General features: G+C 38.7%; 2 protein-coding genes and 1 pseudogene across 3 annotated transcripts; all 3 read left to right on the forward strand.

The window, feature by feature from the left end:
- The first annotated feature begins 3,979 nt into the window (after positions 1-3,979).
- Positions 3,980-6,315, forward strand: LOC121482437 (annotated as a pseudogene).
- A 14,106-nt stretch (positions 6,316-20,421) lies between these two features.
- MBTPS2 (membrane bound transcription factor peptidase, site 2) lies at positions 20,422-60,747 on the forward strand. Of its 2 annotated transcripts, XM_041741793.1 has the most exons (12): positions 20,493-20,618; positions 21,623-21,748; positions 23,669-23,817; positions 26,737-26,977; positions 33,657-33,760; positions 35,427-35,554; positions 43,712-43,830; positions 44,812-44,992; positions 53,675-53,769; positions 54,132-54,327; positions 55,451-55,526; positions 57,850-60,747. In XM_041741793.1, exons 3-12 carry the CDS (start codon positions 23,804-23,806, stop codon positions 58,070-58,072), a joined length of 1,377 nt encoding a protein of 458 aa, XP_041597727.1. In that variant the 5' UTR covers positions 20,493-20,618; positions 21,623-21,748; positions 23,669-23,803; the 3' UTR covers positions 58,073-60,747. The 2 variants fall into 2 exon arrangements, with proteins under 2 accessions (XP_041597726.1, XP_041597727.1); XM_041741792.1 differs by lacking the exon at positions 21,623-21,748 and having other exon boundaries at positions 20,422-20,618.
- On the forward strand, positions 38,083-39,860 carry YY2 (YY2 transcription factor). The gene is made up of 3 exons (XM_041741794.1): positions 38,083-38,163; positions 38,410-38,463; positions 38,572-39,860. The coding sequence occupies exons 1-3, from the start codon at positions 38,083-38,085 to the stop codon at positions 39,562-39,564; spliced, it is 1,128 nt and encodes a 375-aa protein (XP_041597728.1). The 3' UTR covers positions 39,565-39,860.
- Positions 60,748-61,656: the final 909 nt, after the last annotated feature.

A 61,656-nucleotide genomic window follows, 5' to 3' on the forward strand; every position in this document is an offset into this window, starting at 1 on the left:
TCACTATTATGATATTATTGACCGTGTTCCTTATTCTATGCCTTTTATTCCCATGACTTATTCATTCCATAACTGGAAGCCTGTATTTCCCTCTCCCACTTCACCCTCCACCCCTCTTCCCTCTGGCAACCATTAGTTTGTTCTCTATTTATAGGTCTGATTCTGCTTTTTGTTTATTCACTTTTATTTTTAGATCCCACTTTTGAGTGAAATCATATGGTATTTGTCTTTCTCAGTCTGACCTATTTCACTCACCATAATACCCTCTGGGCTGTCCGTGTTGTCTCAAATGGCATAATCTCATCCTTTTTCATAGCTGAGTAATATTCCATTGTGCATATATACCACATCCTTCTTATCCATTTGTCTGTTAATAGGCAATTAGGTTGTTTCCATTTCTTGGCTATTGTAAATAATGCTGTGATAAACATGGAGGTGCATATATGTTTTCAAATTAGTGTTTTTGTTTTCTTTGGGTAAATACCCAATAGCGGAATTATTCTATTTTTAATTTTTTGAGGATCCTCCATACTGTTTTCTATGGTGGCTGAACCAATTTACATTCCAACCAGCAACGTACAAGTGTTCCTTTTCTTCCATATCCTTGCGAACATTTATTGTTTCTTGTCTTTTTATTTTAGCCATTCTGACTAAGGTGTAAGGCGATATCTCATTGGTTTTGATTTGCATTTCCCTGATGAGTGATGTTGAGCATCTTTTTATGTGTCTGTTGCTCATCTGTAGTCTTCTTTGGAAAAATGTCTGTTCATGTCCTCTGCCCATTTTTTAATCAGATTGTTTGGTTGATTTTTTTGTCTGATTGGTTGGTTGGTTTGAGTTGTATAAATTCTTTATATATTTTGGATATTAACCCCTTATCAGATATATCATTTGCAAATACCTCCTCCCATTCAGTAGGTTACCTTTTTGTTTTGTTGGTTTCCTTTGCTGTACAAAAGCTTTTCAAAGCTTTTTGTTTTGATGTAGTCCCTCCAATTTTTTTTTTTTGCTTTTATTTCTCTTGCCTTAGGGGACATATCTAGAAAAGATGTTGCTAGGGCAAATGCCAGAGAAATTACTGCCTGTGGTTTTTTTTTTAAGATTAAAAAAATTAAGTAGTCTCTACACTTAACGTTGGGCTCAAACTCGCAACCCCAAGATCAAGAGTCACATGCTCTCCTGACTAAACCAGCCAGGCACCCCCTGCCTGTTTTTTCTTCTAGAATTTTTATGGTTTCAGGTCTCACATTTAGGTCTTCAATTCATTTTGAGCTTATCTTTGTGTATGGTGTTAAAAGGTGGTCTAATATTTTACATGGAGCTGTCTAGTTCTGAGAACACCACTTATTAAAGAGACTGTCTTTTCCCCAAAATGGAGTCAGGTTTTATTAGCTTGACATAATTTTAGAGTTGGAAGCATCAGGCATTTTCAATATTTGTTGAGACTCACAGTGGACTCTCTCCCCAGGACACTGCAGAGAAAGGCATTACCTAACTCACCGTGCTCTTTTCTAGGGCTCCATTATGGACCAAATCTTGCTCCTAACTGACACTTAGGTTTCCACAACGTTTTTGAGGACAATTCCCTACCTCAAGGCCATGTAGCTCTCCCACGTGGAATGTTTCAATCCAGAAAGGTTGAATAGGCTGATGCAATTTATAAAAACAATCTGCAAGTGCAGTAATGCTAAATAAATTAAAATTTTCCTGGCTCTTCTTATAAAGCTGGTTGTAGTACTATAATGCTGCCACACTGATTTTCATTTGGGGTTACACCTCCATTACAAAGGATTAGGGAAGATTTCACAGCTGTTTGAACAATCTTTAGTCTTCCAATGAACCACTAATTAATAAACCATTCTGTTAGTGATGTTTTCACCTTTACATCTCCCTCAACTTACCCCTAATTGACTCAGCAGTTTCAAGATAAAATTGCATGGTACTGAATAAAATGTAAGCACGTGCATGCAAATAATACCGCCGTGGATCACCATTCTTATCAAATCTAGCCTGTCAGCATTTTCCCGTGCATTTATGGTCCTACAGATTATTGGAACAGAGTAGTAGATTTCAGCGGGCAGTTAATTCCAAATCACCTGGTCCAGTGGAAATGGCAGTATCTTGCAACTTTTTCCTTGCTAACTGGAAGGGGAAGTCCTTTCGTATTTACTTAAAATCCTTGATTGGCTTGTTAGTATTTCTATTACAGTTGGTACTTGGTTTCCAACATAAACTGTTGTTTTTCTCTTGAGGTATCTGCACTCCTCAGATGTCTGGTTATTTTGGCCTATGAACTCATATTCCCATGGAGGTCCTAGCAGCTTGGCCTCACACCTACAGGAAATAGCTGAAAGGCAGCCCCTAATCTGGGTGAAGTCCAAAATTCAAGGGAAGCAGCAAGGACTACCCCCTATATGCAGGTTCTCACACAAGGCTCTAACTATATTATTTGCTGGGGACAGGATAGTGAAAGAGTCTTCTGTTTACTCTCATCCCATTGAGCAAATTCTCAGGCTACGGATATACCTTTGAACCCTCAGAGTAGTGGAACTTGAAGAAGGGAGTCTCCATCAGCTGTGCAGGGAGCAGGGTGATTGCCTGAGGCCAGGCAGTGCACCCCATCTTCAGCCACTCTGCACCCTGGGAGCACCTGGGCGCTGCTTAAATTACTCCCGCAGTCCCCCACAACCGTGCTTTGGTCTCACTTGATTGTGCCCCTCAAGAGAAGTCCCGCATTTGCTTTTTCCAAGAGTCCTGAAAATGATCTAGTTTGCAAACATTTCTTAAATTTCCTAGCTTGGGGCTGCTAGACCACAGAAGTGATATAAATTCAGACTGAAAACTACCCTTAGGAAAGGTGATGATTATTTATTCCCATGGATGTGTGTGTGTGTGTGTGTGTGTGTGTGTGTGTGTATTTTCCCCCACCCTCACCCAAAGCTCAGACAAGGGTAGACAAGCTTCTTTGTTTTCTACCTCAGCTAATGGATAGCTTTGCCTTTTGCTCCACTGTAGCCCTCTCAGGATCCCAAGTTTATACAAAGTTCTTAGTTCCAGTTCCTCCCAGACCCTTTTCTCTGGACCCTCAAAGCTGTTAAAACCCAAGCATCTTGGTCACAAAGTTCTCTCTTCTTCTCTGGGGGAATCAGTGTTAGCAGCTGTTTATCATGTGGAACTGTAGGTTCAGCTCTGATTTTGGCCTTGAAATATTTTCCTTACTATCCTAACTATGCATTTAAAATGATACTTGCCAGGGTTCCTGGGTGGCTCAGTCGGTTAGGCTTCTGATTCTTGATTTCGGCTCCAGTAGTGACCTTAGAGTACTAGGATCAGGCCCCAAGTCAGGCTCTGGGCTCCTTGCAGGGTCTGCTCTGGAGTTTCTCTCCCTCTCCCTCTGTCTCTCCCCCCATTTGTGTTCCAAATAAATAAATAAAATCGATAGATAGTTAAAATGATACTTGCCTTCTTGGGATGCCTGGGTGGCTTAGTTGGTTAAGTATCCTACTCTTGCTTGCTTTTGGCTCAGGTCATGATCTCTTGGGCCAGGAGATCAAGCCCAGCATCTAGTTCTCCACTGAGCCCGAAGTCTGCTTGACTTCTCTCTCCCTCTGTCTCTTCCCCCATTCATGTGTATGTGCACACATGCACCCTCTCTCTCTCAAATAAATAAATCTATAAAAAAATAAAATGATACTTGCCTTCTAAAAGAAAATAAACTTTTTTAAAGAAAAAGGTGGCGGGGCACCTGGCTGGCTCAGTCAGAGAGCATGTGACTCTTGACCTCCAGGTCATGAGTTTGAGCCCCATATTGGAGGTAAAGATTACTAAAAAAATTAACTCTTTTTTTTTTAAGATACTTGCCTCACTTTATCCAGTACTTCTAGGTGTTCTATAGCAGAAGGGCTTTCAAATTCTCCAAACTGCCATGTGGCCCAAAATGGAGGGCCTATGGGATCCTAAAAAACATGCAAACACAAACATGTCCATGCTTCAGCCTCAGAGAATCCCAGCCTTGCATCCAGCCAGGGGCCAGGACCAGGGGTATATTGAAGATGCACCCCTCTTCAAGTGATTCTGATGGGTGTCTCCACTTAAAAACACTGGAACAAAAAATAACAGTATGCAAGAAGATTGTTTATATTTGGCTGGAAAATAACTTTTTCCTATTTTTCAAAAGGAATGAAACCTTTATTGGTATCTCCAGAGATAAAATGCTTTTGCTACAGATAATTGCCTTTTGATGCTTAGTTCTTTTTTTAGCTAATTGGATGCAGAAGAGTTTGTTGGAATTATGTATTACTGTATAGTGGACAATTCCATTTTCTGAAAGGTAAGAAAAAATAGATATTTGCATCATGTTTCCTGCATGAAAACTTTCCTTGGCCAAAATTTTGCTGAGCTCTGAAAATATTTTAAAATTTTTGCATCGTTTGCTTTGGCCTGTCAGTATGCTGAAAACCAGTATTAGAGATTTTGACCTTTGGCAGTTTTGTAGCTGAATGGATAATTCAGCAATCTTTAATTGTGCCACTGATAAGATAACTGAATAAGTAAATGAAAATTTCCAAGTGCCAAGTACAGATATCCAGTTTGCAATTCTCACCAAAACCCATTAAATTCAAATGGATAAAATGTGCATTGTGAATACTGTACACAATATTGTACAGAATTTGCCCAGAAGATACAAGCTAAATTTTTCAAGTCACCTATCAGAATTATTGTTGACAATATGTGCTTTGCATAAAGGTGATAAAAATAGAAATTTTAAAAATTAGCTTTCTGCCTATTTCTTAGTTATCAAAAAATATTAGAAAATAAACGGAGGGGTACCTGACTGTATCAGTTAGTGGACCATATGACTTTTCATCTCAGGGTTGTGGGTTTAAGCCCCCCGTTGTGTGTAGAGAGATTACTTAAAAAATAAAATATTTTAGTTGGGGTGACTGGGTGATGGGCACTGAGGGGGCACTTGGTTGGATGAGCTCTGGGTGTTATGCTGTATGTTGGCAAATTGAACTCCAATAAAAAAATTTTTTTTAATATTTTAAAGGAAAAAATGGAGAATTTTCTTCTGTTGTTTGGCAATCCTCATTATAATATCTAAGCAGTGTCTCCTTGCCCCAATTGAACCGGTCAAAAATCCATAAATCCATATTCCATATACCATAATTTTGTTAGAAGATTTTATTTTGGGGGTGCCTGGGTGGCTCAGTTGGCTAAGCCTCTACCCTCGGCTCAGGTCATGATCTTGGGGTCCTGGGATGGAGCCCTACTCTGGCCTCCCTGCTCTGCCGGGAGCCTGCTTCTCCTCTCCTGCTGCCCCCCACCACTCATACATGAGCATGTGCTCTCTCTCTCTTTCCAATAATTGTTTTACGATTTTACTTATTTATTTGAGAGGGAGAGAGACAGGGATAGTGACCAAGATAGCACAAGCAGGGAGGAAAGAGCGAAGCAGGCTCCCCGCCGAGCAGAGAGCACCTGGAGCACCTGGAGCAGCAGAACAAAATCCTCGAGATCAAGTGTAGCCTTGTGCAGGAACAGAAAACAGCTCAGAGCAGCAAGGACAACATGCTTGAAAGCTCGAACAACAACCTTTGGTGGCAGCTGGACACACTGGGCCAGCTTCTGGAGGACATTGACTGCTGGAGGACATTGAGAATAAGCATGAGGAGGGGATCGGAGAGCACACAGACATGGAGGATGAATGTGTCCTCATCAAGAAGGATGTGGATGAAGCTTACACGAACAAGGTAGAGCTGGAGTCCCACCTGGAAGGGCTGACCGACGACAGCGGCTTCTTCAGGCGGCCGTATGAAGAGGAAATCGGTGAGCGGCAGGCCCAAATCTCAGACACAGCTGTTCCATGGATCTGGACCGCATCACTGCCCAGGTCGAGGTCCAGTACGAGGACATCGCCAACAGCACCCAGGCTGAGGCCCACACCATGTACCAGATCAAGTATGAGGAGCTGCCAATATTGATGGGGAAACACACAGGGATGACTGCTGTCACAAGAAGATGGAGATTTCTGAAATGAACCAGAACATCTAGGCCGCGATTGAGGGCCTCAAAGGCCAGAGGGCATCCTTGGAGGTCACTACTGCTGATGCAGAGCAGCATGGGGAGCTGGCTGTTAAGGACTCCAGTGCCAAGCTTGCCAAGCTGGAGACTGCCCTGCAGTGAGCCAAGCAGGACATAGCGTGGCAGGAGTTCATGGACATCAAGAAGGCCCTGCACATCGAGATCACCACCTACTGCAAACTAGAGGGCAAGGAGAGCCAGCTGGAGTCTGGGAGGCAGAAGATGGGCTGAGCTCAGCCTTCAGGGGCCTCATGAGCCTTGGCCTCGACTACAGCCTGAGCTACTTCCAGTCCAGCTTCAGCTGCGGGAGAGCTCCAGTTCCTTCAGCTGAGTCAGCTCCTCCAAGACCATGGTTGTGAAACTGGGTGTGCAGGTCGTCTGATGTCCTGTCCAAGTGAACAGCCACGGTGGTCCCTTCCAGCCTCCCCTCTCCCGAGGCTACCACAGAGCCTTTGGGGGAAGGAGTTGTGCAAGGTTACATCAGAACAGGAGACACACTGGAGGCTCAGCTCTAGCCATCAGCCTACCCTTGGGGGCATCTACTGCCTTGGGTACCCCCCTGCCCATGCCCACAACTAAAAGCCAATTCAAGTGTCTTTTCCCAAATAAAGCCTTAGATGGCTCTGCCAACCACCCCCCTAATTTTTTTTTAAATAAGTAAAATTTAAAAACTTAAAAGCACAAACACAAACAGGAAACCTATTTAAAGAGCAACCTAGGATCACAATGTTTAACATCAAGTTTCATTGGCTAGACCCCTCCAAATATATCCTAAAACCAACAGCCTCTCATCTCCACTGCCCCTCACTGGGACATCACAACCAGGGACTTCAGTGGTTGGACAGCAGTGTGCCCTTGGGATCGGCAGTATGGGCATCACCTGGGAACTGGTTAGAAATGCAGATTCTTCATCCCTCTGCTATCCCAGACCCGATTACTCAGAACCCCTGGGGGGTAGGAGTGGTGAGCTGTGGTTTAAAGGGCCCTCTGATGCACATTCAGGTTTAACAATGGGCCCAATAGAAAGATACATTTATCCTTTCTTCTGACAGCTTTGCCAACTTTAGCCAGTCTTTACTCAACCATCTGTCTTTTAAGAGCCACTCTTCTATCTTTATAGAATAAAATTTCAGGGATTCCTGGGTGGCGCAGCCGTTTAGCGCCTGCCTTTGGCCCAGGGCACGATCCTGGACACCCGGGATCGAATCCCACGTCGGGCTCCCGGTGCATGGAGCCTGCTTCTCCCTCTGCCTGTGTCTCTGCCTCTCTCTCTCTCTCTCTCTCTCTCTCTCTCTGTGACTATCATAAATAAATAAAAATTTAAAAAAAATTTAAAAAAAGAATAAAATTTCACCTTCAAGACCACAGTGATCTTCAGTTCTTCTCAAATATGTGCTTACTTCAACAGCTCAACTGGATCTGCATAAACCAAAACCTCAGGTCTCCTGTGACCCTGATAATTTTCAAGGCTTCATATAACAGTCTATGCATAGAATTCTTTATACTTAAGCATGAGGCACCTGGGTGGCTCAGCTGAGTGTCCCAACTCTTGATTTTGGCTCAAGTCATGACCTCAGGGTCATGGGATCAAGCCCCACATCGGCCTTTTCACTGGGTATGGAGCCTGCTTAGGATTCTGTCCCTCTCCCTCTGCCCTCCTCCTACACCACTGTCTCCCTCTCACTAAATAAAAAAATAAAATAAACAAATAAAAATAAAAATAATTATTTATCCTAAAACAGAGGTTAACAACAAAAATAGTTAAAAAGGATTTCTCATCTCTGCTTGTGCCCCCTCAAAGAACATAAAATGAAAAGCCTGAAAACATCAAATCCTTATATGTCAATATCTCAACACAGCTGGAAAAAATTACTTAAATATCAAATCCAGGCAAGGATATGGAGCCACAGGGACTCTCTCACATTATTGGTGGGAATATAAACTGGTACATCTGCTTTGGAAAAATTTTTAACAACAAATACTAAATATACAGATATGTCCACTCTACGACCCAGTAATTCTACACCTGGACATACACCCAACATAAAAGAGTGATTATGTCTACCAGCATATATACATATATATGCGCACACACACACACACACACACACACACACATATATATGCACACACACACAAACTAGAATGTTCATAGTATTTATAATAGACAAACATTGAAACACCCAAATGTCTGTCAAGTAGACGACAGATAATTAATTTGTGGAATACTACAGATAACCTGCTTTTAATTAAAAAATAATCTGCTTGGGCAGCCCCGGTGGCGCAGCGGTTTAGCGCCGCCTGCAGCCCAGGGCATGATCCTGGAGACCCCGGATCAAGTCCCACGTCAGGCTCTCTGTATGGTGCCTGCTTCTCCCTCTGCCTGTGTCTCTGCCTCTCTCTCTCTCTCTCTCTCTCTCTCTCTCTCTCGGTCTCTATAAATAAATAAAATCTTTAAAAAAATAATCTGCTTTTGCGACCAACAATATTGATGTCTTATGGATGTAATGTTGAGTGAAAGAAAGCAGACACAAAAGAATATGTACTGTATGATTCTATTTTTATGAAGTTAAGTAAACAGACAAAAATTAATCTATGGTGATAGAAACTAGAAGAGTGATTACTTCTTGGTGAGCAGACCAAGAAGGGGATGAGGAAGATATGTGGGGTGCTGGTATGTTCTGTATCTTGATCTTGGTGGTGTGTAACCATCAAGCTCGATCCTTAAGATTTGTGCACTTGACTGTACATGAGTAATGTCTCAAAATAAAAGGAAAAAGTGAAATCAATGAAGAATATTAAAGGGGATATGAATCATAACTACAGCAACAGCCTTAAGGTCAGCTTTCCTCTCCTCTCCAGTTCATAAACCAAACCCCTAAACTCTCTCTGGCATGCAGCACATAGGTTTTCCTTTCACTCTCTCTTCTTTCAAACTTAATCCCAGGTTTAACTTGGCTTTACACTAAATGTTTTCCTCTTAGGAAAACCACCTCTCAGGTCTGTCCATCTCGTTCTTCCAACTCTGCATCCTGAAAGATCTCGAATAGGATAGCAAAGACAAAATTCTCTTTACTAGACAGTTATGGGGAGAGACGTACAGAATGCTCAGTCAGTAATATATCTTGTTTTCTCGTATACTTAGGTATGATGTTAATTAAACTTTCCTATAGAAAAGGTACCACTGAGTAAATATTTCTTTTTAATGATAGTGGGTATCTGTACAAACAACAGATTTTTCACTTAAAAAGCAGTAAGCTTTGATCTTGCTCTTCTTGGCAATATCTACTAGCCTTTACCAAGAATTCCACGCAGCATGGTTTTGTTTTTTGTTTGTTTTTGCTGAAGGTTATAAAAGTAAAATTGGGAAACAGCAGGGCTTCTGGAGAATGGCAGAAAAGCCAAATTGCAATTTCCTAAAATATGGATATTGGCAGCACATGTCAACTTTAAAAGGAACTGTGATTGGCATAGAGCACAGAAATAATCAATAACACTTCCCTGGTATAAGTCCCCAATGTTAAATTTATAGTCTTTGACCATTTTTTTCCTCAACCTAGGATTTGAGACTATCTGAAGTTCAGCAGATATATTCTCAAAGATCTGCAGTAACTTAACCCTTTAAAAACAGGCCTGTAGGAGGTTACCAGGGGCTAGGAGGAGGGGGGAATAGAAAGATATTATTTAATGGGTTCAGAGTTTCTCTTTGGAATGATGAAAAAGTTCTGGAAATAGTGATGATGGTTATATATCATTGTAGCCGCACTAAATGCCACTGAACTGTACGCTTTAAAATGACTAAAAATGCGGATGCCTGAGTAGCTCAGCAGTTGAGCATCTGCCTTTGGCTCAGGGCGTGATCCCGGTCCAGGGATCGAGTCCCACATTGGGCTCCCTGTGGGGAGCCTGCTTCTCCCTCTGCTAGTATCTCTGCCTCTCTCTGTCTTTCATGAATAAATAAAATCTTTTTTAAAAAGGCTAAAAATTTAATTTTTATGTTATGTGTATTTTATCACAAAATTTTTTAAAAAACAGGTGTGTAGGGAGTTCCATTTCCAGTAATATGGTACATTTAGCTATCCTGAAAAATCTCCTAGGACAAAAATACACAAAATAATAGAAAATTTTAAATATTTCATAAATGCATGGTTGAGGTAGTGGAAAGTAAGGGAAATCCTCAAGGTTTTAAAAAAATTCAGGATGAGAAAAACATGAATTCAGAGCAGGGAGTGAGCTCTGAAACAGGTAGCTGCCCTGATGTCATCTGCTGACCTGAGCTATTTTAATGGGCCCTCAATAGGAACAGAAAATGTGGAAACTAGACCCTCAGTGAGTGAACTAGAACAAACCAACCATCCCCAGAATGTGACAGTAAAGAAGAAACTTGCCCCTCTTGGCCGTGGCTATAGATGGAAGAGAAAAAAAAAAAAGGCCCCTATGAAATTTTCTAATTACAAACTAGCCTCTAGCAGCTTTGGTGCCTATAAGTCTTGATAATCCCTGTTGCTTCTAGATGTGGTCTCTTTACCCGAATATTTTTTTAAAATGTGAAAAATCATAATAGATAATTTTTCAGTAAAACTCACCTAATTCATTCACTTGTTCTTCATATGACACATTTTCCCAAACCTCTTACCCCTCCCCCCCAACAGTCTTCCTCTGGGCACTTTCTAGTTTGTTCCAGTGTCCTCTTAAGGAATGATGGCTACTATGGAAAATAATAAGAAGGATTTGGCTCAATCTGTGCAGAGTAGAATAGGACTATTGCTGCTTGTGATTGGTGTAATACTTATCTACTACTTGATAACAACGCTAAAAGTGAGTGGCTTGAAGTAAGATTTATAATCTCACTGTTTCTGTGGGTCAAGGATCTGGGCATAGCTTAGGTGGGTCCTCTGGCTCAGAGTCTCTCACAAGGTGGCAGTCAAGTCAGCTGGGCCACAGTCATCTCAAGGTTCAATGGGGGAAGGATCTGCTGCCAACCCTGCTCCTGAGGTTATGGATTGTCTTCAGTTTCTTCAGGCTGCTGGTCTGAAGGCCTTAATTCCTCACTAGCTATTGGCCAGAGGCCACCCTCAGTTACTTGCCTCTCAATAGGACAGCTTATAAATACAGTAACTTGTCTCATCAGAGTGAGCAAATGAGAAGAGCCAGAGAGAGAGAGAGAGAGAGAGAGAGAGAGAGAGAGAGAGAGAGAGAGAGAGAGAGAGAGAATATAAGGAAGCTAGAAGTCACAGTCTTTTATAATCTAATCATGGAAGCCACACCCCATCATTTTGGCAATAATCTATTTATTAGAAGCACATCAGTAGGTCTAGCCCACACACAAAGGGAGGGGATTACACAAGGCAATGATAGATCATTGGGAGACATTTCAGAAGCAGCCTACCACAACTGGACACCATACCTCTAATCCATCTAATTGGGACCTAAAAAATTAATGATTTAGATTTAAGTGACCCCTCAGATTAGTGGGGCCCTTAGGTACTTGGCAAAGGTAAATCTTACCCTTCTCTGGAGGAACTTACCTTAAGCTCAGGCATTAATTACTTCCACCAGGTAGAATTCCAACAAACAGGAGTTTGCAATATAAAGGGAAAAAACACTATCATGAGCAATAATTAGCAAAAACAAAGGATCAGAACAGCCAACATTAGAGATACTGGAATCATTGGATACATGATATATAATAAATAAGCATGTTAAATATGTAGAATTGAAAATATAATTAAGGAAAAAGGCAAAGTAAAAAAAAAACACAACAAATCAGATTTGAAACAAAACCAAATATAATTTCTAGAAATTAAAAATAAAATGGCTAAAACTGGAAAATCAATGGACTGGTCAGAATAGCAGATTAAACAAAGTTGAAGTTAAAAATAACGAACTGAAAGATGGATTTCAAGAAACTGCCCAGAATGCAGGATGATAAAGACATGGAAAATGTTAAAGAAAGGGAAAAAGACATAGGGGATAAAGAAACTATTATATCTAATCGGACTTTCAAAATGAGGAAGGAAAACTCAAGGGAAAAAGAATATTCAAAGTGAGAATGACTAAGAATTTATCATGTTTAAAAAAAAAAGAATTTGCCATGTTTGGTGAAGATGACAAAACATAAAATTCAACAAGCCGAATAGTGCTGGATACCCACCTAGCTTTCAGCTCCACATTCATCCTACTATCCCTGGCAAGGTAGCACTGGGTTGGATGTTTGCAAACCGCTTTCCCAGACTCCTTTAGCAAGTGGCTTCCTCCTGGGTTCCACCAATAAGAGGCACTAGTACCGAATCATAAGTAGAAAGAGGGTACTAGCAGGAGTTCTTCTCTCAAATTTGCTCACTTCCTATTTTTCCTTCTGGCCACTAGCCCTTAGCCACAACATTTCCTCCAACCGTCCAGCCCAATCATTCCTGGGATGGTGGCCCCCTCCACCACCCTCCAAGGTTCTGGTAGCATCACACCCTCCCAATTCTATGTCTGGGGGGCATAGTATAGGCCTAGAGATGTGCTAGCTGCTTTATGCTTTCTAATCTCCCAGCTACCTCACCTTTGTTCCTCTTTCAACCTTCCAATATATGTGTAGCCAATTCCCTTATAAAATCCTGTTTTGAGGGATCCCTGGGTGGCTCAGCGGTTTAGCGCCTGTCTTCGGCCTGGGGTGTGATCCTGGAGACCTGGGATCGAGTCCCACGTCGGGCTCCCTGCATGGAGCCTGCTTCTCCCTCTGCCTGTGTCTCTGCCTTTCTTTCTCTCTGTGTCTCTCATGAATAAATAAGTAAAATCATTTAAAAAATTTTTAAAAATCCTGTTTTGAAGTACCTAGCATGGTTGCCATTCTCCTGCCTGGACCCTGACCCATATAGCAACAAATTCCAAGCAAGTTAAAGAAAAAGAAATGAACATCTAAATACGCCAGAGTGGAACACTAAAAACAAGGCAGATTACCTAAAACAAAAGACAGTTAAACTGGCAACAGACTTCTCAACAGCAACAATATAAGCCAGAAAATAAGTAACATTCTCAAAATGCTGAGTGAAAACAACTTTCAACCTAGAATTATATGACCTATGAAACTATCATCTAAAATAAGAGGGAGGGACGCCTGGGTGGCTCAGTGGTTTGGCGCCCGCCCTTGGACCGGGGTGTGATCCTGGAGACCCAGGATCGACTCCCACGTCGGACTCCCTGTAGGGAGCCTGCTTCTCCCTCTGTCTGTGTCTCTGCCTCTCTCTGTGTGTGTCTCTTATGAATAAATAAATAAAATCTTTTCAAAAATAAATAAAATAAAATAAGAGGGAAATCAAGATAATTTCAGACAGGCCATAAGAGAATACTTTTACTTTAATACTTTAGAGCCTGCTGAATTAAATAACAAGGATGCACCGAGGTTTTGTTTAAACCTTGGAACTTGGGATTTAGAATTTTGTTTCCCACCTTTGGAAGTCCAAATGGCTAAAGCAGAGCAAAATATACCACCGCAGAATATGCCTCTTTGGCATATTAATTTAAGCTAGTGTTTTTGTTTTTGTTTTTAGAAACAGCAAACACGGGAGAAGCTCTGAAAACTGAATACAAGTTACCCTTTGTAAGAAATATTTAAAAGGCAAATCTCCATTTGTAGCGGTTTCTCCTGTACCAGAAGGAGGATGACTCTTAATCTCCAGAAACCCTTATCAGTACAGAAGGCAACAACTCAAAACTGCTTAACAGCCTTACCCTTGTTTATTGTGCTTTTCCTGGTCACCTCCCGTAACCGGCTCCCCCACCAAGTTCTTTTTCTTTTAGATGAAGATGATATTTAAGGTGGTAGCTTGGGCCATTTTAAGGAGTTATTCCATTTTCCTGGGTCTCTCCCATGTATATAGGAGGTGTACATGTTATTAAGCTTCTGTTTGCTTTTCTCCTGTGAATTTTCTATTATGGGGGGGCAGTCTCAGCCAAGAAATTGAAAAGGTAGAAGGAGAATTATTTTTCTCCTCTATATGGCAAATGCCTACTTCCACATCATTTCTGCAACCTCTGAAAATTTGCACAACCAGTGATCATATGATGGAGTGGGTATCATATATAATTAGTGAAACAATGTGAATAATATGAGTAAGATGTGTCACTTGCATCTACTGAAAACATTTTAATATTCACTTTCAAACATACACAGAGTCTAAAATAACTTTAGGTGAAAAAAACTTATTCATGCTAAGTTTAAAATCCATCACTTGATTAACAAATGTATACCCATTACTGAAGAGTAAAATGCTGTGGTAATTATAATTTTTTAAACTATTAAGTTTATGCAGAAAACCAACTAAGAATCTGCATTGCTTGGCTTTTGCTAGGTTATGCTGTAGCAACAAACTCTAAAATAAAGAGCTATATTTAGTTTTTTGTTCTTCACTTCCACTTAGGTCATAAACTTTCAAGAAAGTCTCACTAAGGAATTCCTCACATCTTGCAAGGGTAAATTAACGGCAGAAAGTTGGTTAGCCATGTCAACATTTCACAAGCAGGAAAAATTCCAACGTCCTGTTCAATAGCATCCTTGATAAATCATCTTCAATTTATACATGAAAAAATAATGTAAAGTATAAGAAGAATAAAAGTACTAAAGCAAAACAAGGTCTCAAAACCACATTTTATTTTATTCCCACTTATCAAATTTCAAAATAATAGACTTCTTGAGAAGGCTTTGAGAATTCCTTATAGTTCTGTGCCTGAGAAAGCTAAACGTTAAAGAAAAGTCTTATTGACAATATTACTATAGACTATAGGCCAGCATGGTTTCTCTTTTAAGGGCCAGATAACATTTTAGGCTTTGTAGGCCATTAGGTCTCTGTCATAACTACTCAACTCTGTTGTGGTGCAAAGCTGCCCTAGATAATATGCAAACAGAGAAGCATGGCTGTGTCCCAATAAAACTTTATACACACAACAGGCAGAGGGCTAGATCTGACCCTCATGCCATAAGTTGACATCTCCTACTAGATACTATAAACTATTTTCAATAGTTGAATATGAAGGATTTTTTTTGTATTTGCTGAAGCTATAAATGCTAGTTTCAAGTTCCTTCTAAAAAATGTATTATTGAAAAATTTCTTGAATAGTGTTCTTCTATATATAGAAAGGCTATGATATTGTTATATGTGCTATTTTATCCGAGAGATCAGACATTTGGATATGTAAAAACAACTACAGGTCATATTTAAGACTGACGATATGGTAGATTAATAATGAATTTCACTCTGCTTCTGTTCATAGTTCAGAGATTAAGGTCTCACACAGCTATCGACATAATGTATTCTGACTGAAGAACTATTTATAGGATGGAAAATCAGTGGTAAAATGTGTCACTATTATTAATAATAGAACAAACATGGTAAAGGCGGAGTGATTTAGGAATCATAAGTACACAGTGTTTTGTTTATATGCACTTCAGTACTGTAATCAGAAAGTAATTATCACTGTCTATAAGCAGAAGAATAGTGGGCCACTTCATCATACTTCAGTCAAAGACAAAAGTACATGATGTCCAGAGATTTTGGAATTGCCTTGTCGTATACTTAACAAGATGTTTCAACATGTTTAAAAGCCATATTTTTTTAAGATTTTATTTATTTATGAGAGACACAGAGAGAAGCAGAGACATAGGCAGAGGGAGAAGCAGGCTCCCTGTGGGGAGCCCAGTGTGGGACTCAATCCCAGGACCCCAGGATCATGACCCAAGCCAAAGGCAGATGCTCGGCCAGTGAGCCACCCAGGTGCCCCAAAAGCCATCTTGAACAAAAGCAAAATAATATGCTTTTTAGATGAAAAAAAAATACATTTTATTAAAACTGCTTGCAGAGAAAGTACTTTGCTTTGCTGGAACCTGAATGAAGAAGTAGCCAAACTGATGCTTTCAGGGTACAAATATTTCTTACATTATAGCTGCTAAAAAGATTCTCTTCCCACTCCAGAAAGATGCAGACATTCATGCACACAAAATGAAACTGAAATGCAGATGGAAAAACCTAGATGATTGGTTTCTTGAAAGCCAATTATATTGCTCGATTAGTACATTTTTAGAACCAAGGTTTATAAGGACAAACATTCACATGACTGTAAAGCAGCAGTTGCAGGCAATTCATATATATATATGAAACAGAACTGAAGACAGCACTTTCAGACGAGATTCAGAAAATATTTTCTTCAGCTGGAACTAGAAACTTCCATTTGTGGAACTGCTTCATCCAAACTGTGCCATCTTCAACCATACCAAGACTAGGGATTTAAAATGGAGAGGAGTCTTTAACTTAGTCGGTTCCTATTAAATAGAAAGGAAAGGCTTAGTAATTGTGTGGAAGCATCAACACTAGCAGTATCCCATAATGACAGCACTAAGCAAACAGTATGTGCTACTAGACCCTCCATAGGTGAGAGTGAACTTCTATTTATATGGTAATAACACCACTGCTTATTTCCAAGTGTTCCTCTCCTTCCAGGTGATGACATGGGTTAAGCACAACTATCTGACTACTTTTGGCTAATGAAACATGAGTGGAAGTAATATGTGCACATCTGGGCCAGGGCACTTCACTGCCAGTGGTACATACTCTAGTCTTTGCCACAGTAAATTCTCAACCTCATTTTGAGATGTGAGCATGATAAAATAGTGGAGTCTCCATCAGCATGCCAGCCCATGATGGATACGTAGCACAAACAAATAATTCTTTGTTGTTTTTAGCCCCAGGGATTTTTTTTAAGATTATTTATTTATTTATTTGACAGAGTGAGAATTCAAGAGCAGGGGGAGAAGCAGAGGGAGAGGGACAAGCAGACTCCACACCACATATGGAACCCAACATGAGGCTCCATTCTACGACTCCAAGACCAGCCCCTGAGCTGAAACCAAGAGTTGGGCGCTTAACCAACTGAGCCACCCACGTGCCCCTAGCCCCTGGGATTTTAGAATTTGCTTTAAGCATAACCTAGCTTATCCTATAAGTTAGTGTCATAAATGTATAGTGACCCCAAAAGCAAACTATCAGCCTACATTGATAAGAAATAAATATTCCTGCATAAAATATCAAACTTTAAAAATCTGAATACTAGTATTTTTCACCATAAAATGTAATAATATTTTTAAATTAATATCTCATGTTCTATCTCATGTTGATTCTGGTATCTCAGGAGTTTATTATATGATGTTGATATTCTGCTTCAGCCAAATACTGATCTTTAATTATGAGAGTGTCTTGCATTCAGCCAAAATATATATATGGTGCCCCCTCTAAAAATAATAAAGTAAACTTGGATGAATAAAAATTCAGCTATGTGCGGAGATCCCTGGGGGGCTCAGCGGTTTAGTGCCACCTTCGGCCCAAGACATGATCCTGCAGTCCCGGGATCGAGTCCCACATCAGGCTCCCTGCATGGAGCCTGCTTCTCCCTTTGCCTGTGTCTCTGCCTCTCTCTCTCTCTGTGTCTCTCATGAATTAAAAAAAAAAATTAAGCTATGTGTCCTCTATTTAAAATAGTTACCTGACGGGGGCCCTGGCTGGTTCAGGCAGTACAGCATGCGACTTAATCTTGGGGTCATTGAGTTCAAGCCCTGTGTTGGGTGTAAAGCTTCCATAAATAAATAAATAAAATAATTACCTGACAGAAACCTGAAACAATTTGTAAATTAGGCCACAAATCTATTTTAAGAAAAAATACCTTGATCTGGAATTCAGACATCTTTTCCTGCCATCTTACATCCTCTATCTTGTCTCTTCTGCTGCCACCAGCTGGCTTCCACTACTGATAAGTTCCAGAAACCAGCAGGATTCAATTCAGTGTTTTGTTTTGACTGCTAGGTCCCTGATGAGAACACCAAGTCAGCTGAATAAGTGAATTTTTAGGTTGGGAACAGAAAAACACAATCAACTCATTTCCAATATATTTTGGGTAATCAGATAGCCACACCATAGCCGGTACTTGTCCCAGCAAAGGTCCAGACAAGGCTTCAGGCTAACAAAAAAAAGATTTTAAATTAATAGTCTCTTTCCAGGGTAGAACAGAGTTAAAAACTGCAGTCATTATGCAAGAGTGAACAAAGGTCAGTTCAGACACAATAGCCTACCAGTAATCTTAGTGTAGCTTGAAGCTTTCATAACTTCAGAAGTACAAATGCTACAAACTTAAAATATCATTTGAAACTAGAAACACCAAATTTCTTTCATGCTTATCATTTAGTCTTGGGAATTTTTAAACAGTAAATGTAATTTATTTTTTATTTAACGTTATCTTCAGTTGAGAGACTAAAAAACTTGAAATTTAAAATTATTCAGAATTCACAAAATGAAAGTGTACAAGAAATTGAAATAAACTTTCAAGTGATGGATTTTACAAGTTTGTAGCAAGTATGCTTCTGAAATTATCAAAACTTAAAACTGCACTATGATTATTGGGGCAACTATACATGGAAAACTGGGGTCACGCAGTACTTGAATACAAACATTTATAACAAAAGAAAAACAAAAAACAAAAAAACATTTATAACTTATACTCAGCTGTCTAAAAAAAGTTGAAACATTTTATTACAACATATACACAAACATATATGCAAAGAGATATAAAACTGAGGCATAAGGTCTCTTGAAGCTAGAGGGACATGGTACTAAATTATTAAAACTTTAGGGAAAGGATGGGAGAAACAGGCACATTAGTAGCAGTATCTGTAATACAGCTTCCTAGTTTTATATTGTCATTTTTACTTTAGAGGTGCTAAGGGTCCATTTTTATTTGGGATAATTGTTCTTAAAATAGTATTATATTCACAATATTAGTATTGATATTATTATTGCTAATGATGCTTTTCCACAAAAGTTAACTTACAAAAAGACATGAACATTCTGATAATGCATAAGAACACTCCATAAATAGGAGTTTTCCTTTCCTTTAGAAGTCATCTAGGTCAGTGATGTTTAATCTTTCGTGCACAGTGGAATGGCCCAAGGAGCTTAAAAAATACCAAATCTTGGGTCCCACTCTGAGATTCACATTTTGTAGTCTAGGCTACAAAATAGGCATTAGAAAATTTAAAAGCCCTGCAATGATCCTACTATATACAGCCAAGCCTGAGAGCCACAACTCCAGGTCAACATATAACCAGGTATAGGTGAGCATAAAAATATGTGGAGATATTTAGAGCTCCAATTTTTTACACATAGCACCAATCTCAGAGTTCGTAATGGAAGGGGTTGCGGAAGGAACCTAATTTAATCAACAAGGATGAATCTCCAAAATATTATGTTGGTGGATGGAACTAGAGGGTATTGTGCTAAGCGAAATAAGTCAGAGAAAGACAATTATCATTTCACTCATATGTGGAATTTAAGAAACAAAACAGAGAGGATCATAGGGGAAAGGGAGGGAAAAATAAAATAAGATGAAAACGGAGAGGGAGACAAAGCAAAGAGGCTTAACCATAGGAATCAAACTGAGGTTTGCTGGGGCGGGGGGAGAGGCATTAAGGCGGGCACTGGAATGAGCACTGGGTGTTATATGCAACAGATGAATCACTAACTCTACCTCTGAAACTAATAATACACTATATGTTAACTAACTGAATTTAAGTAAAAAGTTTTTTAAGTAGAAAAAAAATATTATGTTGAATGAAATAATCCAGACACAAAGGAGTATACTTATTCTGGGAAGAGACAAGAATTCCTGAGATGGAAATGTTCTGTTGTTGTTGTTTTTTTTTTAAGATTTTTGTTTACGTATTCACGAGAGGCACAGAGAGAGGCAGAGACACAGGCAGAAGAAGCAGGCTCCATACGGGGAGCCCCATGCCGGACTCGATCCCGGGTCTCCAGAATCACGCCCTGGCCTGAAGGTGGCGCTAAACCGCTGGGCCCCCGGGCTGCCCTGTCCTGTTTTGATTAGGGTACACAGATGTATACGGTTACCCAAACTAAACGAAATTGATAATGGAGACCTGCATGATTTCGCTTTGTGTAAATTACACTTCAATTTAAAAAAAAAATAATTCACCTAAATCTGGATACCTATGACAGGGTCTGGGAGGCGGACACGTGACCCGCCATCTTCAGAAGTCCCCCTACTCTCACTAGCTTAAAGGGGACAGCAACACCTGAGCAGCACCGGAGAGAATACAGAACCAACAGCAGGGAGGGCCAAAGCCTCAGAAATCGCTAGAGGGCTGGCAGCCGGCCCGGAGCCGACGCCCACACCTCTACGGCCGGGTGTCCCACGAAAATAAGCCCCCGCACCCTCTTCCGGTGCGCACATGGCCGGCTGTGTACTTTAAGGAAGGGTCCGGGGGGAAACGGCGCCGCCGCGAGAAAGGAGCCGGCGGCAGCTTGGTTCCTGCGCGGATGCTGGGGCCGTAGGCACCGCGCTTTCGGCTGGTTGCGGCTCGCAGGGAGGAGGACGCCGCGGCCCGCTTTCCCTCCGCCGCCTCCGCCACTGCCATGATTCCAGTGTCGCTGGTGGTAGTGGTGGTAGGCGGCTGGACTGCCGTCTACCTGACCGACTTGGTGCTGAAGGTGAGGGCCACGGGCCTAAAGCCCAAGCCCGCGGTGTCCGGGGCCGGGGCGCAAGGCCCCAGGGCTTTCCTCCCGCTGCCTCGCGCCTCCCGGGCTGGAAGCCGCGGGGCCGATACCCACGTGCGCCCTTTCGCGTGGCGCCGGGCCCCGTGGGGTAAATAAAACACGGCGGCCGCGGGAGGGGTGTGGCGGTCTGCGCAGCCGCCGCAGTCGCACTGCGGGGCGGTCCGGGCCCCGCCGCCTTCGGGTCCTGCCCGGGAGGTGCCCGTAGTGGGCTCGGGGCGGCCGGGGCTTGGGCAGGCCCCGCGGCACTGTCCCCGGGGGGAAAACTAAAAGTCCGCCTAGGAAAGGCATCGCTTTCCCTCATTGCCTTTAAGGCCGCGACCCTGCAAAGACGGTGGTACTGCAGTGAATCTAAATCCGGTTGTGATTTAGACCAGCGGTCTCCAACTTTTAAAGTGCATACAAGCAGTTGGACTTCCTGTTAAAATTCGCTGTCTGATTCAGCAGGTTGGGGGCGGGGCCTAGGATTGTGCGTTTGTAACCAGTTCCCAGGTGCTGCCAGTGCAGTTAGTGCACAGACCGTACCTCTAAGCAGCGTACCGAGGTCACAGGATTTAGAGAACTAGTTTCTGACTCCAATTCCGATTTGCACCCTGCACCCACTTCTTCACGCTAACCTCTTTCCCCCACCCCACACCCCCCGGGTGCGCGGTCCACTCTTCAGCTATTTGGGAAGCGTAGCAAAAACAATGCACAATTGTCCTATCGCGTCTTTCAAGCAACCTTTGGAATTGAATAGCGGGGTGGGGGCGGTAGGGGGGTGGAGGTAATGATACAGTCATTACAACATACAGATTTTATTCCACAGTACAGTTCTCATATGTTTAATAAAACCTTCATGTTACAAATACCACTTTAAATAGAGTATTAGAGTTTAGTATTGTGTGTTTTAGGTGTAACAGTAAAATGAAATGATACTTGTGCTTCTTTGTGCATTTCAGCTTGCAGAGTGAGGAGGTTTTACAGTAGAGTCCTTAGAGCAAGAGCTGGGTTCAGCCACTTCTCAGCCTTTGTGACCTTGGCCAAATTACTCTCTGTGCCTCGGTTTCTTCATCTTCAAAATTGAGGTAATAATAGTAAGGATCTTCCGAGGTTGTAGAGAGGGTTACAGTGGTTCATACACATAAAGCTTTGCTACTGAACCTGAAATTAAAGGACCAGCAGCACTCGCATCATCTGGTAGCTTGTCAGAAATGTAGAATCTCAGACCTTATCTCTGACCTACAGAATCAGAATCTGCATCTTTTCAAGATTCTCAGGTGCTTCCTCTGCAGGTACTTAGCATAGTGTTTAGTATATCATAGCAGTACTGGCCACTGCTTCTTTAAACAGTGATTCTGTTCAGAAAAAAAGCCGCATGATTTCTTCGTGTTGCATATATGACAAAAACCCAAAATAAAAAGAACTTTTCAAACCTCCAGTCTCTTGTCAAGTGTGTGAGGTGATCAGGTTACTTTAATTTCAGTAACAGCCCCTAGCTCCCCAAACAGAGCAATATTCCTTGACCAAAAGACCTAACTCTCACTCAGAATATCTGCCTGGGGAATTGGAGAGACCTCAAGTTTAGGAGTCTGCACCTTCAGCTTCTCTGCTTCCAACTTGCTCTGCTGTTCCACATTTGAGTCTTCTAGGATTTACTCAGTAGACTTATACTGAAGGGTTGTGTTGCTCTACTTTTCAAAGTCTGGGAAAACAATCAAGTTTTTTAAGACTTCACCTGAAGACTTAGAACAGAGAACACTACAGATCTAAAGGCAAACAGATACCTGTATCAGGCCATTTTTTTATGACTGTGATAGGGCTCAAATATCCTTCTAGAGACAGATTTCTCAGATGGATGAATATCAGTATGACAAAATACTTAACAGTACTTAACAGTAACTGAGGGGTAATAGGGGTCAACGTCAGGGTATATAAAACAACCTTATGTTATCCAAAATCCTATATTACTCAAGGACTTAAGACATCCCTAAAGATAAAACTTGTGAGGTTGTGTATAAGCAGCTATCCCCTCAACCCTGAAAAATGTTTTAAGTTTCTAAGACCAACATGGCTTTACAGCAGTTTTGTACTTTTATATAATCAAAGGCAGCCTAATTTCTTAGGGTTGTTGCCCATAAGAGGATAGAAAACATTGATTCCAACTAACTTGACCCCTGTGTGGGATTGTTGGATTGTTTTTTTTTTAATTATAACATAAGACTTCCTTTTGTGGTGACAAGGCTTCTAGACTTCTGCTGCCCAGTGTGGTAGCCACCAACTACAAGGAGTGCTAGAACATTTGAAGCGGCACCAGTCCAAATTGAAATGTGCAATAACACTAACACTGGATACAGAAACCTATGTACAAATAAGTAAATGGAATGGAAGTATTTTAATAGTTTGTTATATGTTGAAATGATAGTATCTTATTTTTAGTTTAAAAATATATTTAAATTGATCAGTCTCTGTTTACTTGTTAAAGTTCATCTACTAGAAAATTTAAAATTACATTTGTGGCTCACATATTTCTATTGGACAGTGCTCCTGTAAGAGCTCAGCAACCTTTTTCTGTAAAGGGCCAGATAAGGATTTTAGGCTTTGTGAGCCACATAGCATCTCTGTTACATATTCTTGTTTTTTGTTGTCTTTTTTTATAATCCCTTAAAAAATGTAAAAACTGTCCTTCACTCACAGGCTATCCAAAAACAGGCTGTGTTATGGTGTCCCTGGTTGTCTCAGTCAAGTTCAAGCCCCACATTAGGCATAGAGATTACTTTAAAACAAAAATGGGCTGTAGACCACATTTAGCCCATGGGCCATAGTTTACCAGACCCTAACCTCAACAGATCAGCTTAATATCCTGAAGAATAAACATAAGGCTTTTAAATTTTAAGTATCTGGGTAGTCAATATCTTGCTCTCCTGTAGAAAAGACTTTTTGATTTTCTTAAACATCATACATGTTCTTCAAAACTGAGTGACGTGGAACTTTTCTTTTTTTCCTAGTCATCTGTGTATTTTAAGCATTCTTATGAAGACTGGCTGGAAAACAACGGATTGAGCATCTCCCCTTTTCACATAAGATGGCAAACTGCTGTTTTCAATCGTGCCTTTTACAGTTGGGGACGGCGGAAAGCAAGAATGCTTTACCAGTGGTATTCTTCATTTTCTTTTTTTTTTTTTTGGTTTAAATTAGTCATGATCATGAGAAGTGCTTGTTAAATGAACTACTTCCATAATTTTCCAATCTACTGAGTTTTAAAATGTTGGCTGTTTAAAATTCTTCTGGTTTTATATAAACTTAGGGGATTACATCATTGTGCTTTGGCATACATCAAAAATCAAGGTTCTGTATCTTGATCTGAGTGGCAGATACATGGGTGCACATGTAAAAATTCTGTGAACTGTACATATGAGACTTGTACACTTCACTGTGTAAGTTATACAGTATTAGAAATGCAAAAACAGGGACACCTGGGTGGCTCAGTAGTTGAGCCTCTGCCTTCAGCTCCAGGCGTGATCCCGGGATCCAGGATCGAGTCCCACATCAGGCTCCTTACAGAGAGCCTGCCTCTCCCTCTGCCTGTGTCTCTGCCTCTCTCTCTGTGTGTCTCATAAATAAATAAATAAAATCTTAAGAAAAAAAAAGAAACGCAAAAACAAAGAAAAATGAAAAGAAAAAGAGCATTTTCCATCAGGAAACTAATTCTGTAGAATTCTGTCCCCCACCATCATACATAGAAACAAAGGCCCTGGGAGTCATAGGATGCCCAAGTCTGCAGGCTTTCCCTATACTGCTTTTGTGATACCCCTCCAGGGGAATGACATTTAAGATATTTCACAACCAGTAAGGCATATAACAAACCAATTGGGAAAATGGCCCACCACATTGTAGCAGCAGGGCTCTGGAGTCCCCTGGCCACCTGGCCATGCCAGGCATACCCCTTTAGTTTAATAAATTTCTTAAATCAAGGAGCATATATTATTTATTGTTAAGAGGTTTATAATGATCTCTGGGACACCCTAGAGACCAATAGGTTTTGTAGTTGGCAGAATAGAGTGTGGGCATGGGAGGCCTTTGTCTAAATTCCTTTTTATTAGAAATGTAGCTCCAGATAGATTAGAGCTAAATGTAAGTAATCAGATCATTAAAGAGCAAAAAATGCAATAGCAGATCAAACAAAATAGAAAAAAAGAAAATAATAAAGAGCAGAAATTAGTGAAATAAAAACTATATGGAAAGAAAATCAGCAAAGCCAAGTATTGGTTCTTTGAAAAGATTAATAAAACTAATAACCCCCCCAAAAAAACTAATAAACCCTTTCCGTAATATGAAGAAGAAAAGAAAATACAAGTAAAAATCAGAATTGAATGGTTATTACAAAAAAAAAATAAAAAGTAGTAAGCATTAGTAAGGATGCAGAGAAAAGGGAACCCTGGTACACTGTTGATGGTAATAAATATTGGTGCAACCACTGTGGAAAACAATATGCGGGTTCGTCAAAAAAACTAAAATACCACCAGATGGTAGCTACACTTGTAGTGAGCATAGCAGCATAAATGTATACATTTGTTGAATCATTCTGTTGTATACTGAAAGTAAGGTAACATTATATGTCAACTATACTTCAATTTAAACAAAAAAAAGACATACCAAAAGATCCAGTATTTCCACTACTAGATATTTAAAGGAAACAAAAACACTGATTCAAAAAGATATATGCACCCCTATGTTTATTGTAGCATTATTTACAATAGCTGTGATATGGAAGCAGCCCATGTCCATCAATAGATGAATGGAGGGGCACCTGGGTGGCTCAGTCAGTTAAGTGTTCAACTCTTGATTTCAGCTCAGGTCATGATCTCAGGGTTATAAAATTGAGCTCTGTGTCAGGCTATGCACTGGATATGGAGCCAAAAAAAAAAAAGATGAATGGATAAAGAGAATGTGATATATATATATAAAATGGAATATTAGTCATAAAAAAGAATAAGATCTTGCCATCCATTTGCAACATGGATGGACATACAGGGTATTCTAAGTGAAAAAAGTTAGGGAAAGAAATACTATATGATTCCACTTACATGTGGAATGTAAAAACAAAAATGAACACCCAAACAAAAACTAAGCAGAGTCTTAAATACAGAGAACAAACTGTTAGTTGCCAGACAGGAGGTGGGTAGAGGGATGGGTGAAATAAATAAAGGGGATTAAGAGCTACAAATTTCCAGTTACAAAATAAGTCACAAGAGATAAAAAGCAGAGGATAGGGAATATAGTCCTCAATACTGTAATAATATTGTATGGTGACTACACTTATAGTGAGTATTGAATAATACATAGAATCAATATGTGGTACACCTGAAACTAATAAAATGTTATATGTTAATTGTACTTCAATTTTAAAAAGTCAGAATTGGGGACGCCTGGGTGGCTTAGTTGTTGAGCGATCATAAAATAGAGCTAAAACAAAATGCAAACAAAACTGGTATATGAAAAAAGAAATGGATGTCTATAAAGTCAAAAGAGCTTTCATAATTACATGAGAACAAGATCAAAACAATTCTGTGTAAATGGGCAAAAGACATGAAACAAACTTCTTTTTTAAAAAAATTTTTTTAAAGATTTTATTTATTCATGAGAGACAGAGAGAGAGAGAGGCAGAGACCTAGGCAGAGGGAGAAGCAGGCTAGGCTCCCCATGGGGAGCTCAATGCAGGACTTGATCCCAGGACCCCGGGATTACGACCTGAGCCAAAGACAAATGCTCAACCACTGAGCCACCCAGGTGTCCCAGGAAACAAACTTTTTATTGAGAACAATAGTCAGCCTCTTCAGTGATGAGAGAATTAGAAAGTATTACAACTGCTTAAGACATCAGTGCCTGTGTTCAATCACATACCTCAAGTTCAATTAGGAAAATGAGGCAGAGTTATTGAAATCCTGTTTTTTTTTAAGTTATTGAAATTCTTATCCATTATTTTGAAACTATGAAATGTGGCAGGTCGATGAATTTGTTAACCCATGAATTGTGAGGAATCGTATGTTTATGTGATTTTGTTTCCTCCTGACAGGTTCAATTTTGGAATGGTGTTTGGCGTCATTGCCATGTTCAGCTCTTTTTTCCTCCTTGGGAGAACGCTGATGCAGACTTTGGCACAAATGATGGCTGACTCTCCCTCTTATTCTTCTTCCTCTTCTTCCTCTTCCTTTTCTTCTTCCTCCTCTTCCTCTTCATCATCTTCCTCTTCTTCCTCTTCTTCCTCCTCTTCCTCCTCCTCCTCACTTCACAATGACCAAGTGCTACAAGTTGTGGTAAGTACCTTTCTTTTTTGCTTTAAGTTTATTGTACCACAAATATAAGATATTTCTTCTGGTTAACATTACTCCTATCCATATTCTAAATATGGAAATCAATGAAAAGTCTCACGGTTTCTCAAATTACCTGCTTAATCGAAAATATTAATAGGAATATAGTAAAGTTTTGTTGCTATATGTAGCAGTAGTAATGGAACAAATTCACCGGCGTCAAGACTGTCAACAATTACACAGATACATGGTTTAATTCATGTTGTCTTCTTGAGGTGTTAAATGATTGTTTCTATCAAGGAATAAGTTTGCCTCTTTAAGATCTCTATACCATATAAATAAATTGCATTTTAACCCTATGTAAAGTATTTCCCTTTCTGCTTCATGGCTTTCAGACTTTAACCAATAATATCCTTTTATTTAAAGATATAAGACCTTGAATGGTCACTGTGACTTCCTGATGTGAAGAATAATGTGCTGAGTTTTACTCCTTTGACTATAAGCTATTTATAATAATTCTCACTTGAAAGCACATGCATAAACCTATACCTTACTGATGCATGTCTCCAGAGTTTGGAAGGGTGCTTTACCATTGACTAACTTTTATTTCAAATTGTTTACATGTATAGTTTTTTATTTCCCTGAGTTGTGGGTGTTCTGTTCTTAATCATGCTCTTATTAATGGAGTAGACTATTTAAGAGCTAGTTACAGGTTTTTTTAACTCTTTTTGTGTGTGTGTGTGTGTGTGTGTGGTTTCTACTAGATGGGGCCACTATCGGGAAGTTTAGAAGTCGTTTGTAGAGAATGATAATGAATCTCTCCTATGGTCATAGCTGTTTTTTAAGGGTTCAAAGGATTCGCCAGGTGAGGCCTCAGAAGAGATGATTTATTTCTTCAACATTTACTAAGTGTAGTCTGCCTACTGGCTCTGTGCTGAGTCCTACTTATATGGGGAACAAGATCCAATCCTAGCACTCAGGGAGCTTTTAGTCTAGAAGGAGAGCTACTGTGATTGTGCTACAGTTGGACAGAGTTCAAGGTGCTGTGGGAACAGAGAAAAGGCATGCTGAGATGTCCCTGGTACTGGGAAGAGAGGAGAGAAGAGCTTCATGGGAAGGGTGAAGAGAGTCCCCATAGCCTCTCAGGAAAGATGGCAATTGAGCATCCCAGTAACAGAGGGAACCATATTTGCCTATTTAAGGTCTTTATACTGTGTAAATAAATTTCATTTTAAACCTATGTAGGGATCCCTGGGTGGCGCAGCGGTTTGGCGCCTGCCTTTGGCCCGGGGCGCGATCCTGGAGACCCGGGATCGAATCCCACATCAGGCTCCCGGTGCATGGAGCCTGCTTCTCCCTCTGCCTGTGTCTCTGCCTCTCTCTCTCTCTCTCTCTGTGACTATCATAAATAAATAAAAAAAATAAATAAACCTATGTAAAGTGTTCCCCTTTAGGGAGAGGGGAATAATAGAGTTATAATGAAACCTAGGTAATATACTGTGCTTCCTGAGTGAGGTTTTTTTGCCCATTTTATTTTATTCTTGCAGCAATCTAGAGGGAAGTATCTCATCACAGATGAGAAAACCAAGGAAGAGACATGTTAAGTCACTAGCCTGTAATCACAGCTCGTAAGTGGTGGATCCATCATTCACCCACCACTGACCTCAGAGCCATTATGCTCTACTCCCTAAAGAAAGACCAGTAACGGGGATCTCTGGGCGCTCAGCAGTTTGGCACCTGCCTTCGGCCCGGGATGTGATCCTGGAGTCCCAGGATCAGGTCCCATGTTGGGCTCCCTGCATGGAGTCTGCTTCTCCCTCTGCCTGACTCTCTCTCTCTCTCTCTCTCTGTCTCTCATAAATAAATAAATAAATAAAATCTTTTAAAAAAAAAAAAAGAAAGACCAGTAATTCTTTAAAGAACTACAAAGTCACTTTCACCTGTGTCTAGGAGGTATATGGTGCAGAAGATAAGATGGGAAATATAGATAGGGTCTGGGTTATGAAAGACTATTCTAAGAAGTTTTTATTTGGGGGGTTATCAGGCTAGTTCAGTGAGGCTGCAGTCATCCTAAATTCTCAGGCTACACAATTGGTTACTGTTTGCCAAAGAGGATAGTAGAGAAAGAAGCAAGTTGGGAGGAAATCTGATCATTCACCTGTCTCCTTGCTAGGATTAGAATGGCAAGGTGTTCAGAGAATAAATTATTTCTTCTTTCTGCTTCTCAGTTTATTAATAGAGCTCACAAAAATATTGACTCTGTTAGGTTCTAAAGGTTCCTGCTTTAGAACCATGAAAAGGTCAGCTGTTCTCTGTAGTCCACTGTGCATATTTATGTATACATTTAAGAATGTTCTGTCTCCTGACTTTGATAGGAGTTCTTATAGCTCAGAGAACATACTGTCTATTTACATTATAATTCCTACAGCCTCATTCAGTATTAATTTCCAAAAACCTGGTACTCTCTGTCATTGAGAGATCAGAATTCTGGTACATCTAATACCCTCTATAATCATGGCCAAGACAGATGGGCAGTCACATACTGTTGCCAGCAAATAAGATCTGCCATCTGTTAGTATAGTCACACACCCAAATCCTTACCTTATCTCATCATTACATCCAGAAAATAATAAAGCAAAAGGGGCACCTTGGTGGCTCAGTCAGTTAACATCCAGCTCTTAATTTAAGCTCAGGTCATGATCTCAGGGTTATGAGATCAAACCCTCCTTTGGACTCTGTGCTCAGCATGGAACCTGCTTGACATTATCTCTCTCCCTCTCCTTCTGCCCCTCCCCCCAGTGGTGCTCTTTCGCGCGTGCGCGCTCTCTCTCTCTCTCTCTCAAATACATAAAATGTTTTAAAATAGTAATAAAGGAAAGGAACCACTGTCCTATTGAATCAAGCCTACTGATTAATTTGAAATAAAGATAAAATAAGATACATACTTTGTGATATAGAGAGAATGTATAAGAATGAATCTTAAGTATGTAAACTTAGAAGAAGGGTCAGAGAAAAGGAAACCACTGATCTGAACAGGCGGACACCTAACACCATGGAGTGGAGCAGGTATGCAGAAGAACGCACCCAGATATTCTTAGAAAGAGTTGCTTAGTAGGGTCTCAGTAAAGAGAACTTCAGATAATGAGTGTCATTAAAATATTCATATCTTTTGATCATTTATTTCCACATCTAGGACTCTAGTTTTAAAGAACTACGGAAAAAATAGTATTCATCTAATTCTTACCCTAATATGGAAAAAACAGTATTCATCAAATTCTTATCCTAACATTATTTCTTATTACGAAGAATTGGAAACAACCACAGCGTGTAATCGAGAAGTGCTTAAGTTATGGGATTGTTACACAGTGCAACATTATGCATATGTTAAAAATGAAGGTTATGAAAACTAGTTTCATAACTAGGGAAAAGACACTTGCAATTAATGAATTTAGAAAGTGATCCAAGCAACATTGTTTGAATCTCCTTTTTAGCCTCTAAGGAGACTTAAAAGTGAAATTCCTCTATGCACAAAAATAAATTCCAATTGAATTAAAATTGAAACACAAAATCATAAGACCTTGAAAAACAAAAAAACGGGTTTCTGCTTACATGAATACAGAATTCGGATGAAATAGGGATGCCTGGGTGGCTCAGCGGTTGAGTGTCTGCCTTTACCTCAGGGCATGATCCCAGGGTCCAGGATCAAGTCCCGCATCAAGCTCCTTACAGGGAGCCTGTATGTCTCTGCTTGCCTATGTCTCTGCTTCTCTCTCTCTGTGTCGCTCATGAATGAATGAATGAATGAATAAAATCTTAAAAAGAATTAGGATAAAATAAGCATAACACTAATGGTAGAAACCATGAATATTAATAGATTTGACAACATAAAAATTTTTGTATATCAAAAAACTAAAAGCAAAATAAATTAAAAGGCAAAAGACCTTGGGAATACATCTATGACTAATCGTTGATATTCGAAGTGATCTTACAGAGCAATAAGAACAAAAGACCATGCTACAAGAAAAAAATGGACAAGTCATGAGTAGGTTACTCACAAAAGACCTATCAGTATCAGAAGTAGAGGAAAAGTTGAGCTTTAATAATCATCAAAGAAATATAAATCAAACAATGAGATGCTTTTTATTTCCCTCAAGATTTGAATAAGTTTGCCCAAGGTTATGGAAGGGTCTGCTTCTGGAGAACAGTTTGATATGTATCAAACTTCTTTAAATTGTGTGTAATGATAGCATATATTACCCTCTCAGTAAAGCATAATACTAAACATGGGGCAAGGATTATCTCATTAAATCTTCAAAATTACCCTTTTATGTAAACATGGTTCTTTCCATTTTAATAATGAGGAAATTGCAATGCTGGGGGAAATAATTCAAACTTCCTTGAGGTCACTTAGCTAGTTAGAGATGGATCCAGAATGTCAAACCCAAGTGTCATGTCTGTATTCAGAGCCTGAACCAACCATGCTTGTTTAAGAATTTATTCCCCCCAAATATTTGAATATATGTGTCCAAATGTGTTTATCACAGTATTATAAGAGGAGAAACTTTTAAAACAAATGCCTATTTTATAGAATGCAATACAGCTATTAAAAAATAATGAGGGGCGCCTGGGTGGCTCAGTCCCTTAAGCATCTACCTTCAGCTCAGGTCATGATCCTGAGATCCTGGGATTGAGCCTCACCTTGGGCTCCCTGTTCAGCAGGGAATCTGCTTCTCCCTCTCCCTCTGCAACTCCCCTCTGCTCGTGCTCTCTCTCTCTCTCAAATAAATAAAATCTTGTTTTAAAAAAAGTCACGTTGACCCAGAAAACACTCATGGAAAAATATTTGTGATTCTAAGTGAAAGAGGCAGGTTTTAAAACCATATTTATAATAAAAGTATAATTTTTTAAAATATACATACATGAAAAGACTAGGAGGACATAAATTAAAACATTGAGAATGGTAATGGGTTTTTGTTTTGTGTTTTGGGAGCAGGATTATACGCTTCTGTTTTCTTTGATTTTTCCAGTTTTCCTACTTTTTTTTTTAATTTTTATTTATTTATGATAGCCACACACACACACACACACACACACACACACACAGAGGGATAGAGAGAGAGGCAGAGACATAGGCAGAGGGAGAAGCAGGCTCCATGCACCGGGAGCCCGACGTGGGATTCGATCCCGGGTCTCCAGGATCGCGCCCTGGGCCAAAGGCAGGCGCTAAACCGCTGCGCCACCCAGGGATCCCCAGTTTTCCTACTTTAAACACATTTTATAATTAAAATAATAAGACAGAGGAGGAATTTCCTCCAGAGGGATACTTTTAGGGTCCAGCTTCTGGACTATGAGAAATAGATGTTCAGTATGTAAATAATATTAATGATGCCTGGCATGCCCCACTTAACCTTATTTATGGAATTTCTCCTTAATAGATGACATAAGTTGCGAGTGATTATTTATCTTACAAGACAGTTCTTGGGTATCTAAAAAACTTGACCATGCAGCCCTTACAGTAGCAAATTGGCCTTGTATATGCAGTAATACATATATGCACACCATCTTAAGAGCAAGTGATTGCAAGACAACTTCTGCTTCTTCATAGGCCCTTGGTATGTCTGTATGTTTCAAATAACTTTCTGCATTTAATTTTAATGTAATACTTATTATTCTGATACTATTTTTTCTGACCAATGTATTTGACAAATTGATATAATCAAAGAAAAGGAGGGCATGGGGAGGCCTGGGTGGCTCAGCAATTTAGTGCCTGCCTTTGGCCCAGGGCGTGATCCTGGAGTCCCGGGATTGATTCCCACAATGGGCTCCCTGCATGGAGCCTGCTTCTCCCTCTGCCTGTGTCTCTGCCTGTCTCTCTGTGTCTCTCATGAATAAATTAATTAATTAATTAATTTTAAAAAAGAAAGGGAGGGCATGGTGCTCCCACACCAATGAGGCATTTTTTTTATACTTAATTACCCTAATTACCAGTGCTCATGTAACTGGAGAATACTAAAATGAAAACTCAGGACACAGGAATATCCTGTACTACTCACTGAAGTAGTTGGAACCTTGCAATAACAATTCAGAGGAAGTACTAGGAATTCTAATAAGAATTTCCAAATCAGGCTTTTAGCCCCCAAGGGTAAAACAGTTGCCGACTCTGTCACTGTCACTCCACATTCCCTGGCATTTTGCCAGGCTTCCTAATTCTTTCCCATGGTGAAGACTTCAGGAAGCAAAAGCTTCAACTTTTTAACTTGGTGTTTCCTGTTATCTCTAGATTAGAGATAGTGTTTCAAAAACTGCTTAGTTCAAAAAACTGATGTTCTTACTTTTATTGTGACAGAAGTAGAGAAGTGAACCATTCATTCATATTACTTTTACTTTAAAATATTTATTCATTCATTCATTCATTTGAGAGAGAGAGAGAGAGAGCACACAAGGTGGGGGAGAGAAACTCCAGCAGATTCAGTGCTGAATGCTAAGCCTAAAGCAGGGCTCAATCTCATGACCCTGAGATGACCCGAGCCAAAACCAAGAGTCAGATGCTTAACCAACTGAGCCACCCAGGCACCCCTACTTTTAGTGTACAGAACCATCAGCCTGGAAGTTTAAGCTTTAACACAGAGTGAACATGTGGTTTCCTGGTGCCCAACTGTGTATTTATCATTGTGTCTGTGAACAGGTTCCTGGTATAAATTTACCTGTCAACCAACTGACCTATTTCTTCGCTGCAGTTCTCATTAGTGGTGTTGTACATGAAATCGGACATGGGATAGCAGCTATTAGGTAATGATATTTTTCTTTCTACTACATGTAAAAACTCTTTACTTAGGATTTATTACTAAAATATGCTACATTTGATATTTTTTCTTTCTATGGATTTTGCCCAGTGCATATCCACATTATTTTGAGGTACCTTCTCTTTTATAAAGATTAATATGTTGATGAATATACTCAACTATGTACACATCTCTAATCTAGGTCTTTCTATCCTTTGCCCTTTAACAGCATGGTTGTATCTTCATGGTTCTTCAAGATTTTCATCAAACACTGAAACCTAATCTTTATATTCATCATTAGGTCAGAATGCACTTGGAGCCCACTCGCTTGACTTCTTAGTACTTTGTTTGACTTACTGGCTGAAATACTTCTCTGCTTTTACTTATGGCCTCTGCTGGCTAGAGCAAGAACATTGAAAGCTCTGGGTTTGTTAAAAAATATCATAGTCTATCTAGAAACCCAAGTAGAAGATAAGAGAGGATGAGACCTGGAACTTGCTTCAAGTATGCCCTCCTCTTGTCTTGACTACTCAAATGTATCATTGTAATTACACCTGAGCATTTTAAAGGCTCCTAAACTTATAAAGTTGTGATAGGAGAGCACAATTTCCCCTTCACTCCCACTGATAATTATTGCAGTGATGAACACACATACTGATGGAAATGTGTTTTATCCTCTGGGTATATGTACCATATGAAAGGTTTCATAGAAGAAGATGTAATCACTTCTTACTACTTTCCAGTTGCTTATGAACAAGAGTCTGTTGACTACCAGTAAACCCTCATCTTGACAGAGCATACACTGTTACACAAGTGTGACATATAGTGGTTTAAGTGGGCAGCCTCTTTTTCTTTTTATCTCTCACTTTTGCTTCCATATTTTTGGCATTGCAGCTTTTAGGGTTCTGCATATAAAATCAGTGTTATTAACAGTTTATTACTTCAATGAATATTCATGAAACAGTGCAATCTTTTATAAAATCCAACTGCCAAGTGAAAGTGAGTTTTGCAGTCAATCTTATATACTCATTACTAAATGATAGTACGATATATTGGGGGGATGGCTTTTTTAGTATGGTTGTTTGGTCTTATGAGGCTGTTAGGTGTAATTCAAGTTTTAGAGAATGAATTGATAAAAAAAATAGTTTTCTTAAGAACAATTGAGCATTATGCATATCTAAGTGTATTTATTTTAACACTAATTCAATAGGAATATACTTAGATAAAACTCCACTTTTATTTATAATTGCTAAGACAGGTATAAATATTTAGATACTTTACTTGAATTATATTTTCCATTGTGTCCTCTGAAAATAATTCAAAGTAAACCATAAAATTCTTTCATTTACCTTCTCATGGAAATATTAACCATTTCTTTATATATGACTAATTTCAAGTTATTGCTCAGCGTATTGGTTTCTAAAAGTTTTGAAGCTTTAAGCCTATTTCAGAATGCCCTTGTTTTATGCAATTTCACAGATAACCAAACCTGTACACTACTGTAAAATTATGGAGAGATAACTACCATATATGAGTTTATTTTTCTTGACTGTCCAGAGACACCTGTTAAGCAAGAATTTAAATTACAGTAGGAAGTTTTAAGATTAAATACATTATTAATTTGAAAAATGCAATACTAGTTGTTAATTCCTTTTTCTTTTGTGATTTCTTAGGGAACAAGTTCGATTTAATGGCTTTGGGATTTTTCTCTTCATTATTTATCCTGGAGCATTTGTTGATCTGTTCACCACTCATTTGCAACTTATATCACCAGTCCAGCAGCTAAGGATATTCTGTGCAGGTAACAGACTTAAATTTCTTTATTCATGTGCATATTGTTATGGAAAGTAGTCACATCACAAATGAAAATGTCTCATCTTTTAGTTGATAAATTCAGTTTATAAGATTCTCAGTTAAAAGTAATAAAGCAAGGGGCTTTGGGCTGGCTCAGTCTGAGGAAGCATGTGCCTCTTGAGCTCAGGGTCATGTTGGGTGTAGAGATTACTTAAGTGTTTTTTTTTTAAAGTAATAAAGCAAAATAATTTACATTCCAGTTTCTTCAAAAACAACAATTTTTAAAAGACTGAAAGTAAAATGAACAGGACATACCATGTAAATGTGAACAGAAAATATGACTACATTAAATTACTTAGACATAAGGGGTCACTTAATAATCATAAGGAATGTAATCCACAATGACAGTGTAATCATTGTAAACTCACTACATCAAGTAACAAACCATCAAAACAAAAATGGGAAAAATGCAAGGAAAAAACAAAAATATAATAAAGGAAGCTGATCTCATTTCTCAATACATGGCAGATAAGTATGAAAAGTCAGATGATCAAAACTCTTAAGTAGTAAAGGAAAATTCAATAAATATGTCAAACTCTATATCATGACAATGTCTTTTCAATGACCGTGAAACATAAAAATTGACCAATTTAAATCAAAACCTAATTGTGGTATATTTAAAAATGATAATGAGAGGCAGCCCAGGTGGCTCAGCAGTTTAGTGCCACTTTCAGCCCAGAGCCTGATCCTGGAGACCTGGGATCGAGTCCCACGTGGGGCTCCCGGCATGGAGCCTGCTTCTCCCTCCTCCTGTGTCTCTGCCCCTCTCTCTCTCTCTCTCTCTCTCTCTCTCTCTCTATCATAAATAAATAAATCTTTAAAAAAAATAAATAAAAGGAAAATTTACTGCAGTTATGAAATAAATGAAAATAAGTCAGTTAAGCATTCAACTGAAGTGAGAAAACTATAAAATAGTTAACAAATGATATAATAAAGATGTAGGTAAAAAAGTAGGAAAAAGGTCTTAAGAGGCTTTTTTTTATACATGGCAAAAAGCAACTACAGACAATTTGCAGTCAGATTGGGGAATAACAACTGATACAGAGAAAATCAAAACAATTATAAAAGTGTTTTGTTCATCTCTGCAAACATTTTTCAAAAACTTAGATAATTATTTAAAAATATAAATGGCCTAAACTCCAGAGAAGATTTTTTAAAAATCTCAATAGGCTAATTACAATGGGAGAAATGAAGAAAGTTGAGGAAAAATGCCCCTGAAAGTTTCATAGGTATAATTCTTCCCAATCTTGAAGGAAAGGAAAAGGTTTTTTTATTTATTTTTTTTAGGATTTTATTTATTCATGAGAGATACAGAGAGAGAGAAAGAGAGACAGAGAGAGAGAGAGAGAGAGAGAGGCAGGGACACAGGCAGAGGGAGAAGCAGGCTCCATGCAGGGAGCCCGATGCGGAACTCGATTCCAGGACTCCAGGATCACGCCCTGGGCTGAAGGCGGCGCTAAACCAGTGAGCCACCCAGGCTGCCCAGGTTTGTTTGTTTTTTTTTTTTTAATTCCAGTTTAGCATAAACTTTATAGATCGCATGGAGAAGGAAATTTTTTTTTAAATTATTAAGCTAATTTAACACTGATACAACATCTTATAAAGTACCAAAAGCTCTACGTATGATATATTTAATTAATGCAAAGACGGTCCAACAATAAGAAATCTGTTTGAAAATGGTAAACATCATTTACCATTAGGGGAAGAAATCCTCACCTCAGCAGTTACCCGACTGGGTATCTAACAAAATTCAACATCCATTAATGGCTAAAAAAAATATATATATATATATATCTCCTTAGTAGAAGTAAAAATAGCTGGACACTTCCTAGTGGCATAAGACTAACAAGCATTCTTGTTAAAGGACGAGGCAAGCAATCCCATTACCAATTTATCACTGATACTATTAAATGGTCTCTAAATGTGGGTCTGTACAGTACGAGGGAAGAAGGAAGCAAAAATACTAGGAGTAAGCCGTGTTTCCAGAGTTATATACCTTGTGCCACTTTGGTTCCCTTGGTGGAACACGGGAAACGAGAACATCAATGGAAATCTAGAAAAATTCTGTGAAGAACGTGACCACCGAATTAATATTCAAAAAACAATACCGTGGTGTTCGGAGCGAGGAGGAGCGGGCGACGTGTGCACGAAGCCTGGAGCATCCACGAGTACGTGGATGTGAACGTATGCACGTACTTGGTGAGGCACTGAGAAGCGCATGCGCCAGGCGCTCCCAGAAGCACCCGCATCTTCCGTGCCCTCTGCGTCCTCGGCGTCCTCGGCGTCCTCGGCGTCCTCGGCGTCCTCCGGCTACGCTGCGTCCTCGGCCTTTTCCGCGTCTTGCTGCTGAACGGTGCAGACCGGTCTCTGGTGCTCGCAGTTTCCTCGGGGCGCTCGCCTTTCTCAGCCTTTTCTGCAGCCTGCCAGCCGCCCACCAGCTGCCGAGGAGCCAAAGCCTCTGTGGAGCTCTCAGCCATGGCCTCAAACGACGCTCTCTACATCCCCACAGAAAATTTGGAGATCCTTACCGATCTTGTGGAGCTGCACCAGATCCATGTGGAGACTGCCCCAGGGGCGATTGTCCCCATGGCGGGCGTCCCCTTGGACGGCGTCCCCATGGCGGACGTCCCCTTGGATGGCATCCCCTTAGACGGCATCTCCTTGGACGGCGTCACCTTGGACGGCATCCCGTTGGACGGCATCCCGTTGGACGGCATCCCCTTAGACGCCGTCCCCTTGGAGGCCATGCCCTTGGAGGCCGTCCCCATGGACGCTATTCCTGTGGAGACCATCCCTGTGGAGAACATCCCTGTGGAGAGCATCCCTGTGGAGAACATCCCTGTGGAGAGCATCCCTGTGGAGAACATCCCTGTGGAGAGCATTCCTGTGGAGAGCATCCCTGTGGAGACCATCCCTGTGGAGAGCATCCCTGTGGAGGCAATGGCGATGGAAACCATCACCGAGTACGAGATTATCAGCGGCAGTTGGGTCCACGGTGGCCACCACCATCCGCCTCTGATTGCACTGCAGCCGCTTGTTACCAACAACCCGAACCAAGGGGACCACGACCAGGACCTAATCATGGTGCAGACACAGGAGGAAGTGGTGGGCTACTACGAGTCAGAAAACCTGCAGGCCACCAACAATTTCGAGGACCAGATGGTCTTCCCGGTTGATGAAGACGACGGCTTCCAGCAGACCCTGGCTGGCTTGTCAGCTTCCGCATCGTCATCAACCTACAGCCGCAGCAAAAAGCGCAGCGGCCAACACAGGAAGGCCAGCAGTAAGAAAAATCACACCGCCAGTGAGGACCAGGCTGGAAGTAGCAGCTCCGAGATGGACTGCAAGAAATGGGAGCAGAAGCAGGTGCAGATCAAAACCCTGGAGGGAGAGTTCTCCGTTACCCTGTGGTCCCCAAGCGAGAAAAGAGACCAGGAGACCGGGCAGATTGAGGACTCTGCTCCTGATTATTCAGAGTACATGACGGGAAAGAAGCTTCCTCCCGAAGGAATACCTGGTATTGATCTCTCAGATCCTAAACAACTGGCAGAATTTACTAGAATGAAGCCAAAACCCAAAGAAGCTGCTCTAAGAACAATAGCTTGCCCTCATAAAGGCTGTGTGAAGATGTTCAAAGATAATTCTGCCATGCGGAAACATCTGCACACCCACGGTCCTAGAGTCCACGTATGTGCAGAATGTGGCAAAGCTTTTGTCGAGAGCTCGAAACTAAAACGACATCAGCTGGTGCATACTGGAGAGAAGCCCTTTCAGTGCACATTTGAAGGCTGCGGAAAATGCTTTTCCCTCGACTTCAATTTGCGTACACATGTGCGAATCCATACCGGAGACAGGCCCTACATTTGCCCCTTTGATGCCTGCAATAAGAAGTTCGCTCAGTCAACTAACCTGAAGTCTCATATCTTAACACATGCAAAGAACAAAAACAACCAGTAAGAAGACCCTTCTCAAACTTGGGAAGTGTCTAATAGGAATGCGATTGGAAATAAATACACCTCTCTTGTGTATTGCTTCTAGGAAATAATTTTTTTAATGATACCTATACATCTAAGAGTCATGTTTTGATAAGAGTAGTAAAAATGAAAGTAAAAAGTAAAAAAAAAGTATTCATTTATATAAGATAACATTAAGATATTAAATCTTGTTCTGTAATGCTACTTGAAATACATGGTGTTTTTATAAAGTTTGGTCCCAACAGGAGGATAATTTATGAATCTCACATCAAAAGACAGTTCTTTATACAACTGTTCTAAAAATGGGACTTCTTTTCACATTTTTTTAAAATACGAAGTTTCATGTATTGCTTACAAATTTTTAAAGTTCTATATTTTCCAAATGTTCATAATTAATAATTATACTTTTAGGAATATTTTTAGTAATTCTATGTTTTTTCTAAAGTTTGGTAATTTTGCTTGTGATAGATTTTCTTTTTTTTTTTGATAGATTTTCTTTAAAAGAATGAACAGCTATATGTGTGCACAAAGTATTTTTCTGTTTATAAAGTTATATAGATTTTGTTAGCTGTATTAATTTTGGTTGTATTCTTTGATGTTAACACATTTTTTCCTAACTACCTTTTAACTGCATTGATTTCCATAGTATTGAATATTAGATGTGATTTAATAGTATAAGACAATTTAAATCTGTTTTAGTCATTTTATTTCCCAAAAGTACTGTCAGGTGCTGTTGTTTAGTATAATTTCTTTGAATATTCAGTTAGAGAGTGGTGCTCAGTTGTAGAATATATTGTGTATCTTGACTTTTTTCAAAAATACTTGATATGTATATCTTGTGTAATAGAAAAAGCAAAAATAAAATACCTCTTCTGAAGAAGGAAAAAGCTTGCCTATATAAATACCATAGCTAGAAAATAGAGAAAATGAGGAAGTTGCTACTGGCTTCTGGTGGGTAGAGGCTAGGGATGCTGCTGAACAACCTATTTGCACAATATAGTTCCCCACAACAGAGAATTAAGTGGCCTAAAATGCCAGTAGTGCCACTGTTAAAAACAAACAACAACAACAACAAAAACCCCTGCTTTAGAAAAAGTAAAAGTTATAACAAAGATTCCTTTGGTATACTTATAAATAAATCATTAACGGACAAGGGATTTTTTTTAAATAAAGGAACTGTGTATGTTGTATTGCCACTTTGCCATCAAGGGCAAATATGGAATCTAGAGGGGTAATATTGTGCCAGCTGCGTCCCTAACGAGACAAGAAGCTGTGCAGAGTCCAGAAAGCAGTGCTGCTCTATTACCCTTCTGACTCTGAATGAGAAAACAATAGAGTCTTTGCTATGGTTGTGTGGTGGGATTATCCTAATAAGGGAGAAATGGTGAGAGTGCAGTTCTCCTCATGGCAGTCTCCCATGGACTGCCATCCTGAGGAGCTGGGGGAAAAGTTGAATTTAACACATGGCAACAGTGGTAAATCTAATCAACATTGGGGATGGATTATTTTGTGAAATTGTACTGAGACTAGCAATTTGGGTTGGGGAGGGTTATACTCTACCACTAAATTAGTTTTACTAGAGTAAATTCCAGTAGGCAAAAGAAAGTTTTTGTTTTAATTTTGTTTTCTATATCAAGCTATGGAAGCAATATAAGAAAACACCAGATGAGTGCCTTCTATAATCTTGAACTGGAAAAGGCTTAATGCAAAGGAACAATTTGACCACACCAAAATGTAAGGTATCTGCATAGGTAAAACCAAGCCAAAAAACAAACTGGAAAAAAATTGTAATACCTCTTACAAAGGACCAAGTTAATATATACATTCAAAAATAATATATACAAATTAGTAAAAAAAAATGTAAACAGGCAATGGATAGAAATAGTTCTCAAACAACAAATACAAATAGTCTTTTAATAAACATGAAAAATGGGGCAGCCCGGGTGCTCAGCGGGTTAGCCCCGCCTTCAGCCCGGGCCTGATCCTGGAGACCTGGGATCGAGTCCCGCGTCGGGCTCCCTGCATGGAGCCTGCTTCTCCCTCTGCCTGTGTCTCTGCCTCTCTCTCTCCCTCTCTCTCTCTCTCTCTCTGTCTCTCATGAATAAATAAATCTTTAAAAAAATAAACATGAAAAATGTACAAGCTTGTACTTAAATCTCAACAGATCTTACCTTTAACCTAGCAGATGGCAAAATCTAATGTTATAGTATCCAGTGTTATTTACAGGGTAAGGAAACCTATGCCAATTATAAAAACAAATTAATGCAGACTCATTGGAGATTAATTTTTTTTAAGATTTTATTTGAGAGCAAGAGAGCGTGAGCAGGGAAGAAAGGGAGAAGCAGGCTCCCCGATGAGCAGGGGGCCTGACTGGGGCCCTGTCCCAGGGATGGACCTGAGCCAAAGGCAGGCACTCAACTGACTGAGCCACCCAGGCACCCCTGGAGGTCAATTGTAATGCACATTTTTTTGACCCAACAATTCAGTTTGTATGTAACCTTCCATACCCTCACAGATGCAGACTTAACTAGATATATATGATGTGAGCAAAGTTGTCAGCATTGTATGAAAAAGTTAAAACAGGCTAAGTGATCATTAGTAGGGAACCCTATAAATAAGTCAGTATGTTTTTTAAAGTGGATTACTCTAATCGTTATAAGAACTGGGCATTCTGATAAATTAGTAAAGTAATGTATATAAGAAAATAAAGTCGTGGATATAAGAAATTGGATAGATATGAATATTCAAATGAGAGAAAAATCCAAAGTACATACATGGAAAAGCAAAATATAGTTTCCAATAAAGAGTTTGATACCACTGGTATATTTTTTTTCCACTGGTATATTAAGAAGATTTCTCTATATAGAATAGATTGTTTACCCATTGTGTCCTGGACTAGACTTGCTCTGGATATTTCCAGAATTAAACAAGTTACAGCACTCAAAAAAAAAAAAAAAAGGAAGAATGTCTTAACAGTGTGAATAAGGTACATGAAACACGTCTTATTTAGATATCTGACTACCATAATAGCTAAAAACAGCAATGGCTTAAACTCTCATAAAACATTCCAAATGTAAGTAGTTCAGCACTGATAATTGTATTATTTGGGGGACCCAAACTCTGTCTTGTTAGCTCTGCTGTTCCTAACATGCAGCTTCTATGTCATGGACTCAGGTTTATCTCCATCATAGCTACATTCCAGCAATGAAGACAATTATATCCCTATTACCTCCACTCATATCCTGCTAGCCAAAGCAGTCATATGGCCATACTCAGCTTCCTGTGAGTCTGGGAGATGTCTTTAGGTTACGTTTCTGTTGTTATAAAACATTGGTTCTCAAGCACTGATGCGTTTATCCTCTTGGAGATGTTTGGAATGTGTGGGGTATAGGGACCATTCCTTGGTTGCCTCTCTGAGGGGAGTCCCTGAAGGAGGAATTAAAAAGAGATGTACACAGCTGTGGCAAGGTTGTAGGGCCAGCCTCCAGCACACCACTGAGTTCACAACCATCTCTGTATTTAAAAAAAAAAAAGAGGAAGAAGAAAAACAATCTCTGTATATTTGATAGAGATGGTTGTAGTCTGTGACATGGTGCAAGATACTCTGTTTGGTCCATCAATATCACTCTCCATAATAGTTTAATTCCTAAAACACTCTCTTTTTCCAAGGACCATTTGGATTTCCATAACACAGCTCAGCAAGAATGTTTTTTATTTCATCTTAACTTTTATTTGAATAGCGTTGAAATTTTTTTCAAAGATCGCAAATATGCTTCAATTAATAATGTATACATTTTCTGAAATGAGGATAAAGCAAGTAGAAAATATTAATCCTATGTTTCATATATATATGTTGTAACATATAGATTCCATTAGTGTTAAATCATATTAGCATATGATTTATGGTCTTAATGTGGTATTAACATGCTCATTTTACATTTCAGTATCTGAAATGGAAGAGGCCTCTAACTGAACATCTTTCCTCTGTACTAATAAGTAGATCTATATGCTTCACAGCTTCTTCTGGTTACTTTACTAACTTATCTGAATGCCCAGGTGTTATAAGTCCAGATACCTAGATCATTCCTGCCCCAGTTGAGCTTATTTCTTTTTTTTTCCTCTCTTTTCAGGTATATGGCATAATTTTGTCCTTGCACTCCTTGGCATTTTAGCTCTTGTTCTCCTCCCTGTAATTCTCTTGCCATTTTACTACACTGGAGTCGGGGTGCTCATCACTGAAGTTGCTGAGGTAAATAATGAGGATTACGTGAGGCATTCGTCTACCAGATTTTGTGATGTAACACTTAGCATTTTATGTTAGGAACTTATATTCAACTTTTCATATATAGAATGATCGGTTTCTTTTTTTTATTTTTTTAATTTACTTTATTTTTTTTTTTTGAATGATCGGTTTCTTCTGAAGAAATTACTCTAATCCTTTTAAGTTGAACAAAAAGTTTTTTGAAACATACTGGATTTTTAAAAATACTTAAAATTGCTTCTGTTCTGAGTTACAAAGATAGTATGAAGATTTTCTGCCTGTACTTTGTTGATAAAATGTATCATTTACCTTTACTGTTTATTTTTATTTATTTATTTTTGTTTATTTTTATAACTGTGCTTTTGTGTCAGATGTCCTTACTCCTAAGTAAGAAGATTGAAACCGAGGCTAGCCAGCCAGAACATTTCTTAGGGGTTTAAGTTACTGTCTTCAACTCTTTATTTCACTCCCTTAGACAAGAATTACTACAATGGCATCATGTTTTTTCAGATTTTCGGAAGAAGAAAATTACTTTTGTGAGCAACTGGCTCACATACTCACTGTGCTGACGGTATTGTCTGCATATTTGGGACTCTGTTTAGATAAGGACTTGTCTTATAATTTTATCCACTGAGGGTATACAAGATAATGAAAGCATTCTGATGACTACTTTCATAAAAAATTTTAATTAGCAGTGGGAAAAACTTTATTATATTAATCTTCATAGTTGGCAAGTGAGTTTTTTTTTTCAATTATGAAAACTTCAGAATCTTGAAGAAGTAGGAAAAGTAACTGTTAGGTTTTATCTTGTTAACATTCTAGGACTATACATCTTGGATTCAGAGCTGGATTATTTTCTGCATTGGTCAAAATATTCTACCTAATTAACTCAATGTCTTTATTATTTGGTCAGATTAATCATAGCTTGTCTTCATACGTTATCTGATTTGGTTGTACCCTCTTCCCAAGGACTCACCTGCCATTGGACCCAGAGGCCTTTTTGTGGGAGACCTTGTCACCCATCTACAGGATTGTCCTGTTACTAATGTACAAGATTGGAATGAATGTCTAGATACCATCGCCTATGAGCCCCAAATTGGTTACTGTATTAGTGCATCAACTTTACAGCAGTTAAGCTTCCCAGTTAGAGGTGTGTATATTTCTTCAGTATAATATAATGCTTCAAGCAGCAGTACTTGCCATTCACCAATCCTCAGACCACATCTATAGATTTTATTATGTTCTAATTTCTTTAAAACAAATCAGTTAAGTAATGATAGGCCCAAACTAGTAAACATTCTTCTTGGTAAGTTGAGTACTAATTTTTATATATTGTTGAATTTCTAACTACGTTCACAATATTATATTTGACTTTCAGGACTCTAGTATCTAATTCTTTCTGCATTTAAAAGAACTTGTGTTAAGTCAGCATTCAAGCTCAACCATAACCAATTAACTAAATTCCAGTAATTAAATACCCCCATGCTGTATGGGTGGTGTCATATCCAAAGCTATTTGGGGTAGAGTTATTTTATGTGTCAGGCATCCAGAGGAAGTCATTTTGACATCTGAAAATACACTCTGAAGTCAGATCTTTTGTTTTGTGCAGCAAGTGACAAGGTGAAGCAAGTTTACTACACTCAGAAGCTGCCAAACTTATTTCAGCTCTGAAAAAATCAGCCTCTGAATTCTTTATACAAAATCACAGCACCCAGGTTATTGTCAGTATTGAAAAACACAAGTTCTGTTCACAGACTATATCTTTAAGTCAACAAATGTCCTGGATGCTTGTCCACATTTACTTGGGGTTTGGAAATATGATAAATAATCAAGAATAACTTCACAAAAATACTGTGTACAAAAATGGCAGAGTAGTAAAAACTGATTTTTAAATTTTTTTCAAATTTAATCTTCCATGTATAATGCATTTTTAAGAACTTTTATTATTGTAAAAAGTTTCCAAACATACATAAAAAGTCAAGAGGGTCCCTGGCTGGCTCAGTCCAAGGAGCATGCAACTCTTGATGTTGGTCTAGAGATTACTTAAATAAATAAAACTTTAGAACAAAACAAAAGAAAGTAGTATAAATGAAACCTCATGCATCCTCCTTCCAGCTTCAGCAATTATCAACATTTTTCCAGCTTTTAATCTAATCAGCCCACTTTTGAGAGGAGTATTTTAATTTTTTTTTGAGGGGAGTATTTTAAAGCACATCCCAGGCATCATATCGTTTCATCCATGACTTTTAACGTGTCTTTTATGATGACTTTTTATTTTTTAAGATTTGATTTATTCATTTGAGAGAGAGTGCATATGAGGGTGGGGAAGGGCAGAGGGAGAAGCAAACTCCCACTGAGTAGGGAGCCTGATGTGGGGCTTGATCCTGGGACTCCAGGATCATGACCTGAGCTGAAGGCAGACACTCAACCAACTGAGCCACCCAGGCATCCTATATGATGACTTTTTAAACATGACCATGGGGATCCCTGAGTGGCTCAGCGGGTTTAGCACCTGCCTTCGGCCCAGGGCAAGATCCTGGAGACCGCGGATCAAGTCCTGCGTCAGGCTCCCTGCAAGGAGCCTGCTTCTCCCTCTGCCTGTGTCTCTGCCTCTCTCATTCTTTCTCTGTGTCTCTCATGAATAAATGAATAAACTCTTTTAAAAAAAAATGACCATAGTACTGTTATTCCCACCTAACAAAATTAACACCAATTCCTAATATCTAATTGGTATTCACTTTTCCCTAATTGCTTTTTTCTTTTTTCTTTTATTTTTTAAGATTTATTTATTCATGAGAGACACACACTGAGAGAGAGGCAGAGACATAGAGGGAGAAGCAGGCTCCTCACAGGGAGCCTGATGTGGGACTCGATCCTGGATCCCAGGATCATGACCTGAGCTGAAGGCAGATGCCCAACTGCTGAGCCACCCAGGCGTCCCCCTAATTGCTTTTTTCATACTTGATTTAGGCTGAATGGTATATCTTCTAAGTATCTTTGAACGTGAAACAATTTCCCGTTTGGGGTGGAGGGTGGTTATCATTTAAGAAACAGTCATTTGTTTTGTCAAATTGCCCATATTCTGGATTTATCTGGCTCTGTGTTATCCTTATGATGTCGTTAACATGTTCAGCTCTCCCCCCATATTTCCTATAAATGGTCATTAGGTTTAGAGTCTTGCTTAAATTCAGGATACATTTTTTGAGGGGGTGAAAATACTTCCTAGTTCTCATTACTTCCTATTGCATCATGTCAGGACGCACACAGTGTTACATCCTGTGGTAATGTTAACATTGTTCAGTGGGCTAACCTGACTCTTTAAGGTTGAAATATTTATAAATTTTTCCTGTTCTCAAGAACCACTTACCATCTTCCCAAACATTTCAGATGACAGAAGGTTGGTATATGACCTATAATGCATTCTTTTCTGAGAAAAATAATCTGGTATTTCATACTTCTTAAGTCCTGTATCATTTTCCTCCAGTTTCTCTAAATTTGGTATAATCTCTGTTGAATTACAAAAGCCAAATTGACACAGTAATCAAAGTTCTTTCTAGTAGAATTGTTTTATTTAGGATATCTGCATTTCAAATACTCAAGGTTTTGTCCTTTTCCTGTCATACAGAATGGAAATGAAAATTTTCCTGAAAAACTATGAAACTCTTTCCTTACTATCTTTTTGAGTATTTCACCATTATGGGTCATATACTGTATCTTTGGAGGTATTTATGTAAAAATGTAAAGCAGATATTATTCTTTCCACACTAATAAAAAAAAGAGTCCCAAAATAATTATTCAATATCTATTTCATCTCCTTAGGAGTGACTGTATTAGGATACCTGTTGATTTTTTTAAATTAATTTTTATTGGTGTTCAATTTACCAACATACAGAAAAACACCTAGTGCTCATCCCGTCAAGTGTCTGCTTCAGTGCCCGTCACCCATTCCCCTCCACCCCCCGCCCTCCTCCCCATCCACCACCCCTAGTTCGTTTCCCAGAGTTAGGAGTCTTTATGTTCTGTCTCCCTTCCTGATATTTCCCAACATTTCTTTTCCCTTCCTTTATATTCCCTTTCACTATTTTTTATATTCCCCAAATGAATGAGAACATACACTGTCCTTCTCTGATTGACTTATTTCACTCAGCATAATACCCTCCAGTTCCATCCACGTTGAAGCAAATGGTGGGATACCTGTTGATTTTACATGATGACTGTGTCTGATAAACCTGTACCTTTATTTAAAATAGAGTGCATATATTTAGCTACCTTATATGAATCTTAAAGACTATAAATGTAACTTAAAATAAATACCAGATTAATTTTAATGGCAGACTTGACAACTGGGGCTGTGGACATTTTTAAGAAAGCTGTGAATTATTAGCATTTTACATGTATCTTGGCACATTTTTTTATCTTTCATTATAAACGGAGGGGAAAGATATAGCTAACTATGGTAATACAAAGTGGCCAATAATCCAAAAGTGATTTGTGTTCATTTTGGAGTGGAATTTAGTATACATAATTAAAATTCTAGGAATTTACACCACTGCAAAATAATAAAGCCACCTTGGAAAGATCTGATACTGGAAGTGTAAATAAGCTGTCTTATCCAATCATTTCTAGCTGCTTACCTCTTGTGGGTATATTATTAAATTTTTAAGGTATAGTTAAGTAGACTGTATGTTCTTAAAATATTAACAGATTTCCGTCAAATTAGAAAAATGTGGTTAATCTACCTTATGAAATTGTTTAGACCTTTTTCTTCTGTTAAACCTTTCCTTTTTTATTTTTAAACATTAACCTGCTAAACTGTGAATGTCACCAACAAAGCTAAGTTTGGTTAAATTCCACCTCTGCCCTTGGTACAGCAAGGCTCCTTAGGCTTGTCCCACACACTCCTTGCAGATTGAATGGCCTTTTCAGGAAGCCCCAAAAAGAATTCTGGTTGAGGACTTGGAGCCTTTTGCTCCTAGAATAGATCTCTGATCTCATTCTGGGTCAGAACAGAAAACAAAAACTTTTCCCCCATTCATATTCAAGTCTCTACTTTTAAGGTTGCTGGGTGTCCATATTGCCACTTTGTGATTTGAGTGGAACTGAAAGTTACAGAGAACTAGTCTGGCTCTTCATTTGGGACTATTTTCCTAACAAGTAGCTTGCATCCTCTTTCTGTAGTTTGAGGGAAACTCTTTATTTCATATATGCATAAAGCTAAATTTCTTCTTTCTTTCTTGAAAGCATTGTCCTGAGTAAGAAAGAGTGTACTCAACAAGTCCAGCATTTGAACTACATTTTCAGGAGCATGAGATTGAAAACTAAAAGCAACTGCTAAAAAAATTAAAAATAAAAAAATAAAATAAAATAAAAGCAACTGCTCCCTAAAATGAAGCTTTGAGCTCAGACATCCCCCTTGAACAGCCTATATTCCTGTTCAAAGGAGGCAAAGGTATATCCCTGTAACTGCCTGACAGTGGGAATATTGTCCTGTCCTACATACCTTTAGTTCAAGTGAGAAAAGACCCTTCCCCACCTAGTTTAAGATAATAAAAGGAAATTTTCAGGAATCCTTTCCATATATCTTGAGTACCCAGATTGTTTTCATGCCTAAATCTCTAGTGTTTGGAGAAAAGTATCTTTTTCCGTTGTGAACATCAAGTTATGATTCAGAGGTTTTTTTTTGCTATCCTAAATTGAAGAGGAGGTGTGTGTGTGTGTGTGTGTGTGTGTGTGTGTGTGTGTTTGTAATTTGTTAACTACTGGTTACTAGGTGAGGCTGATATAAATTCTACCATAGAACTAAGAATAAATAACTTGGCTTGCTTCCCTGTGTTGGAGCTTTAACTACATTTATATATTTAATAAGCTAGAGTAAGAAAATTGTTCAGTTCATTTTAGTAATATAGAAACTAGAGGGAACTATGAGTTATAGATTGAAAAACTCTCTTCTTTCCAGCCTTATTCTAAAATTAATCTCTGGTGGGGCACCTGGCTGGCTCAGTTGGTAGAGCATGTGACTCTTTTTTTTTTTTCTAAGATTTTATTTATGTGGCAGAGAGCAAGGGAGAGAGCACAAGCAGGGGCAGAGGGAAAAGCAGACTCCCCACTGAGTGGGGAGCCCAACATGGGACTCCATCCGAGGACCCTGGGACCATGACCCAAGGCGAAGGCAGATGCTTAACTGGCTGAGCCACCCAAGCGTCCTGGAGCATGCAACTCTTTATCTCAGGGTTGTTAAGTTCCCCACTTTAGGTGTAGAGATTACTTTAAAAATATATTTTTAATATAATAAAATCAACCTCTGATCTAGACTATCCTTTGGAGGCTAGACTATTTGTACAACTATCTTGGGGCCTATCTTAGGGTACATTTAGAATATGCAGGTTGTCCCTATCGTAGAATTATGAAACTCATCTGTTCTTGAATTATCTAATTGTCTCCCAGACTGAGGAGATTTAAGGGACAATCCTAATCTTCCAGTGTTAAATTCTACCTATGAATGCCTCCAGGGCGTCTAGTTCTAAAGAGTGCTTGTTCTAAAGTAGAATTGGATTCTCATGTTTAATAAAAGTATGTACACTAATGTGAAAATTGTCTGTGGCATCCCCATATTAGAGTTTTAAGAATTGAGTTACAGAAATTGGTACAGGAACTTTTCCTTAAATGTGACCCAATAGAAAAGATTCTAAAATAAAAATCTTTAAACCTACAACGTTTTTTAACTGATAGAGAAATAACAAATTTACTTCTCAAATTGCAACAAAATATTTAACTCTTTATTGGAAAATTCTGTTTGTTGGGAGGTTTTAAACTTGTCAGGATGGCCACAGCCATGGATTTATGTTTTGGTTAGAGTAATCACCATAGGAAGAAGGCATAACGTAGAGGTTGCAAATAGGTGGTAGCCCAGAGGCCAAATCCAACCTCAGCAGATATGTTTGGTTTGGCTTGTGTGGTATTTTTTTTAAATATTAATTAGATGCCAGTATCTAAAATTCAAGAGGTTTCACATGAAAGTTCAGATTTCAGGGGGTTTTTTGGAATAAAATGGATGATCTATGTAATCAGGGCCCCAAGTATAGTAGCCTGGCTGCTAACCCTGTAAAGCTGGATATATATTTTCTAATTTATCACAGTCCCACCACTTCCTATTTTTGCCACAAACTCTATCCACTTCATTTATTTGCTGTCTAGTTGGCTCCTTTAAGCATTTGTGTTACCAGATATGCTGTATCAAAAGTGATATCAAATTCTTGACTTTCAATTCTGTATTGTATACATTTCTCCAAGAAAAGTTAATGATCAAGCATCAGATATAAATTTTCTAAATAATTACTAATACAAAGGCAAATGGCATAGAATTTGTGTATTCAGTGTATATTGAGTTATGCACCTATGTAAGATTGAGAAACTTTTCTCAAGGAGCTCAGTCAAAGATTACAGGCCATATGATAGGGATTAAGGTGGCACTTGTGATGAGCACCAGGTGATATATGGAGGTGTGGAATTACTATATTATTCACATGGAACTAATATTACACTGTATGTTAACTAATTGGAATTTAAATAAAAACCTAAAAAAAAGAAGCAGACCATTATTACAGTACAAAGTTAATTGTAGATAATGACAAGAATTTGTGGGAGTTATGGGAGTTGGTGGTAATCACTCTTGCCTGAGAAGATGAGGGCAAGTTTTATAGCAGCAACCCTTGAGTTGGGCCTTCAACAGTGAGTTTAATTTCAGGAGGCCAAGATAGAAATGAACCTTGGTACTATAGACTAGAAAGCAGTCAGGGAACTACTAGTAATATGGTTCAGCAAGATAATATTATGAGATAAGGTAATAAAAAAGCTGAAGTCTCTCTCTTTTAGTCTGTGGAATTTAGACATCATTTGGGAGCAGTGCAGTCTTTGGAACTTTTGAATTAGATTAGAGGAGTTCCATTCTCATAGTTCTACATTGGAAGGTTAATCTACATTGGAAGCATTCAGTATATAGGAAAGGCTTGCATATGCTACCCAGATGGTGAGCAAACAAGACTTACTTGGGTTCTTCAAATGGGTCAGATGAGAAGGAGATAGAATATACCCTCAAATGGGAATATATATAGGGAGGAAAATAATGAGGTAAAAATTGGCAGGACTTGGCAGCTGATCAGAGAGAGCACTGAAACTGTAAGCCTGGATTGGTAAAAAATAAAAAAGTCCTAAACAGCCTTTTACCTTGTACTTTACCATTAGGGCTGATGAATGATTACAGGCACAGGTTTGTCTGTGCCATTAGATAGTCACAGTTTGCTTTCATATTTCAAAGACCACTCATCATCCAAAATTTAAATACCTATTACGTTACACTGAGAAGACAAAACTACCTACGCAGCCAAGCAATGCACAGGAAAAACTGATTTATTAGCTAGTTTATTTCACCTCTGTTTTGTTCTTCATTTTATGTTGGTCAAGGAGAAATAGTGGCAGTCTAACCAATGCAAGATGTCTTCCTCAAATAACCTAGTTTTGGGAGTTTTTCCCTTTTTTTTAAGTAGGCTCCACGCTGGGCATGGAGCCTAATGCAGGGCTTAAACTCAATCCTGAGATCACAACCTGAGCTAAGGTCAAGAGTTGGACACTTAATGAACTAAGCCAACCAGGCACCCCTCAAATAACCTAGTTTAAAATAAGCTGTTTTGAGTTTCCTGGCTGGCTCAGTCAGTAGAGCATCTGACTCTTGATCTCGGGGTCTGGAGTTCAAGCTCCACATTGGATGCAGAGATCACTTAAATAGATAAAATTAAAAAAAAACCTGTTTAAAAACAACCAATGGCAAACATACAAAATGCTTATAAAATCACATTGCATATCAACTAACATTTTCACACCATTGCTCCTAAAGACACTCCTATAATAGAGAAGCTTTTTGTGGTACTAGAAAATATACCTTTTTAAAATTATTTTCTTGATAGTTCTGTAGTAACTTTGCTGTCTTCCTCAGCGCATCTAAGTATAGTAGTGTAAATATAAGGTTCTAAGTTTAATTGGTCCCTGCTACACATCAATTTATACTTTACAAATCTGATTTGCTGAATGCAGGAAACCTTCCAAAATAAATACATGGAAATAGTTTTTTATCTCGCCTGTATCAGTGACTTAGTTTTTCGATCCTGTCCCAGATACAAGTTAGGCAGTCTACCAAAGAACTTTTAAAAATAAATGTATAATGGGAGTAAACAGTTGCCGTGTTTCCATGGTCTTCCAAAAATGGTAACTGAATTACTGGTATGCAGGAAAATATTGCACATCTCTGGGGTCATATTGGACTGTCCCGATTTTATGAGGAAAGCCCCAAAGTAAGCATGGAGGTAAGATAGATATTTGATAGAACAGGGATGTCTTTAGGGATGAGAGTCTCTTGGCATCCTCTTATCCACTCTGCTAATACTACAGCACAGGAACTCAATAGTAATACTGGATCAGTAGCATTATGGCAGCTAAGAGTGGCTCATTAAATATTTGTGCTTGACCAGCTGGAGTTAATGCAAAACCTACTGAGACCCTAGAACTTCAGTTTTATCAGTCGGTAAGTTTATATGAAGATAGGTAACCTAGGGTGGTAAGTGCTGCTTCTTGATTCCAAACTGGACACCTCTCTTTTTGTAATATATCCTTTTTTGTAGCATAAAATCACAGCATCAAGTAGCCTGTCAAACTGAACTCTGAATCATACAATTGTTTCCAAATTCATATGCATTTTACTTACTCTTTTTTGTCTTGAAAGCAAAATGTTTATTACAAATTGCTTTTATATAACAGATTCTAATAAATTATTTCTCTTTAGCGTACAAACGGCTAGATGGTTCGACTGAATGCTGTAACAATCACAGCCTCACAGATGTGTGCTTTTCCTACAGAAATAACTTTAATAAGCGTTTGGTGAGTTGTCCCTGAAGAAGTCTTGCTTGTCTGATATAAATTTTACAAAATAATTATATAGAACTAAAATGGAATCTATGAAAACTTTTCCATTTTGCTTTGTGTCATTTTATTAAAATTTCTACATTTCACTTGTCACATTTCATCTGAGACTCTAACAGTTTATAGGTATAATATCTTATTTGGCCAAAGTGGAATACTTGAATCTAATTCATAGTAGGTGAGCATAAATGGCATTTCTTCTATGTGAACTTTGTTCCTTATATACTCTGTGACATAAAAGATATTAAAAAGCTACAACTTTCTGGTTTTCTTGCTAGTGAGTTATTTTTAGTATTGACTACTTAATATTTTATTCATAGCACACATGCCTACCTGCCCGGAAAGCAGTTGAAGCCACACAAGTTTGTAGAACCAATAAAGATTGTAAAAAAAGTTCAAGTTCAAGTTTCTGTATAATACCTTCTTTGGAAACTCACACTCGCTTAATAAAAGTGAAACATCCACCTCAAATTGATATGTTGTATGTAGGCCATCCACTGCACCTTCACTACACAGGTGAGTATTTATTGTGGTCAACCCTCAGAAAATCATTAAGATGGCATATATTCTCCATGGTAGAAACTCAGTACAAATCCATGTGTTAATTTTATTTATTGTAAATATGGCCACTTCTCAAAGTCTTATTAACTTGTTCTTAAGTGTTATATGAAATTTACCATTGGGAATATAATCTGAATTTATGAAGCAAGATGGAACTGCATCCCATGTCTAAGTTCCTTTTTTTTTTATAACAGTTGTATGGAAATATAATTTACATACCATATATTAGACCTTTTTAAAGTGTACAGTTGAAGACTTTTTAATATATTTGGAGTTGTACAACCATCACCACAATCTAGTTCTAGAATATTTTCCATCACCCCAAAAAGAAATCCCATATCCATTAGGAATCACTTCTCATTTCTCCCCAACCCTTGGCAACTAATCTACTTTCTCTTTCTATAAGTTTTCCTGTTCTGCACATTTCATGTAAGTAAAATATTTTGTGACGGACTTCTTTCACTTAGCATAATGCCCTTAAGGTTCATCCATGTTGTGTAGCATGTGTCAGTATGTCCTTCCTTTTTATGGCCAAATATTCTATTGTATGCACATATCACATTCTCTTTATTCATTCATCAGTTGATCAACTTGTAGGTTTTATGTTACTCTTTAAAAGGCTCTCATTGATTCATAGTCATATCCTGAGAGACAACCTGGGTCATTCTTATTTATTAATAGAGTAAATGTGACTTTAGGGTTATACCTCTTTGAGGGATAAGGACTCTTGATAAATTCTGGCATAGTTTTTAAGTTAGTCCCTGTATTTGGTAGTCATACTTGGCATATAGTCAGTTTTAACTTATTCTCACCTCCAAATATAAGTACACACTGGGACCTGAATTTCTGTAGTCCACTGTATTTATTAGGTATTCTAGAATAATTGATGGTTTTTATATGTGGAGCATATAGGCTGCCTACATATGTTTGGGAAGGGCTTTCTCAACCAATTTAATAGGCTAGCCCAATTTTTGACTGTATGGAAAAATTTATAAACTGTTGCTTAGCTGTATAAACAGTATTCATTATTCCTTGTTTTTTTTTTGTTTTTTTTCTTGTTGTTTTGTTTTGTTTTTAGTGAGCATCACCAGCTTTATCCCACGTTTCAACTTTCTAAGCATAGATCTGCCTGTCGTTGTGGAGACATTTGTCAAGTATCCTTTCTGGTATGAAGAATGTTTTTAAAAGGTGTTATCTGGAAGATGATCAGGCTTACCTTGAATAGGACCTGCACAGACCTTAGAAGTATTGATTGATTGCTAACAAATACAAAGGAGACTTTATTTTTTTAAGATTTTATTTTTATTTATTTTTTTAAAGATTTTATTTATTTATGATAGACATAGAGAGAGAGGCAGAGACACAGGCAGAGGGAGAAGCAGGCTCCATGCCGGGAGCCCGATGTGGGACTGGATCCCGGGTCTCCAGGATCACGCCCTGGGCTGAAAGTGGGGCTAAACCGCTGAGTCACCCAGGCTGCCCCAAAGGAGACTTTAACGATGAAAAAGATCAGATTTTAGGAATGAAGTTACGAGGCGAGAGATCTATCAGGGAAGAAGAAAAGTTAAGATATGGAAGGGAGGAAACCCAGACCCTAAATTGGGAGTTGAATTTGCGGATCTGAGACCTTTTAGTAAGTTTATAAAGAATGAAAGCTTCAGTTACTACCGAGGTGCTGAATTCTGCCTTCTGAGCCTTTCCGCTCTGACTCCATGGAGGAATGAGTAAATAGTTTCCGCTATTAAAATAGCAATTCAGAGGACAAAATCTTGGGTTCCTTAGCATATTAAGTTTGAATATAAAACTTGATTTTTTAGAATTCATCATTTTTTAAAAAGATTTTATTTATTTATTCATGAGAGACACAGGGAGAGGGAGAAGCAGGCTCCACGCAGGGAGCCCGATGCGGGACTCGATCCTAGGACTCCAGGATCATGCCCCTGGGTGAAGGTAGCGCTAAACCGCTGAGCCACCCAGGCTGCCCTAAAATTCACCATTATGAAGAATTTGAACAAACTGAACAGTTTGCAAGGGTTCTTTATTTTTGTCACTTTTTTTTTTCTTTTTTACTTTCTAGATTTTAAATTACTAAGTTTGGTTCTTTTTTTCATTGCAGTATAGTTAATTTTACAGTGTTACATTGGTTTCAGGTGCACAATACATATTTTTGATACTTTTAATCATTTTCATTTCCTTCCTCAATAATTTGCAAAAATTGAAAGAGAAAACAAATGAGCAGTTACTGAAAAATATGTACAATCAAGATTGTACCATGTAGAGCAGCCTGGGTGGCTCAGCAGTTTAGCGTTGCCTTCAGCCCAGGATGTGATCCTGGAGACCTGGGATCGAGTCCCATGTTGAGCTTCCTGCGTGGAGCCTGCTTCTCCCTCTGCCTGTGTCTCTGCCTCTCTCTCTCTCTCTCTCTCTTTCTCTGTGTGTGTCTCTCATGAATAAATAAATAAAATCTTAAAAAAAGATGGTACCATGTAGATTGCAACTTTGTCTCAGATTTGTGATATACATAAGCTTATAGATGATAAAATAGTTATGCTATAGTTATATTTATGCTATAGCCTTATAGATAATAGTAAAATAGTGTTGAAGGGGCCAAGATCTTTGTTTCCTAAGTTAATACTTTGTAAGGATCAAAAAGTAATTTTCCCTTATTTCTAATTGCTTCCACATTCCTTTCCCTCATTGTGTCATTAAAGGATTACAAAGACTCGGGCTTCCTCTGAGTTTGTTATAGATTGCTTTAGTTTACAAATGATTGGCCTTTATTTTTCTAGTCAAAGTTTTTGAGCTTTGAGATAATATAAACAATTTGTTTGAAATAGTAGAGATCTGGAGTGCCTGGGTGGCTCAGTCTTTTGAGCAGCCAGCTCTTGGTTTCGGCTAAGGTAATGGTCTCAGGGCCCTGGGGTCAAGCCCCCCATGGGGCTTCTTGCTCAGCAGGGAGTCTGCTTCAGGATTATCTCTCGCCCTCTGCCCCTACCCATGTTCACCCACACACTTGCTCTCTCTCTTTCTCTCTCTCTGTCTCTCTCAAATACATCTTTTAAAAAGTAAATAAATAGGGATCCCTGGGTGGCGCAGTGGTTTGGTGCTTGCCTTTGGCCCAGGGCGCGATCCTGGAGACCCGGGATCGAATCCCACATCAGGCTCCCGGTGCATGGAGCCTGCTTCTCCCTCTGCCTATGTCTCTGCCTCTCTCTCTCTCTCTCTGTGACTATCATAAATAAATAAAAATTAAAAATAAAAAATTTTTTTAAATAAAATTAAAAAAATAAAAAATAAATAAATAAACGCTAGAAATCTAAGAAGGAATATCCTATGCTAGTGGGCAGAAGTTTAAAGAAAAGAGGGAAGTCAACTGTAATCTCAAATGCAGTTCTAGTAAAATATCTTCTTTTGACTACTAGATAATGTGGTTTCCACTCAGATCTTACAATCAGCTCCTTAACTCATTTTAACCAGGTACCTGATCTCCCTCTCAGGAGCTCTGGCTATTGTCAATGCAGTGCCCTGTTTTGCTTTGGATGGTCAGTGGATTTTAAACTCTTTCCTAGATGCTACCCTTACCTCAGTGATTGGAGACAGTGATATCAAAGATCTGATAGGATTTTTCATCTTGCTTGGAGGCAGTGTACTCTTGGCTGCCAATGTGACCCTGGGACTCTGGATGGTTACGGCACGGTAATATTTGCACTCATCTGGCAGAATGATACTTTATATGAAATAGAAAGCGTTTCCTTACAATTATGTTTTAACCAACAACTTTAAGCTCCTCCTGTATCAGAATATCCGAACTCTGGGATGAGGGATAAAAAGAAGAAATGAAAGGCATGGTCCTGACTACATTCTACTTTTAAAGACTGAACTTAATAAACTTCGGATGCTTGCAGAACAATTTCTAAACAAGTGAAAATTCACATAAAAGCATTTTGTGTGACTCCTATCATATTGCGGTAGTGTAAAGGAGGACAAAATTGAGTAGAATTAATCAAGGAAAACTTTTTTAAAAAGCATCATTAATCCAGATTTGAAGAAGACCAGATTCTGGCCAAGAGGAAGGGTGAGCATTTTCTTGGCCTATATCTCTTATCCTTTGTCTTACTTTGAAAAGTATCTTAAGATTTATTGGTATATTATTTTGTACTCTGACAACTGAGGTCTAATTACAATTAATAAAATTCTATGAAAGAATCTGCTGACATGAAAGGGAAAATCTTTGTCAAATGATACCAAATAAGTGACCCAAGTAGGAAGTAGGGCATACAGTGACCCATGCTTTGCCCCACAAGAATTGCCTCTTTGATAAGGTGTCTCTGTAGTCTCATATGGCAGCACTAGCCAGCCTTGACATTCAGAGTGAGCTGCAAAAAGTATCTTCCACTTGCAGCACGTGAGCTGACAAAGTTAAAGTTGAATGTCGGAACTGAGCCTGGTCTTCTAACAGATCATGAGACAGATCTGCTGCAGTCCTGGGTCTCATTCTATACAAAGCTTTGAAGCTCAAAACTTTTCCAGGGTAGACATTTTCTCTTGTGCTGCTGGGGTTATCTGGGGCCTAAGTCCTGGGTTCCTATCTTCAAGGAGCTTAGGCTCTTAACCATAGTCTGTCCTCACCAGCAGCTTCCATGTTTCTCTGTGTTGGGTAATTAAACAGTCAGTCCTTGCTTTCCATCTTTCTCCTAAGCTACCTCGATGGGTCCACAGAAGACTTGGTAGTACAGTGAGAATGGCTGCATGTGAGTACAGATGTGAATTTGCCAGAGCCTGGGAACTGACTCTTAAGCCCAAAAGAGCCCTAACTAATTCCAGGCCTTTTGGACTGGAGATACAGCCCTGGAAGATCCAGGAAGTCAACAGGCCACTGTGAAATTATTGGTCTTCCAAGCGTCTAAGCATGCTATTTTTGATGAAGAATATGTGCTTCCCTCATAAACTCAACATTAACAGCCATGTACCCAACTTTTTCACTAAGTGAGTCATTCCATGGAGTTCACCTTTTTCTGATTGTTGAGCTGCTTTTCAGGCACTAAAAGTTTTTAATCATTTTAAACAAATTCTTTATAGACTGTATTGCAAGTTTGCCTGCCTTCTTAAATAGAAATTATTTCTTGAATATAATGTTGATATTTTATTAATGAGTTGAGGTCATCATTACCACTACTAAAACTGTACAAGTTATTTATTTATCCCAGAAAAAAGGTGGCTGTCGTATTCTTAGGTAGATAGTCATTCAAGATCAAATTCTATTAGCAGAGAGCCCAGATCAGCTTAGGTAGTAGAGCTTAGGGAATGCCATGAAATACTTGCATAATTAATTTGATTACATGAACCAAGCAGTTTACTAGTGAACATGTTGTATATATGCAGGTCAATTTTTTAACAGAGAAAAAAATTTAAGAGAGAAAATTCTAACCAATAACTTCCTTATTTTTTCTGGGGGGGGAACAACAACAACCACCAGACACCTCATTTTCTTGTAGCATATGAACATCTTGGTCTGTTGCTCCATAGGGTCAGGATTTAGGAACCACTCTTATTAGGATATTGAGCAGGTCATTCACATTTGTATAGAGATGGCCTCATTGTATAAGAAAGGAAATGTTATCTGTTGTCTCTTCAGCTTTATTGTGGGCACTTCTAGAGCAAGGGCCAAGCCATACTCATCTTTGCATCCATGGCACAGTGCATGAGACATCATAAATACTTAATAAATATGGTTGAATGGATGATGAATACTGTTATTTATGGATTAGAAAAGCATGTTTCTATTTAAGCTATCAATAGTATTATTGAATATTTACTATAAATATATGTTAACAAAAAATAACTTGAAAGGTCTTTGTGTCCCTGGTATATTATCATCTTTATGAAAATAATCCATTTGGGTTTCTGTAAAGCAATTAGAAAAAAGGAATTACTTTGAGAATTTGAAGATGTTCTTTCTGTGTTGACATGTTGTTCAACAGTACAACTTCATTTTTAGTGTTCCTACTCTACATTGTTTACATTTTCAAAGGTTTTTTAAATCACCTATAATGTGTAAAGAACATATATATTCTTTTCATCTCCGTTTGAAAAGACATGCAGTTAAACTTGACCTTTTGATAATTGCTCTTATAGGGTCATTGTCATCTATGCTAACAGCAAATTTTAAACAAGCACTTCATGGATACATGGCTCTTGGTCATCAGTTTGTACTATGGTATTTATTGAATGTCCACATACTAATTAATGGTGCACAGGTATTTTTTTCCTACAGATCTTTCGACTGTGCTGTAATTCATTCTTAGTATTTAACTTGAAGATACCATAGTTGCTGGCATTTGATGTTTAGCAATAAAAGAATAAATGTGTACCAGCACTCTATGTTTTATCATATCAGTGTGTTGTCTTTTTAAAAAAATGTATTATTTTCTATCAAAATTATTCCCTTCACATACATTACGATCTTTGTTGTTTTTAAATTCCTGTTTCTAAGAGCAACCTTCAGTTTTCAACCCAAGCAATCTGTATATGAAAGTTGTCGCAGGCCACAGAAAGAAGTCTTTTTAAAATGAGATTCCTGTGCTCTCACTACTGTTTCAGAAATGGCCTGTTTATGGATGAAGAAAGAGGACTATCACATTTCCTTTTAATAGTGTCTGACAGAAGTGTTCCCTGAGTCTGTTTCTTAGGAATTCATGGAAAAGTATTTCAATTATCACATTCAGTTCGTCTTGACCTTTTGCTCTAGCACTTCCTCCCTTGTCCATAGAGCCAGCTTCAATCTCTCTCTCTCTCTCTCTCTCTCTCCCTCTCTCTCTCTCTCTCTCTCTCTCTCTCTCTCTCTCCCCCTCCCTCCCTCTCTCTCTTTCTGTCTCTACTCCCTCCACCACCACCCCCCCACAGGCACATATTCTCTTTCTAGTTTACCTAAAATGCCAGATAAAATAGGCTGGAAGTTTAGCCCAAATCCTAAGTGGCTAGCATCATTCCATTCCTTTTTGCCTCTGATCCCATTCTACTATAGTTAAGAGCCACAAGACTAGGTTACTAATTATCTAAACCACTTTTTTTAGCAGCTTGAGATATAATTAAATACCATAAAATTCACCTGTTTAATGTATACAGTTAACTGTAAACTATTTTTCTTTTAATGACTCTTCAAATGAAAGTATACATAGGCTTTAGTATAATCTAACCTTTTAAGCAAATGAACATGTGAAAGAAGACTGGGAGAAAAATGTTTTATTTATTTCACAACTTTTTAAAACTCTGAAGTGGTTTTCA

Source organism: Vulpes lagopus, chromosome X (genome assembly GCF_018345385.1).
Source record: "Vulpes lagopus strain Blue_001 chromosome X, ASM1834538v1, whole genome shotgun sequence".
Classification (NCBI taxonomy): Eukaryota; Metazoa; Chordata; class Mammalia; order Carnivora; family Canidae; genus Vulpes; species Vulpes lagopus.

Coding starts and splice junctions, on each gene's coding strand:
- MBTPS2 (XM_041741792.1), top strand. CDS start 20,544: ATGATTCCAGTGTCGCTGGTGGTAGTGGTGGTAGGCGGCTGGACTGCC. Junction 26,978..33,656: donor ACCAAGTGCTACAAGTTGTG/GTAAGTACCTTT, acceptor GTCTGTGAACAG/GTTCCTGGTATAAATTTACC. Junction 35,555..43,711: donor GCTAAGGATATTCTGTGCAG/GTAACAGACTTA, acceptor CTCTCTTTTCAG/GTATATGGCATAATTTTGTC.
- YY2 (XM_041741794.1), top strand. CDS start 38,083: ATGGCCTCAAACGACGCTCTCTACATCCCCACAGAAAATTTGGAGATC. Junction 38,164..38,409: donor TGGAGCTGCACCAGATCCAT/GTGGAGACTGCC, acceptor ATCCCTGTGGAG/AACATCCCTGTGGAGAGCAT. Junction 38,464..38,571: donor TCCCTGTGGAGAGCATCCCT/GTGGAGAACATC, acceptor ACCATCACCGAG/TACGAGATTATCAGCGGCAG.